At 43.6% G+C, this 68,559-nt stretch overlaps 3 protein-coding genes across 3 annotated transcripts; all 3 read left to right on the forward strand.

Annotated features, from left to right (window-relative positions):
- The first annotated feature begins 15,780 nt into the window (after positions 1-15,780).
- Positions 15,781-16,434, forward strand: LOC149326413 (uncharacterized). Its single transcript, XM_089564568.1, has one exon. It carries the CDS (start codon positions 15,781-15,783, stop codon positions 16,432-16,434), a length of 654 nt encoding a protein of 217 aa, XP_089420694.1.
- Positions 16,435-24,276: 7,842 nt separating this feature from the next.
- Positions 24,277-24,930, forward strand: LOC149326414 (uncharacterized). Its single transcript, XM_089564569.1, has one exon. It carries the CDS (start codon positions 24,277-24,279, stop codon positions 24,928-24,930), a length of 654 nt encoding a protein of 217 aa, XP_089420695.1.
- Positions 24,931-51,886: 26,956 nt separating this feature from the next.
- LOC149326415 (uncharacterized) lies at positions 51,887-52,540 on the forward strand. The gene has a single exon (XM_089564570.1). The coding sequence runs from the start codon at positions 51,887-51,889 to the stop codon at positions 52,538-52,540; it is 654 nt and encodes a 217-aa protein (XP_089420696.1).
- Positions 52,541-68,559: the final 16,019 nt, after the last annotated feature.

Raw genomic sequence — 68,559 nt, forward strand, 5'->3', positions numbered from 1 at the left:
CAGTAAAATCCAGTCTCCAGTAAAATCCAGTCTCCAGTCTCCAGTAAAATCCAGTCTCCAGTAAAATCCAGTCTGCAGTCTCCAATCTCCAGTAAAATCCTGTCTCCAGTAAATTCCAGTCTCCAGTCTCCAATAAAATCCAGTCTCCAGCCTCCAGTAAAATTCATTCACCAGTCTCAAGTCTGCAGTCTCCAGTCTCCAGTAAAATCCAGTCTCCAGTCTCCAGTAAAATCCAGTCTCCAGTAAAATCCAGTCTGCAGTCTCCAATCTCCAGTAAAATCCTGTCTCCAGTAAATTCCAGTCTCCAGTCTCCAATAAAATCCAGTCTCCAGCCTCCAGTAAAATTCATTCACCAGTCTCAAGTCTGCAGTCTCCAGTCTCCAGTAAAATCCAGTCTCCAGTCTCCAGTAAAATCCAGTTTTCAGTCTCCAGTCTCCAGTAAAATCCAGTCTCCAGTCTCCAACTCCAGTAAAATCCAGTCTCATGTCTCCAGTAAAATCCAGTCTCCCGTCTCCAGTAAAATCCAGTCTCCAGTAAAATCCAGTCTCCAGTCTCTAGTAAAATCCATTCTCGAGTAAAATCCAGTCTCCAGTAAAATCCAGTCTCCAGTAAAATCCAGTCTCCAGTCTCCAGTAAAATCCAGTCTCCAGTAAAATCCAGTCTCCAGTCTCCAGTAAAATCCAGTCTCCAGTAGAATCCAGTCTCCAGCCTCCAGTAAAATCCAGTCTCAAGTCTCCAGTAAAATCCAGTCTCTAGTCTCCAGTAAAATCCAGTCTCTAGTCTCCAGTAAAATCCAGTCTCCAGTCTTCAGTCTCCAGTAAAATCCAGTCTCCAGTCTCCAGTAAAATCCAGTCTCCAGTCTCCAGTAAAATCCAGTCTCCAGTCTCCAGTAAAATCCAGTCTCCAATCTCCAGTAAAATCCTGTCTCCAGTAAATTCCAGTCTCCAGTCTCCAATAAAATCCAGTCTCCAGCCTCCAGTAAAATTCAGTCTCCAGTCTCAAGTCTCCAGTCTCCAGTCTCCAGTTAAATCCAGTCTCCAGTAAAATGCAGTTTTCAGTCTCCAGTCTCCAGTAAAATCCAGTCTCCAGTCTCCAGTCTCCAACTCCAGTAAAATCCAGTCTCCAGTCTCCAACTCCAGTAAAATCCAGTCTCCAGTCTCCAGTCTCCAGTAAAATCCAGTCCCCAGTAAAATCCAGTCTCCAGTCTCTAGTAAAATCCAGTCTCCAGTAAAATCCAGTCTCCAGTAAAATCCAGTTCCAGTAAAATCCAGTCTCCAGTAAAATCCAGTCTCCAGTAAAATACAGTCTCCAGTCTCCAATCTCCAGTAAAATACAGTCTCCAGTTAAATCCAGTCTCCAGTCTCCAGTAAAATCCAGTCTCTAGTCTCCAGTAAAATCCAGTCTCCAGTCTCCAGTCTCCAGTAAAATCCAGTCTCCAGTCTCCATTCTGCAGTAAAATCCAGTCTCCAGTCTCCAGTAAAATCCAGTCTCCAGTCTCCAGTCTCCAGTAAAATCCAGTCTCCAGTAAAATCCAGTCTCCAGTCTCCAATAAAATCCAGTCTCCAGCCTCTAGTAAAATCCAGTCTCCAGTCTCAAGTCTGCAGTCTCCAGTAAAATCCAGTCTCAAGTCTAAATTAAAATCCAGTCTCAAGTCTCCATTAAAATCCAGTTTTCAGTCTCCAGTCTCCAGTAAAATCCAGTCTCCAGTCTCCAGTCTCCAACTCCAGTAAAATCCAGTCTCCAGTCTCCAGTAAAATCCAGTCTCCAGTCTCCAGTCTCCAGTAAAATCCAGTCTCCAGTCTCCAGTAAAATCCAGTCTCCAGAAAAATCCAGTATCCAGTCTCTAGTCTCCAGTCTCCAGTATCCAGTCTCTAGTAAAATCCAGTCTCCAGTCTCCAGTCTCCAGTAAAATCCAGTCTCCAGTATAACATGGTCTCGAGTAAAATCCAGTCTCCAGTCTCCAGTAAAATCCAGTCTCCAGTAAAATCCAGTCTCCAGTAAAATCCAGTCTCCAGTCCCCAGTCTCTAGTAAAACCCAGTCTCCAGTCTCCAGTAAAATCCAGTCTCCAGTCTCCAGTAAAATCCAGTCTCCAGTAAAATTCAGTCTCCAGTTAAATCCAGTCTCCAGTAAAATCCAGTCTCCAGTAAAATCAAGTCTCCAGTCTCCAGTAAAATCCAGTCTCCAGTATAATATGGTGTCCAGTAAAATCCAGTCTCCAGTCTCCAGTAAAATCCAGTCTCCAGTCTCCAGTAAAATCCAGTCTCCAGTCCCCAGTCTCTAGTAAAACCCAGTCTCCAGTCTCCAGTCTCCAGTAAAATCCAGTCTCCAGTCTCCAGTCTCCAGTAAAATCCAGTCTCCAGTAAAATCCAGTCTCCAGTAAAATCCAGTCTCTAGTGAAATCCAGTCTCCGGTCTCCAGTAAAATCCAGTAAAATCAAGTAAAATCCAGTCTCCAGTCTCCAGTAAAATCCAGTCTCCAGTCTCCAGTAAAATCCAGTCTCCAGTCTCCAGTCTCCAGTAAAATCCAGTCTCCAGTCCCCAGTAAAATTCAGACTCCGGTAAAATCCAGTCTCCAGTCTCCAGTAAAATCCAGTTTCTAGTCTCCAGAAAAATCCAGTCTCTAGTCTCCAGTAAAATCCAGTCACTAGTCTCCAGTAAAATCCAGTCTCCAGTCTCCAGTAAAATCCAGTCTCCAGTCTCCAGTCTGCAGTAAAATTAGTCTCCAGTCTCCAGTAAAATCCAGTCTCCAGTCTCCAGTCTCCAGTAAAATCCAGTCTCCAGTAAAATCCAGTCTCCAGTCTCCAATAAAATCCAGTCTCCAGCCTCTAGTAAAATCCAGTCTCCAGTCTCAAGTCTGCAGTCTCCAGTAAAATCCAGTCTCCAGTCTCCATTAAAATCCAGTTTTCAGTCTCCAGTCTCCAGTAAAATCCAGTCTCCAGTCTCCAGTCTCCAACTCCAGTAAAATCCAGTCTCCAGGCTCCAGTAAAATCCAGTCTCCAGTCTCCAGTCTCCAGTAAAATCCAGTCTCCAGTCTCCAGTAAAATCCAGTCTCCAGAAAAATCCAGTATCCAGTAAAATCCAGTTCAAGTAAAATCCAGTCTCCAGTAAAATACAGTCTCCAGTCTCCAATCTCCAGTAAAATACAGTCTCCAGTTAAATCCAGTCTCCAGTCTCCAGTAAAATTCAGTCTCTAGTCTCCAGTAAAATCCAGTCTCCAGTCTCCAGTCTCCAGTAAAATCCAGTCTCCAGTCTCCAGTCTGCAGTAAAATCCAGTCTCCAGTCTCCAGTAAAATCCAGTCTCCAGTCTCCAGTAAAATCCAGTCTCCAGTCTCCAATAAAATCCAGTCTCCAGTCTCCAATAAAATCCAGTCTCCAGTCTCAAGTCTGCAGTCTCCAGTAAAATCCAGTCTCAAGTCTCCATTAAAATCCAGTTTTCAGTCTCCAGTCTCCAGTAAAATCCAGTCTCCAGTCTCCAGTCTCCAACTCCAGTAAAATCCAGTCTCCAGTCTCCAGTAAAATCCAGTCTCCAGTCTCCAGTAAAATCCAGTCTCCAGTCTCCAGTAAAATCCAGTCTCCAGAAAAATCCAGTATCCAGTCTCTAGTCTCCAGTCTCCAGTATCCAGTCTCTAGTAAAATCCAGGCTCCAGTCTCCAGTCTCCAGTAAAATCCAGTCTCCAGTCCCCTGTCTCTAGTAAAACCCAGTCTCCAGTCTCCAGTCTCCAGTAAAATCCAGTCTCCAGTCTCCACTAAAATCCAGTCTCCAGTAAAATCCAGTCTCCAGTAAAATCCAGTCTCCTGTCTCCAGTAAAATCCAGTCTCCAGTCTCCAGTAAAATCCAGTCTCCAGTCTCCAATCTCCAGTAAAATCCTGTCTCCAGTAAATTCCAGTCTCCAGTCTCCAATAAAATCCAGTCTCCAGCCTCCAGTAAAATCCAGTCTCCAGTCTCCAGTAAAATCCAGTTTTCAGTCTCCAGTCTCCAGTAAATCCAGTCTCCAGTCTCCAGTCTCCAGTAAAATCCAGTCTCCAGTCTCCAGTAAAATCCAGTCTCCCGTCTCCAGTAAAATCCAGTCTCCAGTAAAATCCAGTCTCCAGTCTCCAGTAAAATCCAGTCTCCAGTAAATCCAGTCTCCAGTCTCCAACTCCAGTAAAATCCAGTCTCCAGTCTCCAGTAAAATCCAGTCTCCCGTCTCCAGTAAAATCCAGTCTCCAGTAAAATCCAGTTCCAGTAAAATCCAGTCTCCAGTAAAATCCAGTCTCCAGTCTCCAGTAAAATCCAGTCTCCAGTTAAATCCAGTCTCCAGTCTCCAGTAAAATCCAGTCTCCAGTCCCCAGTCTCCAGTAAAATCCAGTCTCCAGTCTCCAGTCTCCAGTAAAATCCAGTCTTCAGTCTCCAGTAAAATCTAGTCTCCAGTAAAATCCAGTCTCCAGTAAAATCCAGTCTCCAGCCTCCAGTAAAATCCAGTCTCCAGTCTCCAGTAAAATCCAGTCTCTAGTCTCCAGTAAAATCCAGTCTCTAGTCTCCAGTAAAATCCAGTCTAAATCCAGTCTCCAGTAAAATCCAGTCTGCAGTCTCCAATCTCCAGTAAAATCCTGTCTCCAGTAAATTCCAGTCTCCAGTCTCCAATAAAATCCAGTCTCCAGCCTCCAGTAAAATTCATTCACCAGTCTCAAGTCTGCAGTCTCCAGTCTCCAGTAAAATCCAGTCTCCAGTCTCCAGTAAAATCCAGTTTTCAGTCTCCAGTTAAATCCAGTCTCCAGTCTCCAGTAAAATGCAGTTTTCAGTCTCCAGTTAAATCCAGTCTCCAGTCTCCAGTAAAATGCAGTTTTCAGTCTCCAGTCTCCAGTAAAATACAGTCTCCAGTCTCCAATCTCCAGTAAAATACAGTCTCCAGTTAAATCCAGTCTCCAGTCTCCAGTAAAATCCAGTCTCCAGTCTCCAGTAAAATCCAGTCTCCAGTCTCCAGTAAAATCCAGTCTCCAGTCTCCAGTAAAATCCAGTCTCCAGTCTCCAGTAAAATCCAGTCTCCAATCTCCAGTAAAATCCTGTCTCCAGTAAATTCCAGTCTCCAGTATCCAATAAAATCCAGTCTCCAGCCTCCAGTAAAATTCAGTCTCCAGTCTCAAGTCTGCAGTCTCCAGTAAAATCCAGTCTCAAGTCTCCATTAAAATCCAGTTTTCAGTCTCCAGTCTCCAGTAAAATCCAGTCTCCAGTCTCCAGTCTCCAACTCCAGTAAAATCCAGTCTCCAGTCTCCAGTAAAATCCAGTCTCCAGTCTCCAGTAAAATCCAGTCTCCAGTCTCCAGTAAAATCCAGTCTCCAGAAAAATCCAGTATCCAGTCTCTAGTCTCCAGTCTCCAGTATCCAGTCTCTAGTAAAATCCAGGCTCCAGTCTCCAGTCTCCAGTAAAATCCAGTCTCCAGTCCCCTGTCTCTAGTAAAACCCAGTCTCCAGTCTCCAGTCTCCAGTAAAATCCAGTCTCCAGTCTCCACTAAAATCCAGTCTCCAGTAAAATCCAGTCTCCAGTAAAATCCAGTCTCCTGTCTCCAGTAAAATCCAGTCTCCAGTCTCCAGTAAAATCCAGTCTCCAGTCTCCAATCTCCAGTAAAATCCTGTCTCCAGTAAATTCCAGTCTCCAGTCTCCAATAAAATCCAGTCTCCAGCCTCCAGTAAAATCCAGTCTCCAGTCTCCAGTAAAATCCAGTTTTCAGTCTCCAGTCTCCAGTAAATCCAGTCTCCAGTCTCCAGTCTCCAGTAAAATCCAGTCTCCAGTCTCCAGTAAAATCCAGTCTCCCGTCTCCAGTAAAATCCAGTCTCCAGTAAAATCCAGTTCCAGTAAAATCCAGTCTCCAGTAAAATCCAGTCTCCAGTCTCCAGTAAAATCCAGTCTCCAGTAAATCCAGTCTCCAGTCTCCAACTCCAGTAAAATCCAGTCTCCAGTCTCCAGTAAAATCCAGTCTCCCGTCTCCAGTAAAATCCAGTCTCCAGTAAAATCCAGTTCCAGTAAAATCCAGTCTCCAGTAAAATCCAGTCTCCAGTCTCCAGTAAAATCCAGTCTCCAGTTAAATCCAGTCTCCAGTCTCCAGTAAAATCCAGTCTCCAGTCCCCAGTCTCCAGTAAAATCCAGTCTCCAGTCTCCAGTCTCCAGTAAAATCCAGTCTTCAGTCTCCAGTAAAATCTAGTCTCCAGTAAAATCCAGTCTCCAGTAAAATCCAGTCTCCAGCCTCCAGTAAAATCCAGTCTCCAGTCTCCAGTAAAATCCAGTCTCTGGTCTCCAGTAAAATCCAGTCTAAATCCAGTCTCCAGTAAAATCCAGTCTGCAGTCTCCAATCTCCAGTAAAATCCTGTCTCCAGTAAATTCCAGTCTCCAGTCTCCAATAAAATCCAGTCTCCAGCCTCCAGTAAAATTCATTCACCAGTCTCAAGTCTGCAGTCTCCAGTCTCCAGTAAAATCCAGTCTCCAGTCTCCAGTAAAATCCAGTTTTCAGTCTCCAGTTAAATCCAGTCTCCAGTCTCCAGTAAAATGCAGTTTTCAGTCTCCAGTTAAATCCAGTCTCCAGTCTCCAGTAAAATGCAGTTTTCAGTCTCCAGTCTCCAGTAAAATACAGTCTCCAGTCTCCAATCTCCAGTAAAATACAGTCTCCAGTTAAATCCAGTCTCCAGTCTCCAGTAAAATCCAGTCTCCAGTCTCCAGTAAAATCCAGTCTCCAGTCTCCAGTAAAATCCAGTCTCCAGTCTCCAGTAAAATCCAGTCTCCAGTCTCCAGTAAAATCCAGTCTCCAATCTCCAGTAAAATCCTGTCTCCAGTAAATTCCAGTCTCCAGTCTCCAATAAAATCCAGTCTCCAGCCTCCAGTAAAATTCAGTCTCCAGTCTCAAGTCTCCAGTCTCCAGTTAAATTCAGTCTCCAGTCTCCAGTAAAATGCAGTTTTCAGTCTCCAGTCTCCAGTAAAATCCAGTCTCCAGTCTCCAACTCCAGTAAAATCCAGTCTCCAGTCTCCAACTCCAGTAAAATCCAGTCTCCAGTCTCCAGTCTCCAGTAAAATCCAGTCTCCAGTAAAATCCAGTCTCCAGTCTCTAGTAAAATCCAGTCTCCAGTAAAATCCAGTCTCCAGTAAAATCCAGTTCCAGTAAAATCCAGTCTCCAGTAAAATCCAGTTTCCAGTAAAATACAGTCTCCAGTCTCCAATCTCCAGTAAAATACAGTCTCCAGTTAAATCCAGTCTCCAGTCTCCAGTAAAATCCAGTCTCTAGTCTCCAGTAAAATCCAGTCTCCAGTCTCCAGTCTCCAGTAAAATCCAGTCTCCAGTCTCCAGTCTGCAGTAAAATCCAGTCTCCAGTCTCCAGTAAAATCCAGTCTCCAGTCTCCAGTCTCCAGTAAAATCCAGTCTCCAGTCTCCAATAAAATCCAGTCTCCAGCCTCTAGTAAAATCCAGTCTCCAGTCTCAAGTCTGCAGTCTCCAGTAAAATCCAGTCTCAAGTCTCCATTAAAATCCTGTTTTCAGTCTCCAGTCTCCAGTAAAATCCAGTCTCCAGTCTCCAACTCCAGTAAAATCCAGTCTCCAATCTCCAGTAAAATCCAGTCTCCAGTCTCCAGTCTCCAGTAAAATCCAGTCTCCAGTCTCCAGTAAAATCCAGTCTCCAGAAAAATCCAGTATCCAGTCTCTAGTCTCCAGTCTGCAGTATCCAGTCTCTAGTAAAATCCAGTCTCCAGTCTCCAGTCTCCAGTAAAATCCAGTCTCCAGTCCCCTGTCTCTAGTAAAACCCAGTCTCCAGTCTCCAGTAAAATCCAGTCTCCAGTCTCCAGTCTCCAGGAAAATCCAGTCTCCAGTTAAATCCAGTCTCCAGTAAAATCCAGTCTCCAGTAAAATCCAGTCTCCAGTAAAATCCAGTCTCCAGTCTCCAGTAAAATCCAGTCTCCAGTAAAATCCAGTCTGCAGTCTCCAATCTCCAGTAAAATCCTGTCTCCAGTAAATTCCAGTCTCCAGTCTCCAATAAAATCCAGTCTCCAGCCTCCAGTAAAATTCATTCACCAGTCTCAAGTCTGCAGTCTCCAGTCTCCAGTAAAATCCAGTCTCCAGTCTCCAGTAAAATCCAGTCTCCAGTAAAATCCAGTCTGCAGTCTCCAATCTCCAGTAAAATCCTGTCTCCAGTAAATTCCAGTCTCCAGTCTCCAATAAAATCCAGTCTCCAGCCTCCAGTAAAATTCATTCACCAGTCTCAAGTCTGCAGTCTCCAGTCTCCAGTAAAATCCAGTCTCCAGTCTCCAGTAAAATCCAGTTTTCAGTCTCCAGTCTCCAGTAAAATCCAGTCTCCAGTCTCCAACTCCAGTAAAATCCAGTCTCATGTCTCCAGTAAAATCCAGTCTCCCGTCTCCAGTAAAATCCAGTCTCCAGTAAAATCCAGTCTCCAGTCTCTAGTAAAATCCATTCTCGAGTAAAATCCAGTCTCCAGTAAAATCCAGTTCCAGTAAAATCCAGTCTCCAGTAAAATCCAGTCTCCAGTCTCCAGTAAAATCCAGTCTCCAGTAAAATCCAGTCTCCAGTCTCCAGTAAAATCCAGTCTCCAGTAGAATCCAGTCTCCAGCCTCCAGTAAAATCCAGTCTCAAGTCTCCAGTAAAATCCAGTCTCTAGTCTCCAGTAAAATCCAGTCTCTAGTCTCCAGTAAAATCCAGTCTCCAGTCTTCAGTCTCCAGTAAAATCCAGTCTCCAGTCTCCAGTAAAATCCAGTCTCCAGTCTCCAGTAAAATCCAGTCTCCAGTCTCCAGTAAAATCCAGTCTCCAATCTCCAGTAAAATCCTGTCTCCAGTAAATTCCAGTCTCCAGTCTCCAATAAAATCCAGTCTCCAGCCTCCAGTAAAATTCAGTCTCCAGTCTCAAGTCTTCAGTCTCCAGTCTCCAGTTAAATCCAGTCTCCAGTAAAATGCAGTTTTCAGTCTCCAGTCTCCAGTAAAATCCAGTCTCCAGTCTCCAGTCTCCAACTCCAGTAAAATCCAGTCTCCAGTCTCCAACTCCAGTAAAATCCAGTCTCCAGTCTCCAGTAAAATCCAGTCCCCAGTAAAATCCAGTCTCCAGTCTCTAGTAAAATCCAGTCTCCAGTAAAATCCAGTCTCCAGTAAAATCCAGTTCCAGTAAAATCCAGTCTCCAGTAAAATCCAGTCTCCAGTAAAATACAGTCTCCAGTCTCCAATCTCCAGTAAAATACAGTCTCCAGTTAAATCCAGTCTCCAGTCTCCAGTAAAATCCAGTCTCTAGTCTCCAGTAAAATCCAGTCTCCAGTCTCCAGTCTCCAGTCTCCAGTAAAATCCAGTCTCCAGTCTCCAGTCTGCAGTAAAATCCAGTCTCCAGTCTCCAGTAAAATCCAGTCTCCAGTCTCCAGTCTCCAGTAAAATCCAGTCTCCAGTAAAATCCAGTCTCCAGTCTCCAATAAAATCCAGTCTCCAGCCTCTAGTAAAATCCAGTCTCCAGTCTCAAGTCTGCAGTCTCCAGTAAAATCCAGTCTCAAGTCTAAATTAAAATCCAGTCTCAAGTCTCCATTAAAATCCAGTTTTCAGTCTCCAGTCTCCAGTAAAATCCAGTCTCCAGTCTCCAGTCTCCAACTCCAGTAAAATCCAGTCTCCAGTCTCCAGTAAAATCCAGTCTCCAGTCTCCAGTCTCCAGTAAAATCCAGTCTCCAGTCTCCAGTAAAATCCAGTCTCCAGAAAAATCCAGTATCCAGTCTCTAGTCTCCAGTCTCCAGTATCCAGTCTCTAGTAAAATCCAGTCTCCAGTCTCCAGTCTCCAGTAAAATCCAGTCTCCAGTCCCCTGTCTCTAGTAAAACCCAGTCTCCAGTCTCCAGTCTCCAGTAAAATCCAGTCTCCAGTCTCCAGTCTCCAGGAAAATCCAGTCTCCAGTTAAATCCAGTCTCCAGTAAAATCCAGTCTCCACTAAAATCCAGTCTCCAGTAAAATCCAGTCTCCAGTAAAATCCAGTCTCCAGTAAAATCCAGTCTCCAGTCTCCAGTAAAATCCAGTCTCCAGTCTCCAGTAAAATCCAGTCTCCAGTCTCCAATCTCCAGTAAAATCCTGTCTCCAGTAAATTCCACTCTCCAGTCTCCAATAAAATCCAGTCTCCAGCCTCCAGTAAAATCCAGTCTCCAGTCTCCAGTAAAATCCAGTTTTCAGTCTCCAGTCTCCAGTAAAATCCAGTCTCCAGTCTCCAACTCCAGTAAAATCCAGTCTCCAGTCTCCAGTAAAATCCAGTCTCCCGTCTCCAGTAAAATCCAGTCTCCAGTAAAATCCAGTCTCCAGTCTCTAGTAAAATCCATTCTCGAGTAAAATCCAGTCTCCAGTAAAATCCAGTTCCAGTAAAATCCAGTCTCCAGTCTCCAGTAAAATCCAGTCTCCAGTAAAATCCAGTCTCCAGTCTCCAATCTCCAGTAAAATACAGTCTCCAGTTAAATCCAGTCTCCAGTAAAATCCAGTCTCCAGTCCCCAGTCTCCAGTAAAATCCAGTCTCCAGTCTCCAGTAAAATCCAGTCTTCAGTCTCCAGTAAAATCTAGTCTCCAGTAAAATCCAGTCTCCAGTAAAATCCAGTCTCCACTAAAATCCAGTCTCTAGTAAAATCCAGTCTCCAGTAAAATCCAGTCTCCAGTAAAATCCAGTCTCCAGTCTCCAGTCTCTAGTAAAATCCAGTCTCCAGTCTCTAGTTTCCAGTCTCCAGTAAAATCCAGCCTCCAGTCTCCAGTCTCCAGTATAATCCAGTCTCCAGTAAAATCCAGTCTCTAGTCTCCAGTCTCCAGTAAAATCCAGTCTCCAGTCGCCAGCAAAATCCAGTCTCCAGTCTCCAGTAAAATCCAGTCTCCAGTCTCCAGCCTCCAGTAAAATCCAGTCTCCAGTCTCCAGTCTCTAGTAAAATCCAGTCTCCAGTCTCCAATAAAATCCAGTCTCCAGCCTCTAGTAAAATCGAGTCTCCAGTCTCAAGTCTGCAGTCTCCAGTAAAATCCAGTCTCCAGACTCCATTAAAATCCAGTTTTCAGTCTCCAGTCTCCAGTAAAATCCAGTCTCCAGTCTCCAGTCTCCAACTCCAGTAAAATCCAGTCTCCAGTCTCCAGTAAAATCCAGTCTCCAGTCTCCAGTCTCCAGTAAAATCCAGTCTCCAGTCTCCAGTAAAATCCAGTCTCCAGTAAAATCCAGTATCCAGTCTCCAGTCTCCAGTATCCAGTCTCCAGTCTCCAGTAAAATCCAGTCTCCAGTCTCCAGTCTCCAGTAAAATCCAGTCTCCAGTCCCCTGTCTCTAGTAAAACCCAGTCTCCAGTCTCCAGTCTCCAGTAAAATCCAGTCTCCAGTCTCCAGTCTCCAACTCCAGTAAAATCCAGTCTCCAGTCTCCAACTCCAGTAAAATCCAGTCTCCAGTCTCCAGTCTCCAGTAAAATCCAGTCTCCAGTCTCTAGTAAAATCCAGTCTCCAGTAAAATCCAGTCTCCAGTAAAATCCAGTTCCAGTAAAATCCAGTCTCCAGTAAAATCCAGTCTCCAGTCTCCAGTAAAATCCAGTCTCCAGTAAAATCCAGTCTCCAGTCTCCAATCGCCAGTAAAATACAGTCTCCAGTTAAATCCAGTCTCCAGTCTCCAGTAAAATCCAGTCTCCAGTCCCCAGTCTCCAGTAAAGTCCAGTCTCCAGTCTCCAGTAAAATCCAGTCTCCAGTAAAATCCAGTCTCCACTAAAATCCAGTCTCCAGTAAAATCCAGTCTCCAGTAAAATCCAGTCTCCAGTAAAATCCAGTCTCCAGTATAACATGGTCTCCAGTAAAATCCAGTCTCCAGTCTCCAGTAAAATCCAGTCTCCAGTAAAATCCAGTCTCCAGTAAAATCCAGTCTCCAGTCCCCAGTCTCTAGTAAAACCCAGTCTCCAGTCTCCAGTAAAATCCAGTCTCCAGTCTCCAGTCTCCAGTAAAATCCAGTCTCCAGTAAAATTCAGTCTCCAGTTAAATCCAGTCTCCAGTAAAATCCAGTCTCCAGTGAAATCAAGTCTCCAGTCTCCAGTAAAATCCAGTCTCCAGTATAATATGGTGTCCAGTAAAATCCAGTCTCCAGTCTCCAGTAAAATCCAGTCTCCAGTCTCCAGTAAAATCCAGTCTCCAGTCTCCAGTCTCCAGTAAAATCCAGTCTCCAGTAAAATCCAGTCTCCAGTAAAATCCAGTCTCCAGTGAAATCCAGTCTCCGGTCTCCAGTAAAATCCAGTAAAATCCAGTAAAATCCAGTCTCCAGTCTCCAGTAAAATCCAGTCTCCAGTCTCCAGTAAAATCCAGTAAAATCCAGTCTCCAGTCTCCAGTCTCCAGTAAAATCCAGTCTCCAGTCTCCAGTAAAATCCAGACTCCGGTAAAATCCAGTCTCCAGTCTCCAGTAAAATCCAGTTTCTAGTCTCCAGAAAAATCCAGTCTCTAGTTTCCAGTAAAATCCAGTCACTAGTCTCCAGTAAAATCCAGTCTCCAGTCTCCAGTAAAATCCAGTCTCCTGTCTCCAGTCTGCAGTAAAATTCAGTCTCCAGTCTCCAGTAAAATCCAGTCTCCAGTCTCCAGTCTCCAGTAAAATCCAGTCTCCAGTAAAATCCAGTCTCCAGTCTCCAATAAAATCCAGTCTCCAGCCTCTAGTAAAATCCAGTCTCCAGTCTCAAGTCTGCAGTCTCCAGTAAAATCCAGTCTCCAGTCTCCATTAAAATCCAGTTTTCAGTCTCCAGTCTCCAGTAAAATCCAGTCTCCAGTCTCCAGTCTCCAACTCCAGTAAAATCCAGTCTCCACTAAAATCCAGTCTCCAGTAAAATCCAGTCTCCAGTAAAATCCAGTCTCCAGTAAAATCCAGTCTCCAGTATAACATGGTCTCCAGTAAAATCCAGTCTCCAGTCTCCAGTAAAATCCAGTCTCCAGTAAAATCCAGTCTCCAGTCCCCAGTCTCTAGTAAAACCCAGTCTCCAGTCTCCAGTAAAATCCAGTCTCCAGTCTCCAGTAAAATCCAGTCTCCAGTAAAATTCAGTCTCCAGTTAAATCCAGTCTCCAGTAAAATCCAGTCTCCACTAAAATCCAGTCTCTAGTAAAATCCAGTCTCAAATAAAATCCAGTCTCCAGTAAAATCCAGTCTCCAGTAAAATCAAGTCTCCAGTCTCCAGTAAAATCCAGTCTCCAGTATAATATGGTGTCCAGTAAAATCCAGTCTCCAGTCTCCAGTAAAATCCAGTCTCCAGTCTCCAGTAAAATCCAGTCTCCAGTCCCCAGTCTCTAGTAAAACCCAGTCTCCAGTCTCCAGTCTCCAGTAAAATCCAGTCTCCAGTCTCCAGTCTCCAGTAAAATCCAGTCTCCAGTAAAATCCAGTCTCCAGTGAAATCCAGTCTCCGGTCTCCAGTAAAATCCAGTAAAATCCAGTAAAATGCAGTCTCCAGTCTCCAGTAAAATCCAGTCTCCAGTCTCCAGTAAAATCCAGTAAAATCCAGTCTCCAGTCTCCAGTAAAATCCAGTCTCCAGTCTCCAGTAAAATCCAGACTCCGGTAAAATCCAGTCTCCAGTCTCCAGTAAAATCCAGTTTCTAGTCTCCAGTAAAATCCAGTCTCTAGTCTCCAGTAAAATCCAGTCACTAGTCTCCAGTAAAATCCAGTCTCCAGTCTCCAGTCTGCAGTAAAATTCAGTCTCCAGTCTCCAGTAAAATCCAGTCTCCAGTCTCCAGTCTCCAGTAAAATCCAGTCTCCAGTCTCCAATAAAATCCAGTCTCCAGCCTCTAGTAAAATCCAGTCTCCAGTCTCAAGTCTGCAGTCTCCAGTAAAATCCAGTCTCCAGTCTCCATTAAAATCCAGTTTTCAGTCTCCAGTCTCCAGTAAAATCCAGTCTCCAGTCTCCAGTCTCCAACTCCAGTAAAATCCAGTCTCCAGTCTCCAGTCTCCAGTAAAATCCAGTCTCCAGTAAAATCCAGTATCCAGTCTCTAGTCTCCAGTCTCCAGTATCCTGTCTCCAGTAAAATCCAGTCTCCAGTCTCCAGTAAAATCCAGTCTCCAGTCCCCTGTCTCTAGTAAAACCCAGTCTCCAGTCTCCAGTAAAATCCAGTCTCCAGTCTCCAGGAAAATCCAGTCTCCAGTTAAATCCAGTCTCCAGTAAAATCCAGTCTCCACTAAAATCCAGTCTCCAGTAAAATCCAGTCTCCAGTAAAATCCAGTCTCCAGTCTCCAGTAAAATCCAGTCTCCAGTCTCCAGTAAAATCCAGTCTCCAGTCTCCAGTAAAATCCAGTCTCCAGTCTCCAATCTCCAGTAAAATCCTGTCTCCAGTAAATTCCAGTCTCCAGTCTCCAATAAAATCCAGTCTCCATCCTCCAGTAAAATTCAGTCTCCAGTCTCAAGTCTGCAGTCTCCAGTCTCCAGTAAAATCCAGTCTCCAGTCTCCAGTAAATCCAGTTTTCAGTCTCCAGTCTCCAGTAAAATCCAGTCTCCAGTCTCCAATCTCCAGTAAAATACAGTCTCCAGTTAAATCCAGTCTCCAGTCTCCAGTAAAATCCAGTCTCCAGTAAAATCCAGTCTCCAGTCTCCAGTAAAATCCAGTCTCCAGTCTCCAGTAAAATCTAGTCTCCAGTAAAATCCAGTCTCCAGTAAAATCCAGCCTCCAGTAAAATCCAGTCTCCACTAAAATCCAGTCTCTAGTAAAATCCAGTCTCCAGTAAAATCCAGTCTCCACTAAAATCCAGTCTCCAGTAAAATCCAGTCTCCAGTAAAATCCAGTCTCCAGTCTCCAGTCTCTAGTAAAATCCAGTCTCCAGTCTCTAGTTTCCAGTCTCCAGTAAAATCCAGCCTCCAGTCTCCAGTCTCCAGTATAATCCAGTCTCCAGTAAAATCCAGTCTCTAGTCTCCAGTCTCCAGTAAAATCCAGTCTCCAGTCTCCAGTAAAATCCAGTCTCCAGTAAAATCCAGTCTCCAGTCTCCAGCCTCCAGTAAAATCCAGTCTCCAGTCTCCAGTAAAATCCACTCTCCAGTAAAATCCAGTCTCCAGTAAAATCCAGTCTCCAGTAAAATCTAGTCTCCAGGAAAATCCAGTCTCCAGTAAAATCCAGTCTCCAGTAAAATCAAGTCTCCAGTATAATATGGTCTCCAGTAAAATCCAGTCTCCAGTATAATATGGTCTCCAATATGGGACCATTTGGCAGCCGGGGTTGCGGCAGTGAACAAGCCCTGACCATTCTGTACTCCTCACGCAGGTCTGTTTCACCTTTCAAGAAGCCGTCCACTGCAGCACTCACGTGTGACGATCACAGTGACACAGCATCAAGAAAAGACATCTTTCACCGATAACCAAATCAGCCGACAGCGCCACCGACGTTCAACGTGCCCTCCCGCCCCCCAGAATCGACTACTACATAAGGATCGACACCGCACAAGATCGACCATTTGGCAGCCGGGGTTGCGGCAGTGAACAAGCCCTGACCATTCTGTACTCCTCACGCAGGTCCGTTTCACCTTTCAAGAAGCCGTCCACTGCAGCACTCACGTGTGACGATCACAGTGACACAGCATCAAGAAAAGACATCTTTCACCGATAACCAAATCAGCCGACAGCGCCACCGACGTTCAACGTGCCCTCCCGCCCCCCAGAATCGACTACTACATAAGGATCGACACCGCACAAGATCGACCATTTGGCAGCCGGGGTTGCGGCAGTGAACAAGCCCTGACCATTCTGTACTCCTCACGCAGGTTAGTTAGTTTCATTGATTTCCACGTGTACTTTTTTTGCCGCAACCACTGCTGCCCATACCAGTCCTTTCTCTGTCACAATGCCCACCAATGCAGAATTGGCAAAAGATGTTGAAGAGCTGAAAAAAGAAGTGTCCGAATTGCGAGACAGCCTTGCTATGTTCAATGAACTCTACGAGGCAATGAAAATCAAGCAAGCTGACTTGACAAAAGAGAATAAGGAACTTGCTCGTTGCAATAAGCAGTTATCACAGCGATTGTCTGAACAGGAGCAATATTCCAGGATAAATAACGTTGAGGTTAAGGGAGTTCCATCGACTCAGGGTGAGAGCTGCGTCGCAATTCTGGAAGAAATTGGCTCGAAAATAGGTTGTTCAGTTTCTAGCACTGACATTGAAGTTGCGCATCGAGTTCCTTCGAAAACCGACACCAACATTATAGCACGTTTTTTTTCCCGCGTCAAGAAGGCAGAATTTATTTCCAAAGCAAGAAAAGCACGCATCTCCATGAGCTCCATCGGATTTAAGGTCCATGCTGACAATGACAAGCCCATCTACGTGAACGATCACCTAACCCCAGAGAACAAACGGCTTCTTGGCAAAGCACTGGCTCTGAAAAAAGAAAAAAACTGGGAGTTTGTGTGGGTAGACAATGGCCGTATCAAGGCAAGGGAGACCAAGGATAGCGACGTCTACCGTATCTCTGGAGTTGATGATCTTTCAGTCTTCACGTAAAAGGAGCACCACATATCAATAATCATCATGCACTTCTCACTAGACCACTTTAAAAGCCTCCTCCTTAATTCAGCTGATACCCATAAGTCTATTATTCATTTTAATTCTCGCAGTTTACCAAGGCATTACGATGACTTAGTAAACTTTTTAACGCTCGTTGATCACGCCTTTTCAATCATTTGTCTTTCTGAGACATGGCTGTCATCCGACGATGATAGGCTGTTTGCTCTTCCTAGCTATCACAATGAATACTATCACAGGTCAGCTGATCGACACGGAGGATCTGCTATCTTTATTTCTAACGCTATATCATACAAACGCCGTCACGACATCACGTTTCAAACAGAAAAGTGCGAATCAGTATGGTTAGAATTTGACAAAGCAATTTTTGCTTCACACAGAAACACTGTCATTGGTAGTATCTATCGCTCACCATCCGCGTCTTACGAGCACTTTTGCCACGAACTAGAAGTCATCCTCCAAATTCTAAATCGTGAAAACAAGAACATTGTAATCGTAGGTGACATTAATATTGACATAACTGACATTTCTGACAGCTCTTGTTCTGTATACACAAACTGCTTTCTCGGCCATGGTTTGGAGTCATTACTGGCGTCACCAACGCGCATTGCTCATCGAGGCTCTAGCACCCTCATTGATCATATATTATCTAATGTCATTACGCCTCAAATCGCAGGAGTCATCAACTTTGATATCACGGACCATTATCCCACTTTCCTGTTAATTGAATGCCCTAATAACACGCCCCCCAGAAAACGCTATAAGCAAACATTTGATAGAAACCGGTTTGTTGCGATAGTGGCTGAGACTAACTGGGATAGCATACTACAAGAAACATGCGCCAATAAAGCGTTCAGTAAATTTTCTGCGAAGCTCAAAGAAATAATTAGCTCATGCACATCGGTAACTCCCATCACTCATTGGTATTCAGTTCCCCGGAATCCATGGATAACCAAAAGCCTTCTAAGCTGTATAAATAAAAAAAATAACCTTCTCAAAAAGGTTAGAAAGCAGCCATTTAACATGCGCCTAAAACAGCGCTATCAAAAATACTCAGATACTCTCTCCGCAGCACTTAAACGCTCCAAACAAGATTACTACCAAAATGAAATACTTAGAAATGGAAATGACACTCGTAAGAATTGGGTAACAATTAAGGAATTTCTGAATATAGCTGAAAACAAAACGAGCATAACGAAAGTCTCTGACGGTGAGTGTACTTTAACTGATCAAACTGACATTGTTAATGCATTTAATTCCTTCTTCTCGCGCCGCGGTTCCCCGCCTCCAAGTAGTTACTGTGGCCCTCGTCGATGCCCTCACTCTTTTTACTTGCGCCCTACTTCACCAGACGAAGTCTTCCAAATAATTTCTAGCCTAAAAAATACCGCTCCTGGGATCGATGAAATTCCTTCTTTCAAAGTAAAGCTGGTGGGTCGTGAGCTGTCTAATGTTCTTAGTCACATTATTAATTTAGTATTTAGGACTGGTGTTTTTCCAACTGAACTTAAAAAAGGTAAGGTGACGCCGATATTCAAGAAAGGCGACAAAGAATGCCTAAGTAACTACCGTCCAATAACTATATTGCCTTTCTTTAGTAAAATAATAGAAAAGTTAATTGTTAATCGCATAATGAACTACCTCATTAAATTCCAGCTGTTAGCAGATCAGCAATTTGGATTCCGGCCTAATTACTCCACAGAACTAGCTTTAATCGAATTCACAGACAGTATTAAGCAATATATTGATAATGGGTTGTTTGCCGGTGCTGTTTTCTTAGATTTCACCAAAGCATTTGACACAATTAACCACACTATACTGTACACTAAATTAGAATCTCTAGGCATCTGTGGGCCTGCTTTAGCTCTTTTACGCAGTTATCTCACTAACCGTATACAAGTTGTCCAGCTACAAGAAACATTGTCTTCCCCTTTAACTATTAATTTAGGAGTGCCACAAGGTTCCATTTTAGGTCCGCTTCTTTTTCTCATTTTCATCAATGACTTACCTTTGTACTTAATTAACACAAGATGTATACTTTACGCGGATGATACGACATTATTCACTCAGGATAGCAATTTCACAAGCCTAATAAACAAATTAAACATGGACTTACAGAATATTGTTTTATGGTGTGAAAATAACTTACTACAACTTAATCCTACAAAAACCACTTTCATGATATTCCGCTCTCATCAAAAGCATGTAATCCCGAGCCCAGCCATTTATCTGGGACATCATATTATCACTGCCTCCGAATCCGTTACATTTCTCGGCATCACGCTTGACTGTCATCTAAAATTTCATCTACACACCAAATCTATCAGTAAAAAAATTTCATTTGGAATAAGGGTGTTAATAAAAACTAGACTTTTCTTTCAACGTCATGTTCTCTTATCCCTGTACTATGCTTTCATTAACAGTCACCTTAATTATTGCCTATCATCATGGGGTAATACCTATTCATGCCATATGTCATGTATTTCTCATCTTCAAAATCAAGCGCTTCGAATTTTATCTTTCAGCCCATACACAGCCACTGCTTCACCTCTTTACTCTGACCTAAACATTCTGCCATTGCAATGCCTCCTTAATCTTAGGTTAGGTCTTCTAATCTACCGCGCTCGAAATAATAGCAATCAACTTCTCTGTTTTTCCGTATCTTTCCTTTCTAATAGCAATAACACTAGATTCTCTGAACAAAATAATATGCTTCTACCAAAAGTGAACACAAATTATGGAAAACAAACTGCTTTTTTCTCCGCCATCAAAACCTGGAATTCATTACCACTAGCAATCAAATCCGCACGTTCGCAGCCCGCTTTCTACACTTTACTAAAAAAACATCTCCTATCAACCCATTCAGCTTCATGCCATGCTTAAGGTTGCCTTCATCTTATTTTATGTTCCCCACTCTGACAGCAAACGGTCATATTGTTAATCTTCTGGAACCTCTTTTTTTTCTCTCTTTCTCCGCCTGTGTATTATATCTGCATTTATTCAATGCCCATTGTTATCTGATGTCTTTTTGTGTTCTTTCTATTGCTCTTATGTTTTGCTATTTTATGCCTTTTTTGTTAAATTATGCCCGCTAACTATTGTATAACTTATTCATTGCCGCAAATTACACTAATAGGTTTTAACTTGATTGTATACTTTTATAGCTCCTCTGCCAAACTTATGCACTTTCGTCATGTATTCCTGATGGGAGGTCCCCCAGACAGTTTTCACTTTGGGACCTCCTACTGTACTAACTTTTTTATGAAACTTAGAACTAATTTGTATTTCGTTTTAATAAACCTTCAAACCATAAACCTTCCAGTAAAATCCAGTCTCCAGTCTCCAGTAAAATCCAGTCTCCAGTCTCCAGTCTCCAGTAAAATCCAGTCTCCAGTAAAATCCAGTCTCCAGTCCCCAGTCTCTAGTTAAACCCAGTATCCAGTCTCCAGTCTCCAGTAAAATCCAGTCTCCAGTCTCCAGTCTCCAGTAAAATCCAGTCTCCAGTAAAATCCAGTTCCAGTAAAATCCAGTCTCCAGTAAAATCCAGTCTCCAGTCTCCAGTAAAATCCAGTCTCCAGTAAAATCCAGTCTCCAGTCTCCAATCGCCAGTAAAATACAGTCTCCAGTTAAATCCAGTCTCCAGTCTCCAGTAAAATCCAGTCTCCAGTCCCCAGTCTCCAGTAAAGTCCAGTCTCCAGTCTCCAGTAAAATCCAGTCTCCAGTAAAATCCAGTCTCCACTAAAATCCAGTCTCCAGTAAAATCCAGTCTCCAGTAAAATCCAGTCTCCAGTAAAATCCAGTCTCCAGTATAACATGGTCTCCAGTAAAATCCAGTCTCCAGTCTCCAGTAAAATCCAGTCTCCAGTAAAATCCAGTCTCCAGTAAAATCCAGTCTCCAGTCCCCAGTCTCTAGTAAAACCCAGTCTCCAGTCTCCAGTAAAATCCAGTCTCCAGTCTCCAGTCTCCAGTAAAATCCAGTCTCCAGTAAAATTCAGTCTCCAGTTAAATCCAGTCTCCAGTAAAATCCAGTCTCCAGTAAAATCAAGTCTCCAGTCTCCAGTAAAATCCAGTCTCCAGTATAATATGGTGTCCAGTAAAATCCAGTCTCCAGTCTCCAGTAAAATCCAGTCTCCAGTCTCCAGTAAAATCCAGTCTCCAGTCTCCAGTCTCCAGTAAAATCCAGTCTCCAGTAAAATCCAGTCTCCAGTAAAATCCAGTCTCCAGTGAAATCCAGTCTCCGGTCTCCAGTAAAATCCAGTAAAATCCAGTAAAATCCAGTCTCCAGTCTCCAGTAAAATCCAGTCTCCAGTCTCCAGTAAAATCCAGTAAAATCCAGTCTCCAGTCTCCAGTCTCCAGTAAAATCCAGTCTCCAGTCTCCAGTAAAATCCAGACTCCGGTAAAATCCAGTCTCCAGTCTCCAGTAAAATCCAGTTTCTAGTCTCCAGAAAAATCCAGTCTCTAGTTTCCAGTAAAATCCAGTCACTAGTCTCCAGTAAAATCCAGTCTCCAGTCTCCAGTAAAATCCAGTCTCCTGTCTCCAGTCTGCAGTAAAATTCAGTCTCCAGTCTCCAGTAAAATCCAGTCTCCAGTCTCCAGTCTCCAGTAAAATCCAGTCTCCAGTAAAATCCAGTCTCCAGTCTCCAATAAAATCCAGTCTCCAGCCTCTAGTAAAATCCAGTCTCCAGTCTCAAGTCTGCAGTCTCCAGTAAAATCCAGTCTCCAGTCTCCATTAAAATCCAGTTTTCAGTCTCCAGTCTCCAGTAAAATCCAGTCTCCAGTCTCCAGTCTCCAACTCCAGTAAAATCCAGTCTCCACTAAAATCCAGTCTCCAGTAAAATCCAGTCTCCAGTAAAATCCAGTCTCCAGTAAAATCCAGTCTCCAGTATAACATGGTCTCCAGTAAAATCCAGTCTCCAGTCTCCAGTAAAATCCAGTCTCCAGTAAAATCCAGTCTCCAGTCCCCAGTCTCTAGTAAAACCCAGTCTCCAGTCTCCAGTAAAATCCAGTCTCCAGTCTCCAGTAAAATCCAGTCTCCAGTAAAATTCAGTCTCCAGTTAAATCCAGTCTCCAGTAAAATCCAGTCTCCACTAAAATCCAGTCTCTAGTAAAATCCAGTCTCAAATAAAATCCAGTCTCCAGTAAAATCCAGTCTCCAGTAAAATCAAGTCTCCAGTCTCCAGTAAAATCCAGTCTCCAGTATAATATGGTGTCCAGTAAAATCCAGTCTCCAGTCTCCAGTAAAATCCAGTCTCCAGTCTCCAGTAAAATCCAGTCTCCAGTCCCCAGTCTCTAGTAAAACCCAGTCTCCAGTCTCCAGTCTCCAGTAAAATCCAGTCTCCAGTCTCCAGTCTCCAGTAAAATCCAGTCTCCAGTAAAATCCAGTCTCCAGTGAAATCCAGTCTCCGGTCTCCAGTAAAATCCAGTAAAATCCAGTAAAATGCAGTCTCCAGTCTCCAGTAAAATCCAGTCTCCAGTCTCCAGTAAAATCCAGTAAAATCCAGTCTCCAGTCTCCAGTAAAATCCAGTCTCCAGTCTCCAGTAAAATCCAGACTCCGGTAAAATCCAGTCTCCAGTCTCCAGTAAAATCCAGTTTCTAGTCTCCAGTAAAATCCAGTCTCTAGTCTCCAGTAAAATCCAGTCACTAGTCTCCAGTAAAATCCAGTCTCCAGTCTCCAGTCTGCAGTAAAATTCAGTCTCCAGTCTCCAGTAAAATCCAGTCTCCAGTCTCCAGTCTCCAGTAAAATCCAGTCTCCAGTCTCCAATAAAATCCAGTCTCCAGCCTCTAGTAAAATCCAGTCTCCAGTCTCAAGTCTGCAGTCTCCAGTAAAATCCAGTCTCCAGTCTCCATTAAAATCCAGTTTTCAGTCTCCAGTCTCCAGTAAAATCCAGTCTCCAGTCTCCAGTCTCCAACTCCAGTAAAATCCAGTCTCCAGTCTCCAGTCTCCAGTAAAATCCAGTCTCCAGTAAAATCCAGTATCCAGTCTCTAGTCTCCAGTCTCCAGTATCCTGTCTCCAGTAAAATCCAGTCTCCAGTCTCCAGTAAAATCCAGTCTCCAGTCCCCTGTCTCTAGTAAAACCCAGTCTCCAGTCTCCAGTAAAATCCAGTCTCCAGTCTCCAGGAAAATCCAGTCTCCAGTTAAATCCAGTCTCCAGTAAAATCCAGTCTCCACTAAAATCCAGTCTCCAGTAAAATCCAGTCTCCAGTAAAATCCAGTCTCCAGTCTCCAGTAAAATCCAGTCTCCAGTCTCCAGTAAAATCCAGTCTCCAGTCTCCAGTAAAATCCAGTCTCCAGTCTCCAATCTCCAGTAAAATCCTGTCTCCAGTAAATTCCAGTCTCCAGTCTCCAATAAAATCCAGTCTCCATCCTCCAGTAAAATTCAGTCTCCAGTCTCAAGTCTGCAGTCTCCAGTCTCCAGTAAAATCCAGTCTCCAGTCTCCAGTAAATCCAGTTTTCAGTCTCCAGTCTCCAGTAAAATCCAGTCTCCAGTCTCCAATCTCCAGTAAAATACAGTCTCCAGTTAAATCCAGTCTCCAGTCTCCAGTAAAATCCAGTCTCCAGTAAAATCCAGTCTCCAGTCTCCAGTAAAATCCAGTCTCCAGTCTCCAGTAAAATCTAGTCTCCAGTAAAATCCAGTCTCCAGTAAAATCCAGCCTCCAGTAAAATCCAGTCTCCACTAAAATCCAGTCTCTAGTAAAATCCAGTCTCCAGTAAAATCCAGTCTCCACTAAAATCCAGTCTCCAGTAAAATCCAGTCTCCAGTAAAATCCAGTCTCCAGTCTCCAGTCTCTAGTAAAATCCAGTCTCCAGTCTCTAGTTTCCAGTCTCCAGTAAAATCCAGCCTCCAGTCTCCAGTCTCCAGTATAATCCAGTCTCCAGTAAAATCCAGTCTCTAGTCTCCAGTCTCCAGTAAAATCCAGTCTCCAGTCTCCAGTAAAATCCAGTCTCCAGTAAAATCCAGTCTCCAGTCTCCAGCCTCCAGTAAAATCCAGTCTCCAGTCTCCAGTAAAATCCACTCTCCAGTAAAATCCAGTCTCCAGTAAAATCCAGTCTCCAGTAAAATCTAGTCTCCAGGAAAATCCAGTCTCCAGTAAAATCCAGTCTCCAGTAAAATCAAGTCTCCAGTATAATATGGTCTCCAGTAAAATCCAGTCTCCAGTATAATATGGTCTCCAATATGGGACCATTTGGCAGCCGGGGTTGCGGCAGTGAACAAGCCCTGACCATTCTGTACTCCTCACGCAGGTCTGTTTCACCTTTCAAGAAGCCGTCCACTGCAGCACTCACGTGTGACGATCACAGTGACACAGCATCAAGAAAAGACATCTTTCACCGATAACCAAATCAGCCGACAGCGCCACCGACGTTCAACGTGCCCTCCCGCCCCCCAGAATCGACTACTACATAAGGATCGACACCGCACAAGATCGACCATTTGGCAGCCGGGGTTGCGGCAGTGAACAAGCCCTGACCATTCTGTACTCCTCACGCAGGTCCGTTTCACCTTTCAAGAAGCCGTCCACTGCAGCACTCACGTGTGACGATCACAGTGACACAGCATCAAGAAAAGACATCTTTCACCGATAACCAAATCAGCCGACAGCGCCACCGACGTTCAACGTGCCCTCCCGCCCCCCAGAATCGACTACTACATAAGGATCGACACCGCACAAGATCGACCATTTGGCAGCCGGGGTTGCGGCAGTGAACAAGCCCTGACCATTCTGTACTCCTCACGCAGGTTAGTTAGTTTCATTGATTTCCACGTGTACTTTTTTTGCCGCAACCACTGCTGCCCATACCAGTCCTTTCTCTGTCACAATGCCCACCAATGCAGAATTGGCAAAAGATGTTGAAGAGCTGAAAAAAGAAGTGTCCGAATTGCGAGACAGCCTTGCTATGTTCAATGAACTCTACGAGGCAATGAAAATCAAGCAAGCTGACTTGACAAAAGAGAATAAGGAACTTGCTCGTTGCAATAAGCAGTTATCACAGCGATTGTCTGAACAGGAGCAATATTCCAGGATAAATAACGTTGAGGTTAAGGGAGTTCCATCGACTCAGGGTGAGAGCTGCGTCGCAATTCTGGAAGAAATTGGCTCGAAAATAGGTTGTTCAGTTTCTAGCACTGACATTGAAGTTGCGCATCGAGTTCCTTCGAAAACCGACACCAACATTATAGCACGTTTTTTTTCCCGCGTCAAGAAGGCAGAATTTATTTCCAAAGCAAGAAAAGCACGCATCTCCATGAGCTCCATCGGATTTAAGGTCCATGCTGACAATGACAAGCCCATCTACGTGAACGATCACCTAACCCCAGAGAACAAACGGCTTCTTGGCAAAGCACTGGCTCTGAAAAAAGAAAAAAACTGGGAGTTTGTGTGGGTAGACAATGGCCGTATCAAGGCAAGGGAGACCAAGGATAGCGACGTCTACCGTATCTCTGGAGTTGATGATCTTTCAGTCTTCACGTAAAAGGAGCACCACATATCAATAATCATCATGCACTTCTCACTAGACCACTTTAAAAGCCTCCTCCTTAATTCAGCTGATACCCATAAGTCTATTATTCATTTTAATTCTCGCAGTTTACCAAGGCATTACGATGACTTAGTAAACTTTTTAACGCTCGTTGATCACGCCTTTTCAATCATTTGTCTTTCTGAGACATGGCTGTCATCCGACGATGATAGGCTGTTTGCTCTTCCTAGCTATCACAATGAATACTATCACAGGTCAGCTGATCGACACGGAGGATCTGCTATCTTTATTTCTAACGCTATATCATACAAACGCCGTCACGACATCACGTTTCAAACAGAAAAGTGCGAATCAGTATGGTTAGAATTTGACAAAGCAATTTTTGCTTCACACAGAAACACTGTCATTGGTAGTATCTATCGCTCACCATCCGCGTCTTACGAGCACTTTTGCCACGAACTAGAAGTCATCCTCCAAATTCTAAATCGTGAAAACAAGAACATTGTAATCGTAGGTGACATTAATATTGACATAACTGACATTTCTGACAGCTCTTGTTCTGTATACACAAACTGCTTTCTCGGCCATGGTTTGGAGTCATTACTGGCGTCACCAACGCGCATTGCTCATCGAGGCTCTAGCACCCTCATTGATCATATATTATCTAATGTCATTACGCCTCAAATCGCAGGAGTCATCAACTTTGATATCACGGACCATTATCCCACTTTCCTGTTAATTGAATGCCCTAATAACACGCCCCCCAGAAAACGCTATAAGCAAACATTTGATAGAAACCGGTTTGTTGCGATAGTGGCTGAGACTAACTGGGATAGCATACTACAAGAAACATGCGCCAATAAAGCGTTCAGTAAATTTTCTGCGAAGCTCAAAGAAATAATTAGCTCATGCACATCGGTAACTCCCATCACTCATTGGTATTCAGTTCCCCGGAATCCATGGATAACCAAAAGCCTTCTAAGCTGTATAAATAAAAAAAATAACCTTCTCAAAAAGGTTAGAAAGCAGCCATTTAACATGCGCCTAAAACAGCGCTATCAAAAATACTCAGATACTCTCTCCGCAGCACTTAAACGCTCCAAACAAGATTACTACCAAAATGAAATACTTAGAAATGGAAATGACACTCGTAAGAATTGGGTAACAATTAAGGAATTTCTGAATATAGCTGAAAACAAAACGAGCATAACGAAAGTCTCTGACGGTGAGTGTACTTTAACTGATCAAACTGACATTGTTAATGCATTTAATTCCTTCTTCTCGCGCCGCGGTTCCCCGCCTCCAAGTAGTTACTGTGGCCCTCGTCGATGCCCTCACTCTTTTTACTTGCGCCCTACTTCACCAGACGAAGTCTTCCAAATAATTTCTAGCCTAAAAAATACCGCTCCTGGGATCGATGAAATTCCTTCTTTCAAAGTAAAGCTGGTGGGTCGTGAGCTGTCTAATGTTCTTAGTCACATTATTAATTTAGTATTTAGGACGTGTTTTTCCAACTGAACTTAAAAAAGGTAAGGTGACGCCGATATTCAAGAAAGGCGACAAAGAATGCCTAAGTAACTACCGTCCAATAACTATATTGCCTTTCTTTAGTAAAATAATAGAAAAGTTAATTGTTAATCGCATAATGAACTACCTCATTAAATTCCAGCTGTTAGCAGATCAGCAATTTGGATTCCGGCCTAATTACTCCACAGAACTAGCTTTAATCGAATTCACAGACAGTATTAAGCAATATATTGATAATGGGTTGTTTGCCGGTGCTGTTTTCTTAGATTTCACCAAAGCATTTGACACAATTAACCACACTATACTGTACACTAAATTAGAATCTCTAGGCATCTGTGGGCCTGCTTTAGCTCTTTTACGCAGTTATCTCACTAACCGTATACAAGTTGTCCAGCTACAAGAAACATTGTCTTCCCCTTTAACTATTAATTTAGGAGTGCCACAAGGTTCCATTTTAGGTCCGCTTCTTTTTCTCATTTTCATCAATGACTTACCTTTGTACTTAATTAACACAAGATGTATACTTTACGCGGATGATACGACATTATTCACTCAGGATAGCAATTTCACAAGCCTAATAAACAAATTAAACATGGACTTACAGAATATTGTTTTATGGTGTGAAAATAACTTACTACAACTTAATCCTACAAAAACCACTTTCATGATATTCCGCTCTCATCAAAAGCATGTAATCCCGAGCCCAGCCATTTATCTGGGACATCATATTATCACTGCCTCCGAATCCGTTACATTTCTCGGCATCACGCTTGACTGTCATCTAAAATTTCATCTACACACCAAATCTATCAGTAAAAAAATTTCATTTGGAATAAGGGTGTTAATAAAAACTAGACTTTTCTTTCAACGTCATGTTCTCTTATCCCTGTACTATGCTTTCATTAACAGTCACCTTAATTATTGCCTATCATCATGGGGTAATACCTATTCATGCCATATGTCATGTATTTCTCATCTTCAAAATCAAGCGCTTCGAATTTTATCTTTCAGCCCATACACAGCCACTGCTTCACCTCTTTACTCTGACCTAAACATTCTGCCATTGCAATGCCTCCTTAATCTTAGGTTAGGTCTTCTAATCTACCGCGCTCGAAATAATAGCAATCAACTTCTCTGTTTTTCCGTATCTTTCCTTTCTAATAGCAATAACACTAGATTCTCTGAACAAAATAATATGCTTCTACCAAAAGTGAACACAAATTATGGAAAACAAACTGCTTTTTTCTCCGCCATCAAAACCTGGAATTCATTACCACTAGCAATCAAATCCGCACGTTCGCAGCCCGCTTTCTACACTTTACTAAAAAAACATCTCCTATCAACCCATTCAGCTTCATGCCATGCTTAAGGTTGCCTTCATCTTATTTTATGTTCCCCACTCTGACAGCAAACGGTCATATTGTTAATCTTCTGGAACCTCTTTTTTTTCTCTCTTTCTCCGCCTGTGTATTATATCTGCATTTATTCAATGCCCATTGTTATCTGATGTCTTTTTGTGTTCTTTCTATTGCTCTTATGTTTTGCTATTTTATGCCTTTTTTGTTAAATTATGCCCGCTAACTATTGTATAACTTATTCATTGCCGCAAATTACACTAATAGGTTTTAACTTGATTGTATACTTTTATAGCTCCTCTGCCAAACTTATGCACTTTCGTCATGTATTCCTGATGGGAGGTCCCCCAGACAGTTTTCACTTTGGGACCTCCTACTGTACTAACTTTTTTATGAAACTTAGAACTAATTTGTATTTCGTTTTAATAAACCTTCAAACCATAAACCTTCCAGTAAAATCCAGTCTCCAGTCTCCAGTAAAATCCAGTCTCCAGTCTCCAGTCTCCAGTAAAATCCAGTCTCCAGTAAAATCCAGTCTCCAGTCCCCAGTCTCTAGTTAAACCCAGTATCCAGTCTCCAGTCTCCAGTAAAATCCAGTCTCCAGTCTCCAGTCTCCAGTAAAATCCAGTCTCCAGTAAAATCCAGTTCCAGTAAAATCCAGTCTCCAGTAAAATCCAGTCTCCAGTCTCCAGTAAAATCCAGTCTCCAGTAAAATCCAGTCTCCAGTCTCCAATCGCCAGTAAAATACAGTCTCCAGTTAAATCCAGTCTCCAGTCTCCAGTAAAATCCAGTCTCCAGTCCCCAGTCTCCAGTAAAGTCCAGTCTCCAGTCTCCAGTAAAATCCAGTCTCCAGTAAAATCCAGTCTCCACTAAAATCCAGTCTCCAGTAAAATCCAGTCTCCAGTAAAATCCAGTCTCCAGTAAAATCCAGTCTCCAGTATAACATGGTCTCCAGTAAAATCCAGTCTCCAGTCTCCAGTAAAATCCAGTCTCCAGTAAAATCCAGTCTCCAGTAAAATCCAGTCTCCAGTCCCCAGTCTCTAGTAAAACCCAGTCTCCAGTCTCCAGTAAAATCCAGTCTCCAGTCTCCAGTCTCCAGTAAAATCCAGTCTCCAGTAAAATTCAGTCTCCAGTTAAATCCAGTCTCCAGTAAAATCCAGTCTCCAGTAAAATCAAGTCTCCAGTCTCCAGTAAAATCCAGTCTCCAGTATAATATGGTGTCCAGTAAAATCCAGTCTCCAGTCTCCAGTAAAATCCAGTCTCCAGTCTCCAGTAAAATCCAGTCTCCAGTCTCCAGTCTCCAGTAAAATCCAGTCTCCAGTAAAATCCAGTCTCCAGTAAAATCCAGTCTCCAGTGAAATCCAGTCTCCGGTCTCCAGTAAAATCCAGTAAAATCCAGTAAAATCCAGTCTCCAGTCTCCAGTAAAATCCAGTCTCCAGTCTCCAGTAAAATCCAGTAAAATCCAGTCTCCAGTCTCCAGTCTCCAGTAAAATCCAGTCTCCAGTCTCCAGTAAAATCCAGACTCCGGTAAAATCCAGTCTCCAGTCTCCAGTAAAATCCAGTTTCTAGTCTCCAGAAAAATCCAGTCTCTAGTTTCCAGTAAAATCCAGTCACTAGTCTCCAGTAAAATCCAGTCTCCAGTCTCCAGTAAAATCCAGTCTCCTGTCTCCAGTCTGCAGTAAAATTCAGTCTCCAGTCTCCAGTAAAATCCAGTCTCCAGTCTCCAGTCTCCAGTAAAATCCAGTCTCCAGTAAAATCCAGTCTCCAGTCTCCAATAAAATCCAGTCTCCAGCCTCTAGTAAAATCCAGTCTCCAGTCTCAAGTCTGCAGTCTCCAGTAAAATCCAGTCTCCAGTCTCCATTAAAATCCAGTTTTCAGTCTCCAGTCTCCAGTAAAATCCAGTCTCCAGTCTCCAGTCTCCAACTCCAGTAAAATCCAGTCTCCACTAAAATCCAGTCTCCAGTAAAATCCAGTCTCCAGTAAAATCCAGTCTCCAGTAAAATCCAGTCTCCAGTATAACATGGTCTCCAGTAAAATCCAGTCTCCAGTCTCCAGTAAAATCCAGTCTCCAGTAAAATCCAGTCTCCAGTCCCCAGTCTCTAGTAAAACCCAGTCTCCAGTCTCCAGTAAAATCCAGTCTCCAGTCTCCAGTAAAATCCAGTCTCCAGTAAAATTCAGTCTCCAGTTAAATCCAGTCTCCAGTAAAATCCAGTCTCCACTAAAATCCAGTCTCTAGTAAAATCCAGTCTCAAATAAAATCCAGTCTCCAGTAAAATCCAGTCTCCAGTAAAATCAAGTCTCCAGTCTCCAGTAAAATCCAGTCTCCAGTATAATATGGTGTCCAGTAAAATCCAGTCTCCAGTCTCCAGTAAAATCCAGTCTCCAGTCTCCAGTAAAATCCAGTCTCCAGTCCCCAGTCTCTAGTAAAACCCAGTCTCCAGTCTCCAGTCTCCAGTAAAATCCAGTCTCCAGTCTCCAGTCTCCAGTAAAATCCAGTCTCCAGTAAAATCCAGTCTCCAGTGAAATCCAGTCTCCGGTCTCCAGTAAAATCCAGTAAAATCCAGTAAAATGCAGTCTCCAGTCTCCAGTAAAATCCAGTCTCCAGTCTCCAGTAAAATCCAGTAAAATCCAGTCTCCAGTCTCCAGTAAAATCCAGTCTCCAGTCTCCAGTAAAATCCAGACTCCGGTAAAATCCAGTCTCCAGTCTCCAGTAAAATCCAGTTTCTAGTCTCCAGTAAAATCCAGTCTCTAGTCTCCAGTAAAATCCAGTCACTAGTCTCCAGTAAAATCCAGTCTCCAGTCTCCAGTCTGCAGTAAAATTCAGTCTCCAGTCTCCAGTAAAATCCAGTCTCCAGTCTCCAGTCTCCAGTAAAATCCAGTCTCCAGTCTCCAATAAAATCCAGTCTCCAGCCTCTAGTAAAATCCAGTCTCCAGTCTCAAGTCTGCAGTCTCCAGTAAAATCCAGTCTCCAGTCTCCATTAAAATCCAGTTTTCAGTCTCCAGTCTCCAGTAAAATCCAGTCTCCAGTCTCCAGTCTCCAACTCCAGTAAAATCCAGTCTCCAGTCTCCAGTCTCCAGTAAAATCCAGTCTCCAGTAAAATCCAGTATCCAGTCTCTAGTCTCCAGTCTCCAGTATCCTGTCTCCAGTAAAATCCAGTCTCCAGTCTCCAGTAAAATCCAGTCTCCAGTCCCCTGTCTCTAGTAAAACCCAGTCTCCAGTCTCCAGTAAAATCCAGTCTCCAGTCTCCAGGAAAATCCAGTCTCCAGTTAAATCCAGTCTCCAGTAAAATCCAGTCTCCACTAAAATCCAGTCTCCAGTAAAATCCAGTCTCCAGTAAAATCCAGTCTCCAGTCTCCAGTAAAATCCAGTCTCCAGTCTCCAGTAAAATCCAGTCTCCAGTCTCCAGTAAAATCCAGTCTCCAGTCTCCAATCTCCAGTAAAATCCTGTCTCCAGTAAATTCCAGTCTCCAGTCTCCAATAAAATCCAGTCTCCATCCTCCAGTAAAATTCAGTCTCCAGTCTCAAGTCTGCAGTCTCCAGTCTCCAGTAAAATCCAGTCTCCAGTCTCCAGTAAATCCAGTTTTCAGTCTCCAGTCTCCAGTAAAATCCAGTCTCCAGTCTCCAATCTCCAGTAAAATACAGTCTCCAGTTAAATCCAGTCTCCAGTCTCCAGTAAAATCCAGTCTCCAGTAAAATCCAGTCTCCAGTCTCCAGTAAAATCCAGTCTCCAGTCTCCAGTAAAATCTAGTCTCCAGTAAAATCCAGTCTCCAGTAAAATCCAGCCTCCAGTAAAATCCAGTCTCCACTAAAATCCAGTCTCTAGTAAAATCCAGTCTCCAGTAAAATCCAGTCTCCACTAAAATCCAGTCTCCAGTAAAATCCAGTCTCCAGTAAAATCCAGTCTCCAGTCTCCAGTCTCTAGTAAAATCCAGTCTCCAGTCTCTAGTTTCCAGTCTCCAGTAAAATCCAGCCTCCAGTCTCCAGTCTCCAGTATAATCCAGTCTCCAGTAAAATCCAGTCTCCAGTCTCCAGTAAAATCCAGTCTCCAGTCTCCAGTCTCCAGTAAAATCCAGTCTCCAGTAAAATCCAGTCTCCAGTCCCCAGTCTCTAGTTAAACCCAGTATCCAGTCTCCAGTCTCCAGTAAAATCCAGTCTCCAGTCTCCAGTAAAATCCAGTCTCCAGTAAAATCCAGTCTCCAGTTAAATCCAGTCTCCAGTAAAATCCAGTCTCCACTAAAATCCAGTCTCTAGTAAAATCCAGTCTCCAGTAAAATCCAGTCTCTAGTAAAATCCAGTCTCCAGTAAAATTAAGTCTCGAGTATAATATGGCCTCCAGTAAAATCCAGTCTCCAGTAAAATCCAGTCTCCAGTCTCAAGTCTCCATTAAAATCCAGTCTCCAGTCTCCAGTAAAATCCAGTCTCCAGTCCCCAGTCTCTAGTAAAACCCAGTCTCCAGTCTCCAGTCTCCAGTAAAATCCAGTCTCCAGTCTCCAGTCTCCAGTAAAATCCAGTCTCCAGTAAAATCCAGTCTCCAGTTAAATCCAGTCTCCAGTAAAATCAAGTCTCCAGTCTCCAGTCTCCAGTCTCCAGTAAAATCCAGTCTCCAGTCTCCAGTAAAATCCAGTAAAATCCAGTAAAATCGAGTAAAATCCAGTAAAATCCAGTAAAATCTAGTCTCCAGTCTCCAGTAAAATCCAGTAAAATCCAGTCTCCAGACTCCAGTCTCCAGCAAAATCCAGTAAAATCCAGTCTCGAGTCTCCAGTCTCCAGTAAAATCCAGTCTCCAGTCTCCAGTAAAATCCAGTCTCCAGTCTCCAGTAAAATCCAGTCTCCAGTCTACAGTAAAATCCAGTCTCCAGTCTCCAGTAAAATGCAGTTTCTAGTCTCCTGTAAAATCCAGTCTCTAGTCTCCAGTAAAATCCAGTCTCCAGTCTCCAGTCTCCAGTAAAATCCAGTGTCCAGTCTCCAGTCTGCAGTAAAATCCAGTCTCCAGTCTCCAGTAAAATCCAGTCTCCAGTCTCCAATCTCCAGTAAAATCCTGTCTCCAGTCTCCAATAAAATCCAGTCTCCAGCCTCCAGTAAAATCCAGTCTCCAGTCTCAAGTCTCCAGTCTCCAGTAAAATCCAGTTTTCAGTCTCCAGTCTCCAGTAAAATCCAGTCTCCAGTCTCGAGTCTCCAACTCCAGTAAAATCCAGTCTCCAGTAAAATCCAGTCTCCAGTCTCCAGTAAAATCCAGTCTCCAGTCTCCAGTAAAATCCAGTCTCCAGTAAAATCCAGTCTCCAGTCTCTAGTCTCCAGTCTCCAGTATCCAGTCTCCAGTCTCCAGTAAAATCCAGTCTCATGTAAAATCCAGTCTCCAGTAAAATCCAGTCTCCAGTAAAATCCAGTCTCCAGTAAAATCCAGTCTCCAGTAAAATCCAGTCTCCAGTAAAATCCACTCTCCAGTAAAATCCAGTCTCCAGTAAAATCCAGTCTCCAGTCTCCAGTAAAATCCAGTCTCCAGTCTCCAGTAAAATCCAGTCTCCAGTCTCCAGTAAAATCCAATCTCCAGTACAATCCAGTCTCCAGTAAAATCCAGTCTCCAGTAAAATCCAGTCTACAGTAAAATCCAGTCTCCAGTAAAATCCTGTCTCCAGTAAAATCCAGTCTCCAGTAAAATCCAGTCTCCAGTAAAATCCAGTCTCCAGTAAAATCCAGCCTCCTGTCTCCAGTAAAATCCAGTCTCCAGTAAAATCCAGTCTCCAGTCTCCAGTAAAATCCAGTCTCCAGTAGAATCCTGTCTCCAGCCTCTAGTAAAATCCCGTCTCCAGTCTCCAGTAAAATCCAGTCTCTAGTCTCCAGTAAAATCCAGTCTCTAGTCTCCAGTAAAATCCAGTCTCCAGTCTTCAGTCTCCAGTAAAATCCAGTCTCCAGTCTCCAGTAAAATCCAGTCTCCAGTCTCCAGTAAAATCCAGTCTCCAGTCTCCAGTAAAATCCAGTCTCCAATCTCCAGTAAAATCCTGTCTCCAGTAAGTTCCAGTCTCCAGTCTCCAATAAAATCCAGTCTCCAGCCTCCAGTAAAATTCAGTCTCCAGTCTCAAGTCTCCAGTCTCCAGTCTCCAGTTAAATCCAGTCTCCAGTCTCCAGTAAAATGCAGTTTTCAGTCTCCAGTCTCCAGTAAAATCCAGTCTCCAGTCTGCAGTCTCCAACTCCAGTAAAATCCAGTCTCCAGTCTCCAACTCCAGTAAAATCCAGTCTCCAGTCTCCAGTCTCCAGTAAAATCCGGTCCCCAGTAAAATCCAGTCTCCAGTCTCTAGTAAAATCCAGTCTCCAGTAAAATCCAGTCTCCAGTAAAATCCAGTTCCAGTAAAATCCAGTCTCCAGTAAAATCCAGTCTCCAGTAAAATACAGTCTCCAGTCTCCAATCTCCAGTAAAATACAGTCTCCAGTTAAATCCAGTCTCCAGTCTCCAGTAAAATCCAGTCTCCAGTCTCCAGTCTCCAGTAAAATCCAGTCTCCAGTCTCCAGTCTGCAGTAAAATCCAGTCTCCAGTCTCCAGTAAAATCCAGTCTCCAGTCTCCAGTCTCCAGTAAAATCCAGTCTCTAGTAAAATCCAGTCTCCAGTCTCAAGTCTGCAGTCTCCAGTAAAATCCAGTCTCAAGTCTCCATTAAAATCCAGTTTTCAGTCTCCAGTCTCCAGTAAAATCCAGTCTCCAGTCTCCAACTCCAGTAAAATCCAGTCTCCAGTCTCCAGTAAAATCCAGTCTCCAGTCTCCAGTAAAATCCAGTCTCCAGAAAAATCCAGTATCCAGTCTCTAGTCTCCAGTCTCCAGTATCCAGTCTCTAGTAAAATCCAGTCTCCAGTCTCCAGTCTCCAGTAAAATCCAGTCTCCAGTCCCCTGTCTTTAGTAAAACCCAGTCTCCAGTCTCCAGTCTCCAGTAAAATCCAGTCTCCAGTCTCCAGTCTCCAGGAAAATCCAGTCTCCAGTTAAATCCAGTCTCCAGTAAAATCCAGTCTCCACTAAAATCCAGTCTCCAGTAAAATCCAGTCTCCAGTAAAATCCAGTCTCCAGTCTCCAGTAAAATCCAGTCTCCAGTCTCCAGTAAAATCCAGTCTCCAGTCTCCAATCTCCAGTAAAATCCTGTCTCCAGTAAATTCCACTCTCCAGTCTCCAATAAAATCCAGTCTCCAGCCTCCAGTAAAATCCAGTCTCCAGTCTCCAGTAAAATCCAGTTTTCAGTCTCCAGTCTCCAGTAAAATCCAGTCTCCAGTCTCCAACTCCAGTAAAATCCAGTCTCCAGTTTCCAGTAAAATCCAGTCTCCCGGTCTCCAGTAAAATCCAGTCTCCAGTAAAATCCAGTCTCCAGTAAAATCCAGTCTCCAGTCTCGAGTAAAATCCATTCTCGAGTAAAATCCAGTCTCCAGTAAAATCCAGTTCCAGTAAAATCCAGTCTCCAGTCTCCAGTAAAATCCAGCCTCCAGTAAAATCCAGTCTCCAGTCTCCAATCTCCAGTAAAATACAGTCTCCAGTTAAATCCAGTCTCCAGTCTCCAGTAAAATCCAGTCTCCAGTCCCCAGTCTCCAGTAAAATCCAGTCTCCAGTCTCCAGTAAAATCCAGTCTTCAGTCTCCAGTAAAATCTAGTCTCCAGTAAAATCCAGTCTCCAGTAAAATCCAGTCTCCACTAAAATCCAGTCTCTAGTAAAATCCAGTCTCCAGTAAAATCCAGTCTCCAGTAAAATCCAGTCTCCAGTAAAATCCAGTCTCCAGTAAAATCCAGTCTCCAGTCTCCAGTCTCTAGTAAAATCCAGTCTCCAGTCTCTAGTTTCCAGTCTCCAGTAAAATCCAGCCTCCAGTCTCCAGTCTCCAGTATAATCCAGTCTCCAGTAAAATCCAGTCTCTAGTCTCCAGTCTCCAGTAAAATCCAGTCTCCAGTCTCCAGTAAAATCCAGTCTCCAGTCTCCAGTAAAATCCAGTCTCCAGTCTCCAGCCTCCAGTAAAATCCAGTCTCCAGTAAAATCCACTCTCCAGTAAAATCCAGTCTCCAGTAAAATCCAGTCTCCAGTAAAATCAAGTCTCCAGTATAATATGGTCTCCAGTAAAATCCAGTCTGCAGTAAAATCCAGTCTCCAGTCTCAAGCCTGCATTAAAATCCAGTCTCCAGTAAAATCCAGTCTCCAGTCTCCAGTAAAATCCAGTCTCCAGTCTCCAGTCTCCAGTAAAATCCAGTCTCCAGTCTCCAATAAAATCCAGTCTCCAGCCTCTAGTAATATCGAGTCTCCAGTCTCAAGTCTGCAGTCTCCAGTAAAATCCAGTCTCCAGTCTCCATTAAAATCCAGTTTTCAGTCTCCAGTCTCCAGTAAAATCCAGTCTCCAGTCTCCAGTCTCCAACTCCAGTACAATCCAGTCTCCAGTCTCCAGTAAAATCCAGTCTCCAGTCTCCAGTAAAATCCAGTCTCCAGTCTCCAGTAAAATCCAGTCTCCAGTAAAATCCAGTATCCAGTCTCCAGTATCCAGTATCCAGTCTCCAGTCTCCAGTAAAATCCAGTCTCCAGTCTCCAGTCTCCAGTAAAATCCAGTCTCCAGTCCCCTGTCTCTAGTAAAACCCAGTCTCCAGTCTCCAGTCTCCAGTAAAATCCAGTCTCCAGTCTCCAGTCTCCAACTCCAGTAAAATCCAGTCTCCAGTCTCCAACTCCTGTAAAATCCAGTCTCCAGTCTCCAGTAAAATCCAGTCTCCAGTCTCCAGTCTCCAGTAAAATCCAGTCTCCAGTAAAATCCAGTCTCCAGTAAAATCCAGTCTCCAGTAAAATCCAGTTCCAGTAAAATCCAGTCTCCAGTAAAATCCAGTCTCCAGTCTCCAGTAAAATCCAGTCTCCAGTAAAATCCAGTCTCCAGTCTCCAATCGCCAGTAAAATACAGTCTCCAGTTAAATCCAGTCTCCAGTCTCCAGTAAAATCCAGTCTCCAGTCCCCAGTCTCCAGTAAAGTCCAGTCTCCAGTCTCCAGTAAAATCCAGTCTCCAGTAAAATCCAGTCTCCACTAAAATCCAGTCTCCAGTAAAATCCAGTCTCCAGTAAAATCCAGTCTCCAGTAAAATCCAGTCTCCAGTATAACATGGTCTCGAGTAAAATCCAGTCTCCAGTCTCCAGTAAAATCCAGTCTCCAGTAAAATCCAGTCTCCAGTCCCCAGTCTCTAGTAAAACCCAGTCTCCAGTCTCCAGTAAAATCCAGTCTCCAGTCTCCAGTCTCCAGTAAAATCCAGTCTCCAGTAAAATTCAGTATCCAGTTAAATCCAGTCTCCAGTAAAATCCAGTCTCCAGTAAAATCAAGTCTCCAGTCTCCAGTAAAATCCAGTCTCCAGTATAATATGGTGTCCAGTAAAATCCAGTCTCCAGTCTCCAGTAAAATCCAGTCTCCAGTCTCCAGTAAAATCCAGTCTCCAGTCCCCAGTCTCTAGTAAAACCCAGTCTCCAGTCTCCAGTCTCCAGTAAAATCCAGTCTCCAGTCTCCAGTCTCCAGTAAAATCCAGTCTCCAGTAAAATCCAGTCTCCAGTAAAATCCAGTCTCTAGTGAAATCCAGTCTCCGGTCTCCAGTAAAATCCAGTAAAATCAAGTAAAATCCAGTCTCCAGTCTCCAGTAAAATCCAGTCTCCAGTCTCCAGTAAAATCCAGTAAAATCCAGTCTCCAGTCTCCAGTCTCCAGTAAAATCCAGTCTCCAGTCTCCAGTAAAATCCAGACTCCGGTAAAATCCAGTCTCCAGTCTCCAGTAAAATCCAGTTTCTAGTCTCCAGAAAAATCCAGTCTCTAGTCTCCAGTAAAATCCAGTCACTAGTCTCCAGTAAAATCCAGTCTCCAGTCTCCAGTAAAATCCAGTCTCCAGTCTCCAGTCTGCAGTAAAATTAGTCTCCAGTCTCCAGTAAAATCCAGTCTCCAGTCTCCAGTCTCCAGTAAAATCCAGTCTCCAGTAAAATCCAGTCTCCAGTTAAATCCAGTCTCCAGTAAAATCAAGTCTCCAGTCTCCAGTCTCCAGTAAAATCCAGTCTCCAGTCTCCAGTAAAATCCAGTAAAATCCAGTAAAATCGAGTAAAATCCAGTAAAATCCAGTAAAATCTAGTCTCCAGTCTCCAGTAAAATCCAGTAAAATCCAGTCTCCAGACTCCAGTCTCCAGCAAAATCCAGTAAAATCCAGTCTCGAGTCTCCAGTCTCCAGTAAAATCCAGTCTCCAGTCTCCAGTAAAATCCAGTCTCCAGTCTCCAGTAAAATCCAGTCTCCAGTCTACAGTAAAATCCAGTCTCCAGTCTCCAGTAAAATGCAGTTTCTAGTCTCCTGTAAAATCCAGTCTCTAGTCTCCAGTAAAATCCAGTCTCCAGTCTCCAGTCTCCAGTAAAATCCAGTGTCCAGTCTCCAGTCTGCAGTAAAATCCAGTCTCCAGTCTCCAGTAAAATCCAGTCTCCAGTCTCCAATCTCCAGTAAAATCCTGTCTCCAGTCTCCAATAAAATCCAGTCTCCAGCCTCCAGTAAAATCCAGTCTCCAGTCTCAAGTCTCCAGTCTCCAGTAAAATCCAGTTTTCAGTCTCCAGTCTCCAGTAAAATCCAGTCTCCAGTCTCGAGTCTCCAACTCCAGTAAAATCCAGTCTCCAGTAAAATCCAGTCTCCAGTCTCCAGTAAAATCCAGTCTCCAGTCTCCAGTAAAATCCAGTCTCCAGTAAAATCCAGTCTCCAGTCTCTAGTCTTCAGTCTCCAGTATCCAGTCTCCAGTCTCCAGTAAAATCCAGTCTCATGTAAAATCCAGTCTCCAGTAAAATCCAGTCTCCAGTAAAATCCAGTCTCCAGTAAAATCCAGTCTCCAGTAAAATCCAGTCTCCAGTAAAATCCAGTCTCCAGTAAAATCCACTCTCCAGTAAAATCCAGTCTCCAGTAAAATCCAGTCTCCAGTCTCCGGTAAAATCCAGTCTCCAGTCTCCAGTAAAATCCAGTCTCCAGTCTCCAGTAAAATCCAATCTCCAGTACAATCCAGTCTCCAGTAAAATCCAGTCTCCAGTAAAATCCAGTCTACAGTAAAATCCAGTCTCCAGTAAAATCCTGTCTCCAGTAAAATCCAGTCTCCAGTAAAATCCAGTCTCCAGTAAAATCCAGCCTCCTGTCTCCAGTAAAATCCAGTCTCCAGTAAAATCCAGTCTCCAGTCTCCAGTAAAATCCAGTCTCCAGTAGAATCCTGTCTCCAGCCTCTAGTAAAATCCCGTCTCCAGTCTCCAGTAAAATCCAGTCTCTAGTCTCCAGTAAAATCCAGTCTCTAGTCTCCAGTAAAATCCAGTCTCCAGTCTTCAGTCTCCAGTAAAATCCAGTCTCCAGTCTCCAGTAAAATCCAGTCTCCAGTCTCCAGTAAAATCCAGTCTCCAGTCTCCAGTAAAATCCAGTCTCCAATCTCCAGTAAAATCCTGTCTCCAGTAAATTCCAGTCTCCAGTCTCCAATAAAATCCAGTCTCCAGCCTCCAGTAAAATTCAGTCTCCAGTCTCAAGTCTCCAGTCTCCAGTCTCCAGTTAAATCCAGTCTCCAGTCTCCAGTAAAATGCAGTTTTCAGTCTCCAGTCTCCAGTAAAATCCAGTCTCCAGTCTGCAGTCTCCAACTCCAGTAAAATCCAGTCTCCAGTCTCCAACTCCAGTAAAATCCAGTCTCCAGTCTCCAGTCTCCAGTAAAATCCGGTCCCCAGTAAAATCCAGTCTCCAGTCTCTAGTAAAATCCAGTCTCCAGTAAAATCCAGTCTCCAGTAAAATCCAGTTCCAGTAAAATCCAGTCTCCAGTAAAATCCAGTCTCCAGTAAAATACAGTCTCCAGTCTCCAATCTCCAGTAAAATAGTCTCCAGTTAAATCCAGTCTCCAGTCTCCAGTAAAATCCAGTCTCCAGTCTCCAGTAAAATCCAGTCTCCAGTCTCCAGTCTGCAGTAAAATCCAGTCTCCAGTCTCCAGTAAAATCCAGTCTCCAGTCTCCAGTCTCCAGTAAAATCCAGTCTCTAGTAAAATCCAGTCTCCAGTCTCAAGTCTGCAGTCTCCAGTAAAATCCAGTCTCAAGTCTAAATTAAAATCCAGTTTTCAGTCTCCAGTCTCCAGTAAAATCCAGTCTCCAGTCTCCAACTCCAGTAAAATCCAGTCTCCAGTCTCCAGTAAAATCCAGTCTCCAGTCTCCAGTAAAATCCAGTCTCCAGTCTCCAGTAAAATCCAGTCTCCAGAAAAATCCAGTATCCAGTCTCTAGTCTCCAGTCTCCAGTATCCAGTCTCCAGTATCCAGTCTCTAGTAAAATCCAGTCTCCAGTCTCCAGTCTCCAGTAAAATCCAGTCTCCAGTCCCCTGTCTCTAGTAAAACCCAGTCTCCAGTCTCCAGTCTCCAGTAAAATCCAGTCTCCAGTCTCCAGTCTCCAGGAAAATCCAGTCTCCAGTTAAATCCAGTCTCCAGTAAAATCCAGTCTCCACTAAAATCCAGTCTCCAGTAAAATCCAGTCTCCAGTAAAATCCAGTCTCCAGTAAAATCCAGTCTCCAGTCTCCAGTAAAATCCAGTCTCCAGTCTCCAGTAAAATCCAGTCTCCAGTCTCCAATCTCCAGTAAAATCCTGTCTCCAGTAAATTCCACTCTCCAGTCTCCAATAAAATCCAGTCTCCAGCCTCCAGTAAAATCCAGTCTCCAGTCTCCAGTAAAATCCAGTTTTCAGTCTCCAGTCTCCAGTAAAATCCAGTCTCCAGTCTCCAACTCCAGTAAAATCCAGTCTCCAGTTTCCAGGAAAATCCAGTCTCCCGGTCTCCAGTAAAATCCAGTCTCCAGTAAAATCCAGTCTCCAGTCTCGAGTAAAATCCATTCTCGAGTAAAATCCAGTCTCCAGTAAAATCCAGTTCCAGTAAAATCCAGTCTCCAGTCTCCAGTAAAATCCAGTCTCCAGTAAAATCCAGTCTCCAGTCTCCAATCTCCAGTAAAATACAGTCTCCAGTTAAATCCAGTCTCCAGTCTCCAGTAAAATCCAGTCTCCAGTCCCCAGTCTCCAGTAAAATCCAGTCTCCAGTCTCCAGTCTCCAGTAAAATCCAGTCTTCAGTCTCCAGTAAAATCTAGTCTCCAGTAAAATCCAGTCTCCAGTAAAATCCAGTCTCCACTAAAATCCAGTCTCTAGTAAAATCCAGTCTCCAGTAAAATCCAGTCTCCAGTAAAATCCAGTCTCCAGTAAAATCCAGTCTCCAGTAAAATCCAGTCTCCAGTCTCCAGTCTCTAGTAAAATCCAGTCTCCAGTCTCTAGTTTCCAGTCTCCAGTAAAATCCAGCCTCCAGTCTCCAGTCTCCAGTATAATCCAGTCTCCAGTAAAATCCAGTCTCTAGTCTCCAGTCTCCAGTAAAATCCAGTCTCCAGTCTCCAGTAAAATCCAGTCTCCAGTCTCCAGTAAAATCCAGTCTCCAGTCTCCAGCCTCCAGTAAAATCCAGTCTCCAGTAAAATCCACTCTCCAGTAAAATCCAGTCTCCAGTAAAATCCAGTCTCCAGTAAAATCAAGTCTCCAGTATAATATGGTCTCCAGTAAAATCCAGTCTGCAGTAAAATCCAGTCTCCAGTCTCAAGCCTGCATTAAAATCCAGTCTCCAGTAAAATCCAGTCTCCAGTCTCCAGTAAAATCCAGTCTCCAGTCTCCAGTCTCCAGTAAAATCCAGTCTCCAGTCTCCAATAAAATCCAGTCTCCAGCCTCTAGTAATATAGAGTCTCCAGTCTCAAGTCTGCAGTCTCCAGTAAAATCCAGTCTCCAGTCTCCATTAAAATCCAGTTTTCAGTCTCCAGTCTCCAGTAAAATCCAGTCTCCAGTCTCCAGTCTCCAACTCCAGTAAAATCCAGTCTCCAGTCTCCAGTAAAATCCAGTCTCCAGTCTCCAGTCTCCAGTAAAATCCAGTCTCCAGTCTCCAGTAAAATCCAGTCTCCAGTAAAATCCAGTATCCAGTCTCCAGTCTCCAGTAAAATCCAGTCTCCAGTCTCCAGTCTCCAGTAAAATCCAGTCTCCAGTCCCCTGTCTCTAGTAAAACCCAGTCTCCAGTCTCCAGTCTCCAGTAAAATCCAGTCTCCAGTCTCCAGTCTCCAACTCCAGTAAAATCCAGTCTCCAGTCTCCAACTCCTGTAAAATCCAGTCTCCAGTCTCCAGTAAAATCCAGTCTCCAGTCTCCAGTCTCCAGTAAAATCCAGTCTCCAGTAAAATCCAGTCTCCAGTAAAATCCAGTCTCCAGTAAAATCCAGTTCCAGTAAAATCCAGTCTCCAGTAAAATCCAGTCTCCAGTCTCCAGTAAAATCCAGTCTCCAGTAAAATCCAGTCTCCAGTCTCCAATCGCCAGTAAAATACAGTCTCCAGTTAAATCCAGTCTCCAGTCTCCAGTAAAATCCAGTCTCCAGTCCCCAGTCTCCAGTAAAGTCCAGTCTCCAGTCTCCAGTAAAATCCAGTCTCCAGTAAAATCCAGTCTCCACTAAAATCCAGTCTCCAGTAAAATCCAGTCTCCAGTAAAATCCAGTCTCCAGTAAAATCCAGTCTCCAGTATAACATGGTCTCGAGTAAAATCCAGTCTCCAGTCTCCAGTAAAATCCAGTCTCCAGTAAAATCCAGTCTCCAGTAAAATCCAGTCTCCAGTCCCCAGTCTCTAGTAAAACCCAGTCTCCAGTCTCCAGTAAAATCCAGTCTCCAGTCTCCAGTCTCCAGTAAAATCCAGTCTCCAGTAAAATTCAGTATCCAGTTAAATCCAGTCTCCAGTAAAATCCAGTCTCCAGTAAAATCAAGTCTCCAGTCTCCAGTAAAATCCAGTCTCCAGTATAATATGGTGTCCAGTAAAATCCAGTCTCCAGTCTCCAGTAAAATCCAGTCTCCAGTCTCCAGTAAAATCCAGTCTCCAGTCCCCAGTCTCTAGTAAAACCCAGTCTCCAGTCTCCAGTCTCCAGTAAAATCCAGTCTCCAGTCTCCAGTCTCCAGTAAAATCCAGTCTCCAGTAAAATCCAGTCTCCAGTAAAATCCAGTCTCTAGTGAAATCCAGTCTCCGGTCTCCAGTAAAATCCAGTAAAATCAAGTAAAATCCAGTCTCCAGTCTCCAGTAAAATCCAGTCTCCAGTCTCCAGTAAAATCCAGTAAAATCCAGTCTCCAGTCTCCAGTCTCCAGAAAAATCCAGTCTCCAGTCTCCAGTAAAATCCAGACTCCGGTAAAATCCAGTCTCCAGTCTCCAGTAAAATCCAGTTTCTAGTCTCCAGAAAAATCCAGTCTCTAGTCTCCAGTAAAATCCAGTCACTAGTCTCCAGTAAAATCCAGTCTCCAGTCTCCAGTAAAATCCAGTCTCCAGTCTCCAGTCTGCAGTAAAATTAGTCTCCAGTCTCCAGTAAAATCCAGTCTCCAGTCTCCAGTCTCCAGTAAAATCCAGTCTCCAGTAAAATCCAGTCTCCAGTTAAATCCAGTCTCCAGTAAAATCAAGTCTCCAGTCTCCAGTCTCCAGTAAAATCCAGTCTCCAGTCTCCAGTAAAATCCAGTAAAATCCAGTAAAATCGAGTAAAATCCAGTAAAATCCAGTAAAATCTAGTCTCCAGTCTCCAGTAAAATCCAGTAAAATCCAGTCTCCAGACTCCAGTCTCCAGCAAAATCCAGTAAAATCCAGTCTCGAGTCTCCAGTCTCCAGTAAAATCCAGTCTCCAGTCTCCAGTAAAATCCAGTCTCCAGTCTCCAGTAAAATCCAGTCTCCAGTCTACAGTAAAATCCAGTCTCCAGTCTCCAGTAAAATGCAGTTTCTAGTCTCCTGTAAAATCCAGTCTCTAGTCTCCAGTAAAATCCAGTCTCCAGTCTCCAGTCTCCAGTAAAATCCAGTGTCCAGTCTCCAGTCTGCAGTAAAATCCAGTCTCCAGTCTCCAGTAAAATCCAGTCTCCAGTCTCCAATCTCCAGTAAAATCCTGTCTCCAGTCTCCAATAAAATCCAGTCTCCAGCCTCCAGTAAAATCCAGTCTCCAGTCTCAAGTCTCCAGTCTCCAGTAAAATCCAGTTTTCAGTCTCCAGTCTCCAGTAAAATCCAGTCTCCAGTCTCGAGTCTCCAACTCCAGTAAAATCCAGTCTCCAGTAAAATCCAGTCTCCAGTCTCCAGTAAAATCCAGTCTCCAGTCTCCAGTAAAATCCAGTCTCCAGTAAAATCCAGTCTCCAGTCTCTAGTCTTCAGTCTCCAGTATCCAGTCTCCAGTCTCCAGTAAAATCCAGTCTCATGTAAAATCCAGTCTCCAGTAAAATCCAGTCTCCAGTAAAATCCAGTCTCCAGTAAAATCCAGTCTCCAGTAAAATCCAGTCTCCAGTAAAATCCAGTCTCCAGTAAAATCCACTCTCCAGTAAAATCCAGTCTCCAGTAAAATCCAGTCTCCAGTCTCCGGTAAAATCCAGTCTCCAGTCTCCAGTAAAATCCAGTCTCCAGTCTCCAGTAAAATCCAATCTCCAGTACAATCCAGTCTCCAGTAAAATCCAGTCTCCAGTAAAATCCAGTCTACAGTAAAATCCAGTCTCCAGTAAAATCCTGTCTCCAGTAAAATCCAGTCTCCAGTAAAATCCAGTCTCCAGTAAAATCCAGCCTCCTGTCTCCAGTAAAATCCAGTCTCCAGTAAAATCCAGTCTCCAGTCTCCAGTAAAATCCAGTCTCCAGTAGAATCCTGTCTCCAGCCTCTAGTAAAATCCCGTCTCCAGTCTCCAGTAAAATCCAGTCTCTAGTCTCCAGTAAAATCCAGTCTCTAGTCTCCAGTAAAATCCAGTCTCCAGTCTTCAGTCTCCAGTAAAATCCAGTCTCCAGTCTCCAGTAAAATCCAGTCTCCAGTCTCCAGTAAAATCCAGTCTCCAGTCTCCAGTAAAATCCAGTCTCCAATCTCCAGTAAAATCCTGTCTCCAGTAAATTCCAGTCTCCAGTCTCCAATAAAATCCAGTCTCCAGCCTCCAGTAAAATTCAGTCTCCAGTCTCAAGTCTCCAGTCTCCAGTCTCCAGTTAAATCCAGTCTCCAGTCTCCAGTAAAATGCAGTTTTCAGTCTCCAGTCTCCAGTAAAATCCAGTCTCCAGTCTGCAGTCTCCAACTCCAGTAAAATCCAGTCTCCAGTCTCCAACTCCAGTAAAATCCAGTCTCCAGTCTCCAGTCTCCAGTAAAATCCGGTCCCCAGTAAAATCCAGTCTCCAGTCTCTAGTAAAATCCAGTCTCCAGTAAAATCCAGTCTCCAGTAAAATCCAGTTCCAGTAAAATCCAGTCTCCAGTAAAATCCAGTCTCCAGTAAAATACAGTCTCCAGTCTCCAATCTCCAGTAAAATAGTCTCCAGTTAAATCCAGTCTCCAGTCTCCAGTAAAATCCAGTCTCCAGTCTCCAGTAAAATCCAGTCTCCAGTCTCCAGTCTGCAGTAAAATCCAGTCTCCAGTCTCCAGTAAAATCCAGTCTCCAGTCTCCAGTCTCCAGTAAAATCCAGTCTCTAGTAAAATCCAGTCTCCAGTCTCAAGTCTGCAGTCTCCAGTAAAATCCAGTCTCAAGTCTAAATTAAAATCCAGTTTTCAGTCTCCAGTCTCCAGTAAAATCCAGTCTCCAGTCTCCAACTCCAGTAAAATCCAGTCTCCAGTCTCCAGTAAAATCCAGTCTCCAGTCTCCAGTAAAATCCAGTCTCCAGTCTCCAGTAAAATCCAGTCTCCAGAAAAATCCAGTATCCAGTCTCTAGTCTCCAGTCTCCAGTATCCAGTCTCCAGTATCCAGTCTCTAGTAAAATCCAGTCTCCAGTCTCCAGTCTCCAGTAAAATCCAGTCTCCAGTCCCCTGTCTCTAGTAAAACCCAGTCTCCAGTCTCCAGTCTCCAGTAAAATCCAGTCTCCAGTCTCCAGTCTCCAGGAAAATCCAGTCTCCAGTTAAATCCAGTCTCCAGTAAAATCCAGTCTCCACTAAAATCCAGTCTCCAGTAAAATCCAGTCTCCAGTAAAATCCAGTCTCCAGTAAAATCCAGTCTCCAGTCTCCAGTAAAATCCAGTCTCCAGTCTCCAGTAAAATCCAGTCTCCAGTCTCCAATCTCCAGTAAAATCCTGTCTCCAGTAAATTCCACTCTCCAGTCTCCAATAAAATCCAGTCTCCAGCCTCCAGTAAAATCCAGTCTCCAGTCTCCAGTAAAATCCAGTTTTCAGTCTCCAGTCTCCAGTAAAATCCAGTCTCCAGTCTCCAACTCCAGTAAAATCCAGTCTCCAGTTTCCAGGAAAATCCAGTCTCCCGGTCTCCAGTAAAATCCAGTCTCCAGTAAAATCCAGTCTCCAGTCTCGAGTAAAATCCATTCTCGAGTAAAATCCAGTCTCCAGTAAAATCCAGTTCCAGTAAAATCCAGTCTCCAGTCTCCAGTAAAATCCAGTCTCCAGTAAAATCCAGTCTCCAGTCTCCAATCTCCAGTAAAATACAGTCTCCAGTTAAATCCAGTCTCCAGTCTCCAGTAAAATCCAGTCTCCAGTCCCCAGTCTCCAGTAAAATCCAGTCTCCAGTCTCCAGTCTCCAGTAAAATCCAGTCTTCAGTCTCCAGTAAAATCTAGTCTCCAGTAAAATCCAGTCTCCAGTAAAATCCAGTCTCCACTAAAATCCAGTCTCTAGTAAAATCCAGTCTCCAGTAAAATCCAGTCTCCAGTAAAATCCAGTCTCCAGTAAAATCCAGTCTCCAGTAAAATCCAGTCTCCAGTCTCCAGTCTCTAGTAAAATCCAGTCTCCAGTCTCTAGTTTCCAGTCTCCAGTAAAATCCAGCCTCCAGTCTCCAGTCTCCAGTATAATCCAGTCTCCAGTAAAATCCAGTCTCTAGTCTCCAGTCTCCAGTAAAATCCAGTCTCCAGTCTCCAGTAAAATCCAGTCTCCAGTCTCCAGTAAAATCCAGTCTCCAGTCTCCAGCCTCCAGTAAAATCCAGTCTCCAGTAAAATCCACTCTCCAGTAAAATCCAGTCTCCAGTAAAATCCAGTCTCCAGTAAAATCAAGTCTCCAGTATAATATGGTCTCCAGTAAAATCCAGTCTGCAGTAAAATCCAGTCTCCAGTCTCAAGCCTGCATTAAAATCCAGTCTCCAGTAAAATCCAGTCTCCAGTCTCCAGTAAAATCCAGTCTCCAGTCTCCAGTCTCCAGTAAAATCCAGTCTCCAGTCTCCAATAAAATCCAGTCTCCAGCCTCTAGTAATATAGAGTCTCCAGTCTCAAGTCTGCAGTCTCCAGTAAAATCCAGTCTCCAGTCTCCATTAAAATCCAGTTTTCAGTCTCCAGTCTCCAGTAAAATCCAGTCTCCAGTCTCCAGTCTCCAACTCCAGTAAAATCCAGTCTCCAGTCTCCAGTAAAATCCAGTCTCCAGTCTCCAGTCTCCAGTAAAATCCAGTCTCCAGTCTCCAGTAAAATCCAGTCTCCAGTAAAATCCAGTATCCAGTCTCCAGTCTCCAGTAAAATCCAGTCTCCAGTCTCCAGTCTCCAGTAAAATCCAGTCTCCAGTCCCCTGTCTCTAGTAAAACCCAGTCTCCAGTCTCCAGTCTCCAGTAAAATCCAGTCTCCAGTCTCCAGTCTCCAACTCCAGTAAAATCCAGTCTCCAGTCTCCAACTCCTGTAAAATCCAGTCTCCAGTCTCCAGTAAAATCCAGTCTCCAGTCTCCAGTCTCCAGTAAAATCCAGTCTCCAGTAAAATCCAGTCTCCAGTAAAATCCAGTCTCCAGTAAAATCCAGTTCCAGTAAAATCCAGTCTCCAGTAAAATCCAGTCTCCAGTCTCCAGTAAAATCCAGTCTCCAGTAAAATCCAGTCTCCAGTCTCCAATCGCCAGTAAAATACAGTCTCCAGTTAAATCCAGTCTCCAGTCTCCAGTAAAATCCAGTCTCCAGTCCCCAGTCTCCAGTAAAGTCCAGTCTCCAGTCTCCAGTAAAATCCAGTCTCCAGTAAAATCCAGTCTCCACTAAAATCCAGTCTCCAGTAAAATCCAGTCTCCAGTAAAATCCAGTCTCCAGTAAAATCCAGTCTCCAGTATAACATGGTCTCGAGTAAAATCCAGTCTCCAGTCTCCAGTAAAATCCAGTCTCCAGTAAAATCCAGTCTCCAGTAAAATCCAGTCTCCAGTCCCCAGTCTCTAGTAAAACCCAGTCTCCAGTCTCCAGTAAAATCCAGTCTCCAGTCTCCAGTCTCCAGTAAAATCCAGTCTCCAGTAAAATTCAGTATCCAGTTAAATCCAGTCTCCAGTAAAATCCAGTCTCCAGTAAAATCAAGTCTCCAGTCTCCAGTAAAATCCAGTCTCCAGTATAATATGGTGTCCAGTAAAATCCAGTCTCCAGTCTCCAGTAAAATCCAGTCTCCAGTCTCCAGTAAAATCCAGTCTCCAGTCCCCAGTCTCTAGTAAAACCCAGTCTCCAGTCTCCAGTCTCCAGTAAAATCCAGTCTCCAGTCTCCAGTCTCCAGTAAAATCCAGTCTCCAGTAAAATCCAGTCTCCAGTAAAATCCAGTCTCTAGTGAAATCCAGTCTCCGGTCTCCAGTAAAATCCAGTAAAATCAAGTAAAATCCAGTCTCCAGTCTCCAGTAAAATCCAGTCTCCAGTCTCCAGTAAAATCCAGTAAAATCCAGTCTCCAGTCTCCAGTCTCCAGAAAAATCCAGTCTCCAGTCTCCAGTAAAATCCAGACTCCGGTAAAATCCAGTCTCCAGTCTCCAGTAAAATCCAGTTTCTAGTCTCCAGAAAAATCCAGTCTCTAGTCTCCAGTAAAATCCAGTCACTAGTCTCCAGTAAAATCCAGTCTCCAGTCTCCAGTAAAATCCAGTCTCCAGTCTCCAGTCTGCAGTAAAATTAGTCTCCAGTCTCCAGTAAAATCCAGTCTCCAGTCTCCAGTCTCCAGTAAAATCCAGTCTCCAGTAAAATCCAGTCTCCAGTCTCTAATAAAATCCAGTCTCCAGCCTCTAGTAAAATCCAGTCTCCAGTCTCAAGTCTGCAGTCTCCAGTAAAATCCAGTCTCCAGTCTCCATTAAAATCCAGTTTTCAGTCTCCAGTCTCCAGTAAAATCCAGTCTCCAGTCTCCAGTCTCCAACTCCAGTAAAATCCAGTCTCCACTAAAATCCAGTCTCCAGTAAAATCCAGTCTCCAGTCTCCAGTAAAATCCAGTCTCCAGTAAAATCCAGTCTCCAGTCCCCAGTCTCTAGTAAAACCCAGTCTCCAGTCTCCAGTAAAATCCAGTCTCCAGTAAAATCCAGTCTCCAGTAAAATTCAGTCTCCAGTTAAATCCAGTCTCCAGTAAAATCCAGTCTCCACTAAAATCCAGTCTCTAGTAAAATCCAGTCTCAAATAAAATCCAGTCTCCAGTCTCCAGTAAAATCCAGTCTCCAGTAAAATTCAGTCTCCAGTTAAATCCAGTCTCCAGTAAAATCCAGTCTCCACTAAAATCCAGTCTCTAGTAAAATCCAGTCTCAAATAAAATCCAGTCTCCAGTAAAATCCAGTCTCCAGTAAAATCAAGTCTCCAGTCTCCAGTAAAATCCAGTCTCCAGTATAATATGGTGTCCAGTAAAATCCAGTCTCCAGTCTCCAGTAAAATCCAGTCTCCAGTCTCCAGTAAAATCCAGTCTCCAGTCCCCAGTCTCTAGTAAAACCCAGTCTCCAGTCTCCAGTAAAATCCAGTCTCCAGTCTCCAGTCTCCAGTAAAATCCAGTCTCCAGTAAAATCCAGTCTCCAGTGAAATCCAGTCTCCGGTCTCCAGTAAAATCCAGTAAAATCCAGTCTCCAGTCTCCAGTAAAATCCAGTCTCCAGTCTCCAGTAAAATCCAGTAAAATCCAGTCTCCAGTCTCCAGTAAAATCCAGTCTCCAGTCTCCAGTAAAATCCAGACTCCGGTAAAATCCAGTCTCCAGTCTCCAGTAAAATCCAGTTTCTAGTCTCCAGTAAAATCCAGTCTCTAGTCTCCAGTAAAATCCAGTCACTAGTCTCCAGTAAAATCCAGTCTCCAGTCTCCAGTAAAATCCAGTCTCCAGTCTCCAGTCTGCAGTAAAATTCAGTCTCCAGTCTCCAGTAAAATCCAGTCTCCAGTCTCCAGTAAAATCCAGTCTCCAGTAAAATCCAGTCTCCAGTCTCCAATAAAATCCAGTCTCCAGCCTCTAGTAAAATCCAGTCTCCAGTCTCAAGTCTGCAGTCTCCAGTAAAATCCAGTCTCCAGTCTCCATTAAAATCCAGTTTTCAGTCTCCAGTCTCCAGTAAAATCCAGTCTCCAGTCTCCAGTCTCCAACTCCAGTAAAATCCAGTCTCCAGTAAAATCCAGTCTCCAGTCTCCAGTCTCCAGTAAAATCCAGTCTCCAGTCTCCAGTAAAATCCAGTCTCCAGTAAAATCCAGTATCCAGTCTCTAGTCTCCAGTCTCCAGTATCCAGTCTCCAGTAAAATCCAGTCTCCAGTCTCCAGTCTCCAGTAAAATCCAGTCTCCAGTCCCCTGTCTCTAGTAAAACCCAGTCTCCAGTCTCCAGTAAATTCCAGTCTCCAGTCTCCAGGAAAATCCAGTCTCCAGTTAAATCCAGTCTCCAGTAAAATCCAGTCTCCACTAAAATCCAGTCTCCAGTAAAATCCAGTCTCCAGTAAAATCCAGTCTCCAGTCTCCAGTAAAATCCAGTCTCCAGTCTCCAGTAAAATCCAGTCTCCAGTCTCCAGTAAAATCCAGTCTCCAGTCTCCAATCTCCAGTAAAATCCTGTCTCCAGTAAATTCCAGTCTCCAGTCTCCAATAAAATCCAGTCTCCATCCTCCAGTAAAATTCAGTCTCCAGTCTCAAGTCTGCAGTCTCCAGTCTCCAGTAAAATCCAGTCTCCAGTCTCCAGTAAATCCAGTTTTCAGTCTCCAGTCTCCAGTAAAATCCAGTCTCCAGTCTCCAACTCCAGTAAAATCCAGTCTCCAGTCTCCAGTAAAATCCAGTCTCCCGTCTCCAGTAAAATCCAGTCTCCAGTAAAATCCAGTCTCCAGTCTCTAGTAAAATCCATTCTCGAGTAAAATCCAGTCTCCAGTAAAATCCAGTTCCAGTAAAATCCAGTCTCCAGTAAAATCCAGTCTCCAGTCTCCAATCTCCAGTAAAATACAGTCTCCAGTTAAATCCAGTCTCCAGTCTCCAGTAAAATCCAGTCTCCAGTAAAATCCAGTCTCCAGTAAAATCCAGTCTCCAGTAAAATCTAGTCTCCAGTAAAATCCAGTCTCCAGTAAAATCCAGCCTCCAGTAAAATCCAGTCTCCACTAAAATCCAGTCTCTAGTAAAATCCAGTCTCCAGTAAAATCCAGTCTCCAGTAAATTCCAGTCTCCAGTCTCCAGTCTCTAGTAAAATCCAGTCTCCAGTCTCTAGTTTCCAGTCTCCAGTAAAATCCAGCCTCCAGTCTCCAGTCTCCAGTATAATCCAGTCTCCAGTAAAATCCAGTCTCTAGTCTCCAGTCTCCAGTAAAATCCAGTCTCCAGTCTCCAGTAAAATCCAGTCTCCAGTAAAATCCAGTCTCCAGTCTCCAGCCTCCAGTAAAATCCAGTCTCCAGTCTCCAGTAAAATCCACTCTCCAGTAAAATCCCGTCTCCAGTAAAATCCAGTCTCCAGTAAAATCTAGTCTCCAGGAAAATCCAGTCTCCAGTAAAATCCAGTCTCCAGTAAAATCAAGTCTCCAGTATAATATGGTCTCCAGTAAAATCCAGTCTCCAGTATAATATGGTCTCCAATATGGGACCATTTGGCAGCCGGGGTTGCGGCAGTGAACAAGCCCTGACCATTCTGTACTCCTCACGCAGGTCCGTTTCACCTTTCAAGAAGCCGTCCACTGCAGCACTCACGTGTGACGATCACAGTGACACAGCATCAAGAAAAGACATCTTTCACCGATAACCAAATCAGCCGACAGCGCCACCGACGTTCAACGTGCCCTCCCGCCCCCCAGAATCGACTACTACATAAGGATCGACACCGCACAAGATCGACCATTTGGCAGCCGGGGTTGCGGCAGTGAACAAGCCCTGACCATTCTGTACTCCTCACGCAGGTTAGTTAGTTTCATTGATTTCCACGTGTACTTTTTTTGCCGCAACCACTGCTGCCCATACCAGTCCTTTCTCTGTCACAATGCCCACCAATGCAGAATTGGCAAAAGATGTTGAAGAGCTGAAAAAAGAAGTGTCCGAATTGCGAGACAGCCTTGCTATGTTCAATGAACTCTACGAGGCAATGAAAATCAAGCAAGCTGACTTGACAAAAGAGAATAAGGAACTTGCTCGTTGCAATAAGCAGTTATCACAGCGATTGTCTGAACAGGAGCAATATTCCAGGATAAATAACGTTGAGGTTAAGGGAGTTCCATCGACTCAGGGTGAGAGCTGCGTCGCAATTCTGGAAGAAATTGGCTCGAAAATAGGTTGTTCAGTTTCTAGCACTGACATTGAAGTTGCGCATCGAGTTCCTGCGAAAACCGACACCAACATCATAGCACGTTTTTTTTCCCGCGTCAAGAAGGCAGAATTTATTTCCAAAGCAAGAAAAGCACGCATCTCCATGAGCTCCATCGGATTTAAGGTCCATGCTGACAATGACAAGCCCATCTACGTGAACGATCACCTAACCCCAGAGAACAAACGGCTTCTTGGCAAAGCACTGGCTCTGAAAAAAGAAAAAAACTGGGAGTTTGTGTGGGTAGACAATGGCCGTATCAAGGCAAGGGAGACCAAGGATAGCGACGTCTACCGTATCTCTGGAGTTGATGATCTTTCAGTCTTCACGTAAAAGGAGCACCACATATCAATAATCATCATGCACTTCTCACTAGACCACTTTAAAAGCCTCCTCCTTAATTCAGCTGATACCCATAAGTCTATTATTCATTTTAATTCTCGCAGTTTACCAAGGCATTACGATGACTTAGTAAACTTTTTAACGCTCGTTGATCACGCCTTTTCAATCATTTGTCTTTCTGAGACATGGCTGTCATCCGACGATGATAGGCTGTTTGCTCTTCCTAGCTATCACAATGAATACTATCACAGGTCAGCTGATGGACACGGAGGATCTGCTATCTTTATTTCTAACGCTATATCATACAAACGCCGTCACGACATCACGTTTCAAACAGAAAAGTGCGAATCAGTATGGTTAGAATTTCACAAAGCAATTTTTGCTTCACACAGAAACACTGTCATTGGTAGTATCTATCGCTCACCATGCGCGTCTTACGAGCACTTTTGCCACGAACTAGAAGTCATCCTCCAAATTCTAAATCGTGAAAACAAGAACATTGTAATCGTAGGTGACATTAATATTGACATAACTGACATTTCTGACAGCTCTTGTTCTGTATACACAAACTGCTTTCTCGGCCATGGTTTGGAGTCATTACTGGCGTCACCAACGCGCATTGCTCATCGAGGCTCTAGCACCCTCATTGATCATATATTATCTAATGTCATTACGCCTCAAATCGCAGGAGTCATCAACTTTGATATCACGGACCATTATCCCACTTTCCTGTTAATTGAATGCCCTAATAACACGCCCCCCAGAAAACGCTATAAGCAAACATTTGATAGAAACCGGTTTGTTGCGATAGTGGCTGAGACTAACTGGGATAGCATACTACAAGAAACATGCGCCAATAAATCGTTCAGTAAATTTTCTGCGAAGCTCAAAGAAATAATTAGCTCATGCACATCGGTAACTCCCATCACTCATTGGTATTCAGTTCCCCGGAATCCATGGATAACCAAAAGCCTTCTAAGCTGTATAAATAAAAAAATAACCTTCTCAAAAAGGTTAGAAAGCAGCCATTTAACATGCGCCTAAAACAGCGCTATCAAAAATACTCAGATACTCTCTCCGCAGCACTTAAACGCTCCAAACAAGATTACTACCAAAATGAAATACTTAGAAATGGAAATGACACTCGTAAGAATTGGGTAACAATTAAGGAATTTCTGAATATAGCTGAAAACAAAACGAGCATAACGAAAGTCTCTGACGGTGAGTGTACTTTAACTGATCAAACTGACATTGCTAATGCATTTAATTCCTTCTTCTCGCGCCGCGGTTCCCCGCCTCCAAGTAGTTACTGTGGCCCTCGTCGATGCCCTCACTCTTTTTACTTGCGCCCTACTTCACCAGACGAAGTCTTCCAAATAATTTCTAGCCTAAAAAATACCGCTCCTGGGATCGATGAAATTCCTTCTTTCAAAGTAAAGCTGGTGGGTCGTGAGCTGTCTAATGTTCTTAGTCACATTATTAATTTAGTATTTAGGACTGGTGTTTTCACAACTGAACTTAAAAAAGGTAAGGTGACGCCGATATTCAAGAAAGGCGACAAAGAATGCCTAAGTAACTACCGTCCAATAACTATATTGCCTTTCTTTAGTAAAATAATAGAAAAGTTAATTGTTAATCGCATAATGAACTACCTCATTAAATTCCAGCTGTTAGCAGATCAGCAATTTGGATTCCGGCCTAATTACTCCACAGAACTAGCTTTAATCGAATTCACAGACAGTATTAAGCAATATATTGATAATGGGTTGTTTGCCGGTGCTGTTTTCTTAGATTTCACCAAAGCATTTGACACAATTAACCACACTATACTGTACACTAAATTAGAATCTCTAGGCATCTGTGGGCCTGCTTTAGCTCTTTTACGCAGTTATCTCACTAACCGTATACAAGTTGTCCAGCTACAAGAAACATTGTCTTCCCCTTTAACTATTAATTTAGGAGTGCCACAAGGTTCCATTTTAGGTCCGCTTTTTTTCCTCACTTTCATCAATGACTTACCTTTGTACTTAATTAACACAAGATGTATACTTTACGCGGATGATACGACATTATTCACTCAGGATAGCAATTTCACAAGCCTAATAAACAAATTAAACATGGACTTACAGAATATTGTTTTATGGTGTGAAAATAACTTACTACAACTTAATCCTACAAAAACCACTTTCATGATATTCCGCTCTCATCAAAAGCATGTAATCCCGAGCCCAGCCATTTATCTGGGACATCATATTATCACTGCCTCCGAATCCGTTACATTTCTCGGCATCACGCTTGACTGTCATCTAAAATTTCATCTACACACCAAATCTATCAGTAAAAAAATTTCATTTGGAATAAGGGTGTTAATAAAAACTAGACTTTTCTTTCAACGCCATGTTCTCTTATCCCTGTACTATGCTTTCATTAACAGTCACCTTAATTATTGCCTATCATCATGGGGTAATACCTATTCATGCCATATGTCATGTATTTCTCATCTTCAAAATCAAGCGCTTCGAATTTTATCTTTCAGCCCATACACAGCCACTGCTTCACCTCTTTACTCTGACCTAAACATTCTGCCATTGAAATGCCTCCTTAATCTTAGGTTAGGTCTTCTAATCTACCGCGCTCGCAATAATAGCAATCAACTTCTCTGTTTTTCCGTATCTTTCCTTTCTAATAGCAATAACACTAGATTCTCTGAACAAAATAATATGCTTCTACCAAAAGTGAACACAAATTATGGAAAACAAACTGCTTTTTTCTCCGCCATCAAAACCTGGAATTCATTACCACTAGCAATGAAATCCGCACGTTCGCAGCCCGCTTTCTACACTTTACTAAAAAAACATCTCCTATCAACCCATTCAGCTTCATGCCATGCTTAAGGTTGCCTTCATCTTATTTTATGTTCCCCACTCTGACAGCAAACGGTCATATTGTTAATCTTCTGGAACCTCTTTTTTTTTCTCTCTTTCTCCGCCTGTGTATTATATCTGCATTTATTCAATGCCCATTGTTATCTGATGTCTTTTTGTGTTCTTTCTATTGCTCTTATGTTTTGCTATTTTATGCCTTTTTTGTTAAATTATGCCCGCTAACTATTGTATAACTTATTCATTGCCGCAAATTACACTAATAGGTTTTAACTTGATTGTATACTTTTATAGCTCCTCTGCCAAACTTATGCACTTTCGTCATGTATTCCTGATGGGAGGTCCCCCAGACAGTTTTCACTTTGGGACCTCCTACTGTACTAACTTTTTTATGAAACTTAGAACTAATTTGTATTTCGTTTTAATAAACCTTCAAACCATAAACCTTCCAGTAAAATCCAGTCTCCAGTCTCCAGTAAAATCCAGTCTCCAGTCTCCAGTCTCCAGTAAAATCCAGTCTCCAGTAAAATCCAGTCTCCAGTCTCCAGTAAAATCCAGTCTCCAGTCCCCAGTCTCTAGTTAAACCCAGTATCCAGTCTCCAGTCTCCAGTAAAATCCAGTCTCCAGTCTCCAGTCTCCAGTAAAATCCAGTCTCCAGTAAAATCCAGTCTCCAGTTAAATCCAGTCTCCAGTAAAATCCAGTCTCCACTAAAATCCAGTCTCTAGTAAAATCCAGTCTCCAGTAAAATCCAGTCTCTAGTAAAATCCAGTCTCCAGTAAAATTAAGTCTCGAGTATAATATGGCCTCCAGTAAAATCCAGTCTCCAGTAAAATCCAGTTTCCAGTCTCAAGTCTCCATTAAAATCCAGTCTCCAGTAAAATCCAGTCTCCAGTCCCCAGTCTCTAGTAAAACCCAGTCTCCAGTCTCCAGTAAAATCCAGTCTCCAGTCTCCAGTCTCCAGTAAAATCCAGTCTCCAGTAAAATCCAGTCTCCAGTTAAATCCAGTCTCCAGTAAAATCAAGTCTCCAGTCTCCAGTCTCCAGTAAAATCCAGTCTCCAGTCTCCAGTAAAATCCAGTAAAATCCAGTAAAATCGAGTAAAATCCAGTAAAATCCAGTAAAATCTAGTCTCCAGTCTCCAGTAAAATCCAGTAAAATCCAGTCTCCAGACTCCAGTCTCCAGCAAAATCCAGTAAAATCCAGTCTCGAGTCTCCAGTCTCCAGTAAAATCCAGTCTCCAGTCTCCAGTAAAATCCAGTCTCCAGTCTCCAGTAAAATCCGGTCTCCAGTCTACAGTAAAATCCAGTCTCCAGTCTCCAGTAAAATGCAGTTTCTAGTCTCCTGTAAAATCCAGTCTCTAGTCTCCAGTAAAATCCAGTCTCCAGTCTCCAGTCTCCAGTAAAATCCAGTGTCCAGTCTCCAGTCTGCAGTAAAATCCAGTCTCCAGTCTCCAGTAAAATCCAGTCTCCAGGCTCCAATCTCCAGTAAAATCCTGTCTCCAGTCTCCAATAAAATCCAGTCTCCAGCCTCCAGTAAAATCCAGTCTCCAGTCTCAAGTCTCCAGTCTCCAGTAAAATCCAGTTTTTCAGTCTCCAGTCTCCAGTAAAATCCAGTCTCCAGTCTCGAGTCTCCAACTCCAGTAAAATCCAGTCTCCAGTAAAATCCAGTCTCCAGAATCCAGTAAAATCCAGTCTCCAGTCTCCAGTAAAATCCAGTCTCCAGTCTCTAGTCTCCAGTCTCCAGTATCCAGTCTCCAGTCTCCAGTAAAATCCAGTCTCATGTAAAATCCAGTCTCCAGTAAAATCCAGTCTCCAGTAAAATCCAGTCTCCAGTAAAATCCAGTCTCCAGTAAAATCCAGTCTCCAGTAAAATCCAGTCTCCAGTAAAATCCACTCTCCAGTAAAATCCAGTCTCCAGTAAAATCCAGTCTCCAGTCTCCAGTAAAATCCAGTCTCCAGTCTCCAGTAAAATCCAGTCTCCAGTCTCCAGTAAAATCCAATCTCCAGTACAATCCAGTCTCCAGTAAAATCCAGTCTCCAGTAAAATCCAGTCTACAGTAAAATCCAGTCTCCAGTAAAATCCAGTCTCCAGTACAATCCAGTCTCCAGTAAAATCCAGTCTCCAGTAAAATCCAGTCTCCAGTAAAATCCAGCCTCCAGTCTCCAGTAAAATCCAGTCTCCAGTCTCCAGTAAAATCCAGTCTCCAGTAAAATCCAGTCTCCAGTCTGCAGTAAAATCCAGTCTCCAGTCTCCAGTAAAATCCAGTCTCCAGTCTCCAATCTCCAGTAAAATCCAGTCTCCAGCAAAATTCAGTCTCCAGTCTCCAGTAAAATCCAGTCTCCGGTCTCCAGTAAAATCCAGTTTCCAGTCTCAAGTCTCCAGTCTCCAGTAAAATCCAGTTTTCAGTCTCCAGTCTCCAGTAAAATCCAGTCTCCAGTCTCCAGTAAAATCCAGTCTCCAGTCTCCAGTAAAATCCAGTAAAATCCAGTCTCCAGACTCCAGTCTCCAGCAAAATCCAGTAAAATCCAGTCTCGAGTCTCCAGTCTCCAGTAAAATCCAGTCTCCAGTCTCCAGTAAAATCCAGTCTCCAGTCTACAGTAAAATCCAGTCTCCAGTCTCCAGTAAAATGCAGTTTCTAGTCACCTGTAAAATCCAGTCTCTAGTCTCCAGTAAAATCCAGTCTCCAGTCTCCAGTCTCCAGTAAAATCCAGTGTCCAGTCTCCAGTCTGCAGTAAAATCCAGTCTCCAGTCTCCAGTAAAATCCAGTCTCCAGTCTCCAATCTCCAGTAAAATCCTGTCTCCAGTCTCCAATAAAATCCAGTCTCCAGCCTCCAGTAAAATCCAGTCTCCAGTCTCAAGTCTCCAGTCTCCAGTAAAATCCAGTTTTCAGTCTCCAGTCTCCAGTAAAATCCAGTCTCCAGTCTCGAGTCTCCAACTCCAGTAAAATCCAGTCTCCAGTAAAATCCAGTCTCCAGTCTCCAGTAAAATCCAGTCTCCAGTCTCCAGTAAAATCCAGTCTCCAGTAAAATCCAGTCTCCAGTCTCTAGTCTCCAGTCTCCAGTATCCAGTCTCCAGTCTCCAGTAAAATCCAGTCTCATGTAAAATCCAGTCTCCAGTAAAATCCAGTCTCCAGTAAAATCCAGTCTCCAGTAAAATCCAGTCTCCAGTAAAATCCAGTCTCCAGTAAAATCCAGTCTCCAGTAAAATCCACTCTCCAGTAAAATCCAGTCTCCAGTAAAATCCAGTCTCCAGTCTCCAGTAAAATCCAGTCTCCAGTCTCCAGTAAAATCCAGTCTCCAGTCTCCAGTAAAATCCAATCTCCAGTACAATCCAGTCTCCAGTAAAATCCAGTCTCCAGTAAAATCCAGTCTACAGTAAAATCCAGTCTCCAGTAAAATCCAGTCTCCAGTACAATCCAGTCTCCAGTAAAATCCAGTCTCCAGCAAAATCCAGTCTCCAGTAAAATCCAGCCTCCAGTCTCCAGTAAAATCCAGTCTCCAGTCTCCAGTAAAATCCAGTCTCCAGTAAAATCCAGTCTCCAGTAAAATCCAGTCTCCAGTAAAATCCATTCTCCAGTCTCCAGTAAAATCCAGTCTCTAGTCTCCAGTAAAATCCAGTCTCCAGTAAAATCCAGTCTCCAGTCTGCAGTAAAATCCAGTCTCCAGTCTCCAGTAAAATCCAGTCTCCAGTCTCCAGTCTCCAGTAAAATCCAGTCACCAGTCTCCAATCTCCAGTAAAATCCAGTCTCCAGCAAAATTCAGTCTCCAGTCTCCAGTAAAATCCAGTCTCCGGTCTCCAGTAAAATCCAGTTTCCAGTCTCAAGTCTCCAGTCTCCAGTCTCCAGTAAAATCCAGTTTTCAGTCTCCAGTCTCCAGTAAAATCCAGTCTCCAGTCTCCAGTAAAATCCAGTCTCCAGTCTCCAGTAAAATCCAGTCTCCAGTCTCTAGTCTCCAGTCTCCAGTATCCAGTCTCCAGTATCCAGTCTCCAGTAAAATCCAGTCTCGAGTAAAATCCAGTCTCCAGTAAAATCCAGTCTCCAGTCTCTAGTAAAATCCAGTCTCCAGTAAAATCTAGTCTCCAGTAAAATCCAGTTCCAGTAAAATCCAGTCTCCAGTAAAATCCAGTCTCCAGTCTCCAGTAAAATGCAGTCTCCAGTAAAATCCAGTCTCCAGTAAATTCCAGTCTCCAGTAAAATCCAGTCTCCACCCTCCAGTTAAATCCAGTCTCCAGTAAAATCCAGTCTCCAGTCTCCAGTAAAATCCAGTCTCCAGTAGAATCCAGTCTCCAGCCTCCAGTAAAATCCAGTCTCCAGTCTCCAGTAAAATCCAGTCTCTAGTCTCCAGTAAAATCCAGTCTCTAGTCTCCAGTAAAATCCAGTCTCCAGTCTCCAGTAAAATGCAGTTTTCAGTCTCCAGTCTCCAGTAAAATCCAGTCTCCAGTCTCCAGTCTCCAACTCCAGTAAAATCCAGTCTCCAGTCTCCAACTCCAGTAAAATCCAGTCTCCAGTCTCCAGTCTCCAGTAAAATCCATTCTCCAGTAAAATCCAGTCTCAAATCTCTATTAAAATCCAGTCTCCAGTAAAATCCAGTCTCCAGTAAAATCCAGTTCCAGTAAAATCCAGTCTCCAGTAAAATCCAGTCTCCAGTAAAATCCAGTCTCCAGTCTCCAGTCTCCAGTAAAATACAGTCTCCAGTTAAATCCAGTCTCCAGTCTCCAGTAAAATCCAGTCTCCAGTCTCCAGTCTCCAGTAAAATCCAGTCTCCAGTCTCCAGTCTGCAGTAAAATCCAGTCTCCAGTCTCCAGTAAAATCCAGTCTCCAGTAAAATCCAGTCTCCAGTCTCCAATAAAATCCAGTCTCCAGCCTCTAGTAAAATCCAGTCTCCAGTCTCAAGTCTGCAGTCTCCAGTGAAATCCAGTCTCAAGTCTCCATTAAAATCCAGTTTTCAGTCTCCAGTCTCCAGTAAAATCCAGTCTCCAGTCTCCAGTAAAATCCAGTCTCCAGTCTCCAGTAAAATCCAGTCTCCAGTCTCCAGTAAAATCCAGTCTCCAGTCTCCAGTAAAATCCAGTCTCTAGTCTCCAGTAAAATCCAGTCTCCAGTAAAATCCAGTCTCCAGTCTCCAGTCTGCAGTAAAATCCAGTCTCCAGTCTCCAGTAAAATCCAGTCTCCAGTCTCCAGTAAAATCCAGTCTCCAGTCTCCAATCTCCAGTAAAATCCAGTCTCCAGCAAAATTCAGTCTCCAGTCTCCAGTAAAATCCAGTCTCCGGTCTCCAGTAAAATCCAGTCTCCAGTCTCAAGTCTCCAGTCTCCAGTCTCCAGTAAAATCCAGTTTTCAGTCTCCAGTCTCCAGTAAAATCCAGTCTCCAGTCTCCAGTAAAATCCAGTCTCCAGTCTCTAGTCTCCAGTCTCCAGTATCCAGTCTCCAGTAAAATCCAGTCTCCAATAAAATCCAGTCTCGAGTAAAATCCAGTCTCCAGTAAAATCCAGTCTCCAGTGAAATCCAGTCTCCAGTAAAATCCAGTCTCCAGTAAAACCCTGTCTCCAGTAAAATCCAGTCTCCAGTAAAATCCGGTCTCCAGTAAAATCCAGTCTCCAGTAAAATCCAGTCTCCAGTCTCTAGTAAAATCCAGTCTGCAGTAAAATCTAGTCTCCAGTAAAATCCAGTTCCAGTAAAATCCAGTCTCCAGTCTCCAGTAAAATCCAGTCTCCAGTCCCCAGTCTCTAGTTAAACCCAGTATCCAGTCTCCAGTCTCCAGTAAAATCCAGTCTCCAGTCTCCAGTCTCCAGTAAAATCCAGTCTCCAGTAAAATCCAGTCTCCAGTTAAATCCAGTCTCCAGTAAAATCCAGTCTCCACTAAAATCCAGTCTCTAGTAAAATCCAGTCTCCAGTAAAATCCAGTCTCTAGTAAAATCCAGTCTCCAGTAAAATTAAGTCTCGAGTATAATATGGCCTCCAGTAAAATCCAGTCTCCAGTAAAATCCAGTTTCCAGTCTCAAGTCTCCATTAAAATCCAGTCTCCAGTAAAATCCAGTCTCCAGTCCCCAGTCTCTAGTAAAACCCAGTCTCCAGTCTCCAGTCTCCAGTAAAATCCAGTCTCCAGTCTCCAGTCTCCAGTAAAATCCAGTCTCCAGTAAAATCCAGTCTCCAGTTAAATCCAGTCTCCAGTAAAATCAAGTCTCCAGTCTCCAGTCTCCAGTAAAATCCAGTCTCCAGTCTCCAGTAAAATCCAGTAAAATCCAGTAAAATCGAGTAAAATCCAGTAAAATCCAGTAAAATCTAGTCTCCAGTCTCCAGTAAAATCCAGTAAAATCCAGTCTCCAGACTCCAGTCTCCAGCAAAATCCAGTAAAATCCAGTCTCGAGTCTCCAGTCTCCAGTAAAATCCAGTCTCCAGTCTCCAGTAAAATCCAGTCTCCAGTCTCCAGTAAAATCCAGTCTCCAGTCTACAGTAAAATCCAGTCTCCAGTCTCCAGTAAAATGCAGTTTCTAGTCTTCTGTAAAATCCAGTCTCTAGTCTCCAGTAAAATCCAGTCTCCAGTCTCCAGTCTCCAGTAAAATCCAGTGTCCAGTCTCCAGTCTGCAGTAAAATCCAGTCTCCAGTCTCCAGTAAAATCCAGTCTCCAGTCTCCAATCTCCAGTAAAATCCTGTCTCCGTCTCCAATAAAATCCAGTCTCCAGCCTCCAGTAAAATCCAGTCTCCAGTCTCAAGTCTCCAGTCTCCAGTAAAATCCAGTTTTCAGTCTCCAGTCTCCAGTAAAATCCAGTCTCCAGTCTCGAGTCTCCAACTCCAGTAAAATCCAGTCTCCAGTAAAATCCAGTCTCCAGTCTCCAGTAAAATCCAGTCTCCAGTCTCCAGTAAAATCCAGTCTCCAGTCTCTAGTCTCCAGTCTCCAGTATCCAGTCTCCAGTCTCCAGTAAAATCCAGTCTCATGTAAAATCCAGTCTCCAGTAAAATCCAGTCTCCAGTAAAATCCAGTCTCCAGTAAAATCCAGTCTCCAGTAAAATCCAGTCTCCAGTAAAATCCAGTCTCCAGTAAAATCCACTCTCCAGTAAAATCCAGTCTCCAGTAAAATCCAGTCTCCAGTCTCCAGTAAAATCCAGTCTCCAGTCTCCAGTAAAATCCAGTCTCCAGTCTCCAGTAAAATCCAATCTCCAGTACAATCCAGTCTCCAGTAAAATCCAGTCTCCAGTAAAATCCAGTCTATAGTAAAATCCAGTCTCCAGTAAAATCCAGTCTCCAGTACAATCCAGTCTCCAGTAAAATCCAGTCTCCAGTAAAATCCAGTCTCCAGTAAAATCCAGCCTCCAGTCTCCAGTAAAATCCAGTCTCCAGTCTCCAGTATAATCCAGTCTCCAGTAAAATCCAGTCTCCAGTAAAATCCAGTCTCCAGTCTGCAGTAAAATCCAGTCTCCAGTCTCCAGTAAAATCCAGTCTCCAGTCTCCAGTCTCCAGTAAAATCCAGTCTCCAGTCTCCAATCTCCAGTAAAATCCAGTCTCCAGCAAAATTCAGTCTCCAGTCTCCAGTAAAATCCAGTCTCCGGTCTCCAGTAAAATCCAGTTTCCAGTCTCAAGTCTCCAGTCTCCAGTAAAATCCAGTTTTCAGTCTCCAGTCTCCAGTAAAATCCAGTCTCCAGTCTCCAGTAAAATCCAGTCTCCAGTCTCCAGTAAAATCCAGTAAAATCCAGTCTCCAGACTCCAGTCTCCAGCAAAATCCAGTAAAATCCAGTCTCGAGTCTCCAGTCTCCAGTAAAATCCAGTCTCCAGTCTCCAGTAAAATCCAGTCTCCAGTCTCCAGTAAAATCCAGTCTCCAGTCTACAGTAAAATCCAGTCTCCAGTCTCCAGTAAAATGCAGTTTCTAGTCTCCTGTAAAATCCAGTCTCTAGTCTCCAGTAAAATCCAGTCTCCAGTCTCCAGTCTCCAGTAAAATCCAGTGTCCAGTCTCCAGTCTGCAGTAAAATCCAGTCTCCAGTCTCCAGTAAAATCCAGTCTCCAGTCTCCAATAAAATCCAGTCTCCAGTCTCAAGTCTCCAGTCTCCAGTAAAATCCAGTTTTCAGTCTCCAGTCTCCAGTAAAATCCAGTCTCCAGTCTCGAGTCTCCAACTCCAGTAAAATCCAGTCTCCAGTAAAATCCAGTCTCCAGTCTCCAGTAAAATCCAGTCTCCAGTCTCCAGTAAAATCCAGTCTCCAGTAAAATCCAGTCTCCAGTCTCTAGTCTCCAGTCTCCAGTATCCAGTCTCCAGTCTCCAGTAAAATCCAGTCTCATGTAAAATCCAGTCTCCAGTAAAATCCAGTCTCCAGTAAAATCCAGTCTCCAGTAAAATCCAGTCTCCAGTAAAATCCAGTCTCCAGTAAAATCCAGTCTCCAGTAAAATCCACTCTCCAGTAGAATCCAGTCTCCAGTAAAATCCAGTCTCCAGTCTCCAGTAAAATCCAGTCTCCAGTCTCCAGTAAAATCCAGTCTCCAGTCTCCAGTAAAATCCAATCTCCAGTACAATCCAGTCTCCAGTAAAATCCAGTCTCCAGTAAAATCCAGTCTACAGTAAAATCCAGTCTCCAGTAAAATCCAGTCTCCAGTACAATCCAGTCTCCAGTAAAATCCAGTCTCCAGTAAAATCCAGTCTCCAGTAAAATCCAGCCTCCAGTCTCCAGTAAAATCCAGTCTCCAGTCTCCAGTAAAATCCAGTCTCCAGTAAAATCCAGTCTCCAGTAAAATCCAGTCTCCAGTAAAATCCATTCTCCAGTCTCCAGTAAAATCCAGTCTCTAGTCTCCAGTAAAATCCAGTCTCCAGTAAAATCCAGTCTCCAGTCTGCAGTAAAATCCAGTCTCCAGTCTCCAGTAAAATCCAGTCTCCAGTCTCCAGTCTCCAGTAAAATCCAGTCTCCAAGCTCCAATCTCCAGTAAAATCCAGTCTCCAGCAAAATTCAGTCTCCAGTCTCCAGTAAAATCCAGTCTCCGGTCTCCAGTAAAATCCAGTTTCCAGTCTCAAGTCTCCAGTCTCCAGTCTCCAGTAAAATCCAGTTTTCAGTCTCCAGTCTCCAGTAAAATCCAGTCTCCAGTCTCCAGTAAAATCCAGTCTCCAGTCTCCAGTAAAATCCAGTCTCCAGTCTCCAGTCTCCAGTCTCCAGTCTCCAGTCTCCAGTATCCAGTCTCCAGTAAAATCCAGTCTCGAGTAAAATCCAGTCTCCAGTAAAATCCAGTCTCCAGTCTCTAGTAAAATCCAGTCTCCAGTAAAATCTAGTCTCCAGTAAAATCCAGTTCCAGTAAAATCCAGTCTCCAGTAAAATCCAGTCTCCAGTCTCCAGTAAAATCCAGTCTCCAGTAAAATCCAGTCTCCAGTAAATTCCAGTCTCCAGTAAAATCCAGTCTCCACCCTCCAGTTAAATCCAGTCTCCAGTCTCCAGTAAAATCCAGTCTACAGTCTCCAGTAAAATCCAGTCTCCAGTAGAATCCAGTCTCCAGCCTCCAGTAAAATCCAGTCTCCAGTCTCCAGTAAAATCCAGTCTCTAGTCTCCAGTAAAATCCAGTCTCTAGTCTCCAGTAAAATCCAGTCTCCAGTCTCCAGTAAAATGCAGTTTTCAGTCTCCAGTCTCCAGTAAAATCCAGTCTCCAGTCTCCAACTCCAGTAAAATCCAGTCTCCAGTCTCCAACTCCAGTAAAATCCAGTCTCCAGTCTCCAGTCTCCAGTAAAATCCAGTCTCCAGTAAAATCCAGTCTCAAATCTCTATTAAAATCCAGTCTCCAGTAAAATCCAGTCTCCAGTAAAATCCAGTTCCAGTAAAATCCAGTCTCCAGTAAAATCCAGTCTCCAGTAAAATCCAGTCTCCAGTCTCCAATCTCCAGTAAAATACAGTCTCCAGTTAAATCCAGTCTCCAGTCTCCAGTAAAATCCAGTCTCCAGTCTCCAGTCTCCAGTAAAATCCAGTCTCCAGTCTCCAGTCTGCAGTAAAATCCAGTCTCCAGTCTCCAGTAAAATCCAGTCTCCAGTAAAATCCAGTCTCCAGTCTCCAATAAAATCCAGTCTCCAGCCTCTAGTAAAATCCAGTCTCCAGTCTCAAGTCTGCAGTCTCCAGTGAAATCCAGTCTCAAGTCTCCATTAAAATCCAGTTTTCAGTCTCCAGTCTCCAGTAAAATCCAGTCTCCAGTCTCCAGTAAAATCCAGTCTCCAGTCTCCAGTAAAATCCAGTCTCCAGTCTCCAGTAAAATCCAGTCTCCAGTCTCCAGTAAAATCCAGTCTCTAGTCTCCAGTAAAATCCAGTCTCCAGTAAAATCCAGTCTCCAGTCTCCAGTCTGCAGTAAAATCCAGTCTCCAGTCTCCAGTAAAATCCAGTCTCCAGTCTCCAGTAAAATCCAGTCTCCAGTCTCCAATCTCCAGTAAAATCCAGTCTCCAGCAAAATTCAGTCTCCAGTCTCCAGTAAAATCCAGTCTCCGGTCTCCAGTAAAATCCAGTCTCCAGTCTCAAGTCTCCAGTCTCCAGTCTCCAGTAAAATCCAGTTTTCAGTCTCCAGTCTCCAGTAAAATCCAGTCTCCAGTCTCCAGTAAAATCCAGTCTCCAGTCTCTAGTCTCCAGTCTCCAGTATCCAGTCTCCAGTAAAATCCAGTCTCCAATAAAATCCAGTCTCGAGTAAAATCCAGTCTCCAGTAAAATCCAGTCTCCAGTGAAATCCAGTCTCCAGTAAAATCCAGTCTCCAGTAAAACCCTGTCTCCAGTAAAATCCAGTCTCCAGTAGAATCCGGTCTCCAGTAAAATCCAGTCTCCAGTAAAATCCAGTCTCCAGTCTCTAGTAAAATCCAGTCTGCAGTAAAATCTAGTCTCCAGTAAAATCCAGTTCCAGTAAAATCCAGTCTCCAGTAAAATCCAGTCTCCAGTCTCCAGTAAAATCCAGTCTCCAGTAAAATCCAGTCTCCAGTAAATTCCAGTCTCCAGTAAAATCCAGTCTCCACTCTCCAGTTAAATCCAGTCTCCAGTCTCCAGTCTCCGGTAAACTCCAGTCTCCAGTCTCCAGTAAAATCCAGTCTCCAGTAGAATCCAGTCTCCAGCCTCCAGTTAAATCCAGTCTCCAGTCTCCAGTCTCCAGTAAAATCCAGTCTCTAGTCTCCAGTAAAATCCAGTCTCTAGTCTCCAGTAAAATCCAGTCTCCAGTAAAATCCAGCCTCCAGTAAAATCCAGTCTCCACTAAAATCCAGTCTCTAGTAAAATCCAGTCTCCAGTAAAATCCAGTCTCCAGTAAAATCCAGTCTCCAGTAAAATCCAGTCTCCAGTCTCCAGTCTCTAGTAAAATCCAGTCTCCAGTCTCTAGTTTCCAGTCTCCAGTAAAATCCAGCCTCCAGTCTCCAGTCTCCAGTATAATCCAGTCTCCAGTAAAATCCAGTCTCTAGTCTCCAGTCTCCAGTAAAATCCAGTCTCCAGTCTCCAGTAAAATCCAGTCTCCAGTAAAATCCAGTCTCCAGTCTCCAGCCTCCAGTAAAATCCAGTCTCCAGTCTCCAGTAAAATCCACTCTCCAGTAAAATCCAGTCTCCAGTAAAATCTAGAAGAGTGCGGTGAGGGGCTAGTTGGTACGACATTATTTGGCGGCGGCGCATAGGATTGCTGACAAAGTTCAAGGTGAAGAGAAAGAACGTTGCCATTTAGAATGTGTTGATTCGATCCGCAACACTTTCAAAGGCAAGAAGAAAGAACACTCCATGGTGAGATCTGTGGCAAGCTATTTTAGGAACTCTGACCTCGCTTTGATGATGGCCGACAAAGGAGGCTTTGTTGTTATGCCTCAGAAGCTTTTTAGTGACAAGGCCATGACATCTGTCTTAAAGAACTTTGAGAGAACAGACTAAAGCCGTCTAAAGCAAAGGCAAAGGCGGTTGCACTGTTAAGGGATTTGAAACTCGACAAGCTAAAAAGTGAAGTGGGGAAAAACAAGGTCCTAGTGCTCACTGTGTTCTTCAGTGCCAAGAGCCACAAGATAGAATGCCCTTTTAGAGCCATTGTTACAGAAACTGGATCCTGGCAAGCTGTGGTCAGTCGCTACCTTCAGCGCCATCTGGGAAGTCTGGCACCCGACGATCCGTACAAGGTCAGCAGCTCAGACCGAGTGGCCGAAATGTTAGGGGATAGCCTCTGCGATGTTAACTCGGGCTTCTCGGTTGACATCGAAGGGTTGTTCTACTCCCTTCCCCACGATGACCTGTTCCGTGCAGTCCGGAACTGTATCGAACGTTCTGGTGCTGTGTCTTTCCAGAATGCGTGCGGTATTTCTGTTGAAGGTTTTTTGGAATTGCTTAAGGTTTATCTTACTTCAACGATTGTGAGTTTTCAGGAAATATGTTACGTGCAGAAACGCGGAATTTGCATCGGGTCATGTGTAGCCCCAGTTTTATCGGAAAACCTTTTAGCTGAAATTGACCGCTCGCTATCGCGGGTACTATCTGACGACCGTATCGTTCGAGTTTTCCGATACGTGGATGACTTTTTAATTCTTTTAAATATTGACCACAACGACGACTTGGCCCAGGTGGCAATGGAGGTTTTAGCATCTTTTAAGTCAGCCTTTCCGAGTTTTAATTTTACCATTGAACTTCCTGAAAACTCTTGTTTGCAATTCTTAGATTTAAAATTATTTTTAACGATCCTGACCACCTCTGCTGGGCGTACATGCCTAGGTCGAAAAAGGCACTCTTACCCTTTACCTCGTGCCATTCGAAGCTGGTCAAGAGGGGTATTGTATCAACTTGCCTCAGGGCTTCATTAGCCAAGTCCTGTCCACATAAAGTTCAGATTAGCTTTGAGGCTCAGGTTGATCGCCTTAGGTCTGCTGGTTTTCCGCTGGCCCTTCTCCAGGCTGTCGCTGAGTCCCTGTTGAAGTCCTTCCGCCCAAACTCAAAACCTCTGGGGGCGGATGCACAGGAGAGGCGGAAGTATGAAGTTATGCCCTATGTTCACAGGGTCTCGCACGGCCTCAAGAGAGTCGCCGGAAAATTCGGCGTTGACGTCATTTTTTCTGCACCTTGCAAGTTGTCGCGTTTGTGCAATTTGGCGAGAAAAGAGAAGGAAAAGAAGGTTGAGTGTGGCATTAACCACAGGAATAAGTTCGTCCAGTGTACATGCAATGTAATTTACCAGATTCCCCTG

This window comes from Amblyomma mixtum, chromosome 10 (assembly GCF_055824585.1).
Source record: "Amblyomma mixtum isolate Tamu chromosome 10, ASM5582458v1, whole genome shotgun sequence".
Taxonomy (NCBI): Eukaryota; Metazoa; Arthropoda; class Arachnida; order Ixodida; family Ixodidae; genus Amblyomma; species Amblyomma mixtum.

Excerpts from the sequence above, each read along its gene's own strand:
- LOC149326415 (XM_089564570.1), top strand. The coding sequence starts at position 51,887 with ATGCCCACCAATGCAGAATTGGCAAAAGATGTTGAAGAGCTGAAAAAA.
- LOC149326414 (XM_089564569.1), top strand. The coding sequence starts at position 24,277 with ATGCCCACCAATGCAGAATTGGCAAAAGATGTTGAAGAGCTGAAAAAA.
- LOC149326413 (XM_089564568.1), top strand. The coding sequence starts at position 15,781 with ATGCCCACCAATGCAGAATTGGCAAAAGATGTTGAAGAGCTGAAAAAA.